This window comes from Castor canadensis, chromosome 8 (assembly GCF_047511655.1).
Source record: "Castor canadensis chromosome 8, mCasCan1.hap1v2, whole genome shotgun sequence".
In the NCBI taxonomy this organism is placed as follows: Eukaryota; Metazoa; Chordata; class Mammalia; order Rodentia; family Castoridae; genus Castor; species Castor canadensis.
The window spans coordinates 84,748,132-84,804,999 of NC_133393.1; the positions used below are offsets into that span (position 1 = coordinate 84,748,132).

The window sequence follows — 56,868 nt, forward strand, 5'->3', positions numbered from 1 at the left end:
CTGTGGCCACCGGCGGCGCCTTCCTCCTCCATCACAGAGGTGCTGGGATCCGGAAACTTGACCCCAAGCCTTTTCTTGCCTTTCAGGACAGAGGGGAAGAACCTGGACCGCCGTCCACCGCCGCCCACGCTGCACCTGGCTACGCAACACCACGTTCTCTGCCGCCCTCTACCGGCGCCGAGGGGCGCTGCAGCTGCGCGGCGGCAGGTAAGGCCCGGAGTTTCGAGAGCGCAGGCGCGAGCGCTTGCTGGCGTCCCCCGAGGCCGCAGGCCACTCTGCGCCTGCGCACCGAGTGCGGGCCGCTGCGAGGAAGGAATAGGCTGGTAGTAAACCCGCCGAAGCTGACAGGTGGCCGGAGGAGCAGCCCAGAGAGGAGCTTCCGGATCTTGTGCCCCCGTCAGGACCCGGGACGTTGGCGTTTGCTCCACCCGGGTGACTTTGATGAGCTCGGATCTTCGCTTTCTGCCGGGGGGCGTGACTTGAGTCCCCGCCTCCTGGGCTGAGAGTGGAGGGGGAGGGGGATCGCTAAGGCCTGTTACTAATTCGCTGCCTGTTTGCTGTCTCGTGGAGGGCGCAGAGTTTTCAGATAGGGGAGAGCAAGGGGCGAGGCTGGACCAGGTGGGAGCTGGATAGGTGGAGTCCCAGGTGAGTGAGCAGCTGGGCAGATTGGCGGAAGGCCGGCCCCATTTCCCCTGCTGTATGTAGGGCAAAATGAGAGTCCCGGTAGAAACTGTGCAGGTATTAGACTCACACTCGGGACAGCCACTTGTCATTTTTGTATCTTCACTTTTCTTATAAAGAAGGGATTTTTGCTTTTTCTGTTGTGGCCCAGTCTGGACCACAGACTGGTCCAGGCACTAACGTACTCATTTGCCGCTTTTCATCCAGGACATGACACAGGCTGCACACCGCAGCCATGGGGTCTCAGCATTCTGTCTCTGCTCGCCCTGCCTCTTGCCAGCGAAAGGAAGATGACGGGGAGGATTTGCTGGCTGAACGAGAGCAGGAAGACGCCATCGCTCAGTTCCCATATGTAGAGTTTACGGGGAGAGACAGCATCACCTGTCTCACGTGCCAAGGAACAGGCTACATCCCAACAGGTGAGGATCTCTGGTGATCAGGAAGGATATTTCTCCAGCAAGAATTTCAAGGTACCCACAGGGGTTTTCCTGCCTGCCTCAACAGCTTTTCTTCTAGGCAACAGTACTGTGTAGTCATAGACTTTCTGAATCGAGCTGAGCCAGCTCAGCTGACTTGAAATAAGCTCCACAGCTTTTAGTGATCTCTTTATATTTGAAACTCTTTTCTTCTACTCTTGTATTAACCCCCCCCCCACACACACACCCTGTGGTTTGAAATATTCATTTCTGTGTGTGTCATAGAATTTGTGGACAGGCACATTTCTTTATTGCTCTTGCTCATAAGGAGTGGTATAACTTTTTATGAGTACCATCCTGGAAGCTTCTTTATAAAGAAGCATATAAGGATTATTAGCCTAAGGTATGTAAAATATATCCAGTGGGGAGAAACAAATGCTCAGAGCCTGGACTAGGTAGCGGAATATCTATTACTAATTTGGCTTTCAGAAAGTCTTGACGGTTTAGAGTTTAGAGCTGATAAGAACCTTAGGAACCATTTACTCCAAAACTTCCTATTAAACATGAGGAAACAGTGACTTTGAGAAGTTCATTGACTCCCAAGGTCGTGCAGTATAGCCCACGTAAGATCCCAGACCTCAGTGTTACTGCCTTGGCAGTGCCAATGGATGTTTCGTAATTTGTGGTACTCACTGTGATTTACTTATTTCCTGTTCATTGGATCTAAAATGTGAAACTAGTATCACAGACAAATATTTGTTGTGGCAGACTGCAGTAAAATTGGAAGGGAAGTACTGCCAGTACGTGGGATTTACAAAATGAGCGTTTGGTTCTCTTCTAGAGCAAGTCAATGAGTTGGTGGCTTTGATCCCTCACAGTGATCAGAGATTGCGCCCTCAGAGAACGTGAGTTACCTGCCTCTCATCTGTTAAGACCCATTCTGTCCCTCATTCCTTTTAATATGTATGAATGCCAGTTAATTCTTTGGCAACTACATCTGTTCTTGTAAACGCCATTTCCTTTATGACTATTTGCCCAAGTGGGACATCTCTGCCCCATCACAATCTAAGGAAAGAAACTTTAATCTACACATATCCTGAGGGTCAAGAGAAGAGATGGAATAGGAAGGAACTAGAGAAGCAGGGTGTCCTGGAAGGAAATTTCTTCTCAGGGTACAGTGTTCAAACAGGTTTAAAAAGACTTCTGATCCACTCCTTTTCCTGGTTTGTGGTTCCTGGTTCCTTTGATTCTCCCCTAGTTCCTGGTTTTGCATTAATCCTGATTATTCTCTGATATCTGACTGCCCCGTTGGTCATGTGCTGTATCATTTGCAGTAAACAATATGTCCTCCTATCGGTCCTGCTCTGTCTCCTGGCATTTGGCTTGGTGGTTTTCTTCCTGTTTCCACATTCAGTACTCGTGGATGATAACGGCATCAAAGTGGTGAAAGTCACATTTAATAAACAGGACTCCCTTGTAATCCTCGCCATCATGGTAAGACATAGGGCCTCATTTCTTGGGTTGTGTATCAGTAAGTCTTGGACCTAGGATGCTTATCTATGTTTCCTCTGATGCAGGCCACCCTGAAAATTAGGAACTCCAATTTCTACTCTGTGGCCGTGACTAGCCTGTCCAGCCAGGTTCAGTACATGAACACAGTGGTTGGCACATATGTCACCACTAACGCCTCGCTCATTCCTCCACGGAGTGAGCAACTGGTATGTTGTTCTTTCTGGGTCCCTGCCCCACAGGCCCGGGAAAAGAGTGGGCACAGTGGGAATGCCACAGCTGGGTTCCTTTCCTTTTCTTCTCTTCATTTCCACTTGAGGAAGACCTAATGAGCTTTGTAATTATGAATGGTTGTGGAGAAGGGGGAAGAAAAACAAAAGCAGCATTTAAGTCTTTGAGGAGTAAAAGAATTTGTAAGGGAAACTGGCCTACCATAAATCAAGAAAGAGATAGTATTATAGTCCGAGGGCGGTTGGCCTCTCAAAAGGGAGGAGGTTGGAAGTATCTGTTGTCCCTGTACCAGGGACAGTCTCAGGGATGTATTTTTGTATGTGATGGAAGAATGATCTAGGATCTGTGGATTGCTGATAATAGTGCTGTTCTATGTCAAGCCTGCTTGGGCCACAGACTGACAACATTGTCTTATTTTCAGGTGAATTTCACAGTGAAGGCTGAGATGGGAGGACTGTTTTCCTATGTGTAGTAAGGACAATGTTCTATATATGTGTGCTCTTTACTGGACAGAGTCCTATTCAGTTGATGGAGCTTGGCCCTACCTGACATCCCAGCCATTGGCCCTTAGATACCTAGCTGTGGCTGTCTATAGGTTTATTTGTAAGAGTATCATCTGATATGTGAATTTCTAAAAGAGAACATTAGCCACTAGAATCATTACCAAGCTTCACCATTTACGTGATGGGTTTGAGAAAACAAAAAAGATAATGATATGGAAAGATGAAAACACTTGTGGGAGCTCAGAACTAGTGGGCCCTGGCAGGACTTGGGTGAGAAGGGTGGATTTGGTAGAGGGGAGGTACCCCAAATGATTTGACAGTGTCTTTTCTGCTGATCCTCTTGGGTTTTCTTTTAAACCAAACTGATGGTTTCTGTATTTTTCTGTCTGGCAGCTTCTTCTGCACAGTACCTGACATCTTGGTACACAACATAGTTATCTTCATGCGGTATGTCACTTATTTCCCCCTCCTGGTGGCCTGTGTGAGCTTATCCCACTGAGACCTGTGAGCTTACACTTTTGCTTTGAGGCAAGAAGGGACCTCCATGCCCTACAGCACAGATCCAGAAGACCCTTGGTGTTCCCGAGATGTAACGTCCACATTCCCTGCACAAGTCATCAGCTTCACAGTCAAGCATACAGTTTTCTCCAATAAATGGGGCCTGAGCTGGGTGCCAGTGGCTCATGCCTGTAATCCTAGCTAGTTGGGAAGCTGAGATCTGGAGGATCACAGTTCAAGTCCAACCTAGGCAAAAAGTTCACAAGTCTCCAACTCAATCAGTAGCTGAACACAATGGTATACCCCTGTCATCACAAGTTACATGGGAGGCTGAGATCGGGAGGATTGTGGTTCTAGGCCAGCCTGGGCAAAAAAGCTTGTGAGATCCCCATCTCAACAGAAAAACCCTGGGTGTGGTGGTAGGCACTTGTCATTCTGGTTACCACCAGAAGTGTAAAATAGGAACAATGTCTAGGCTGGCCTTGGCAAAAAGGACAACCATATCTCCAAAATAATCAGCAAAAAGGGATGGGGGTGCGGCTCAAGAAGTAGAACACCTTAACAAGGGAAAAGCCCTAAGTTCAAACCCCTGAGTTCAAACCCTGATAACACCAAAAAAGGGTCTAATTTAACTAAACACATGTGATCCCTTTAGAATTCTAGTGAGATATGTTAAAAATCAAAAATGCTTTCTCAAGGTGTAAGTACTAGACATTTGACCCACACATCCACTCACCACAGATGATCGTGTCATGGACCTTTAAGGTTATTCTTGGAACTGTGACCATCAAATTTGCAGGTGATAGGCTTTACAGGCATTTGAAATAGGACTAGAGCAAGTTTCTCAGCCTAAGCACTGTTGGCATTTGGGGTGGTACAGTTCTTTGTAGGGGCCTGTTCTGTGCACTGTAGGATATTTAGCTACATCCCTGGTCTCGTCCTGCCAGTGCTGGTAACACGCACGACCCTCTGCTCCCCTCCATTGAAACAAATGGAAATGTCTCCAGACATTGCTGGAAGTCCCCTCTGGGGTAAAATCATCCCTGGTTAAGAACCACTTACCCAGAAGGTCACCCCCTGACATAGCATCTTTTTACTCAGAAAGATCCTCTGGTCTCTGAGTTACATAACCGTGAAGATACATGCCTAGGGCCCAGGTAGCTATTATTGCCTGGACTTGCAAGAACCTATTTGAGCCATTTTTCTTGTTTATTTATATCTTCTTGGTCTTCTTTTCTGTAGGACTTCCGTGAAGATTTTATACATTGGCCATATGACGCAGAGCTCCCTGGAGACACATCACTATGTGGACTGTGGAGCAAATTCCACAGCTGTTTAGTACCAGCTCTTGGTTCTCTCATAACAGCACCTGTAGAAGAGAGCCAATCTCAGGGGTTCCCAGGGCCCAGATTCTCTACTAATCCCACATGGTGTAAGTGGAGGAGGAATTGGTTCTTTTAAGCCCTAGCAAACATCCTCCTGCCACTCAGAGGGAGATTCCTTTCTGCATCACCACGTGTGTTTCTCAGAACCAGCAGAATCACTGCCCAGTGCCTAACCCATGCCCAGCAAATAGTCGGCACTCAATAAAGGTTTGAAGACTTTAATTCAGGTCTTTTCAGCCATTCTTGAGGCATTATAAGCTGAAATTGTACCAGGGTTCTAAGTTGTCAAAACAGAGTGATGTAGAGGTAGGATTGTTAATACAGCTGTGGACATACTGGTGCCTCATCTGCACAGAAGCGGCAGCAGGGAGGGACAACTGTAATACATAAGAGGAGATAGCACAGTATATGCACTTGTTTTGTTTGTTCCCAAACGCCTAAGCTTTTAAAAAAGAAAGTTGTTCTGGGCATGGTGGCTCATGCCTGTAATCCCAGCCACTTGGGATGCAGAGGCAGGAGAATTGCAAGTTCAAGGCCACCCTGGACAAAAGGTAGCAAGACCCAGTCTCAAAATAATAATAAAGTAAAGTTGAAGTAAAGCATTTTTTCCCCTGTAGAAGGATATTACAATTGTTTCTACCAAAACTCTGTGTGGGGCTTGATTTACCCTTCATCCATTGGCTTGGAATGGAGATTTGATAGAAAAATTTGGTAGAAAATAAACCCTGCTTTTGATTCATCTTTGTCTCTGAGTACCTGGATGTGTTCATAGGCACCTCTGGGGGAACCTTAGAATGCTGCCTGCTAAGAGGGTCAGCACAGGATGTATACAGAAGGAAAGAGAACTGTATGTCCCTATCCATGTGAGCACTGTTACAGCAAGCAGCTTCCCTACTACATGTGCCTCTCCAACAGGCTACCCTGTTGCTCTTTCAGAGCAGAGCACACATGAGGTTGAAAAGGGTAGGGTAGAGATTCCTAGAAGTGAGAAGCTGCTTGCCTGAGGAATACTTCTGCCCCATCTGGCTTTAGTCCTGGTTTTAGACCTGGTTTGACATTACATCAAAAGTTCCTGCAGCTGTCTCTCCATTCTCAGATACCAGTGGGTGAGCTACAGTTGCAAGATGGCGGAGAATATGGTGAGACACTGAGTGATCAGGCCCAGAGCTCAACCAAGATGGGCTCCACCTCTCTGCAGCCTGGAGTTCTCAGGAAACTCCAGTAGAGCAGCAGATAGTGACTGGGCTTTTACACGAGGTTTTGTCCCTGTTCACTTAGCTTGATTTTTCACTGTTTTCTTAATCTCACACCCTTAATCTTCAAACTAAGGCTAGATTTTGACTATTTGACTGACACTGGCCATGACTGAATTACCTCATAACGGAGGGTTGAACACTGGAGTTCTGGTGTTAACTTGGCTGTGTGATGTGAGCACAATAACTTTACAGGACCAAGTGCACCATTTCACATGCCCTGAACTCATGAAAATGTTCACACTCCTATGTTTTCTTTAGTTTTCCCACTTTTCAAATAGCCCCTGTAAGCACATTCACCGTGCAATTTCAAAAAAGCTACTCATATTCATAGTTTAATTTTGAATCATTTTTGTGACTTCATGCCTCTTAGTATTACCTTAAAGTCCAGTTTTTAATTAAATGAGAGCTCTACGTAATATTTATATATAGCAATGTAAGTCTGGTCTCAATGCCATGAATTCTCATATCTACTTCCATTCTTAGCATCCCAAACTGCACCTTGGGATATTCTGCATGGTTTTATCATGATGGTTGTCAATTCTTGAACAAAAATTTAGAATTTTCTCTCAGCACCTCCCTGAATTATGAAGGAGAAGTGGGGGACTCAGCTGTCATTACCATAACCGTTGTGTTTCCAGGGGACTGAAACTGGCAAAGAATGTTTCTTGGAGGTGAGGTTTGCTGGAGATCACTCCTCCCTCCATCTAGCTTCCACTCCGTCTGTACTGTGACCGCTTTCTTAATTTCAAACTACTTATGCCAGGTCACGTGGTTGAAGAGTTGCTGCATTCATTTGTGTATTTTTTAATTCCAAAATACTGGGGGATCTGCTTTATGCCAAAGGTTGCAGTTTCTAATGTATTTTGTCCAGAGTTACAACTAGAAACTTGTAACTGTCACAAGCCTTTTATGCTCACCACACCCATATAGGCCACGGTTTACCTCCACTAGCTATAGTTTTCCCACAGTAAGTCCACCAAGATCTCTGGGTCAACTATCCCAGGGATTCTAGCTCAAAGATGGGAAAATTATTAAAAAGAATCAGTCCATATGCTAAAAGCTCTACATGAATCAATAGGGCCTCAGATTTTTTCCCTAGGCAGAATAACCATTCTTTTCTGCGCCTTTAAGATTCTGTGTTTGTCACTTGTTTAGAAAGGGACACCCTTTCAGAAATTGTCCTGTGATTTACTCTGAATCCAAGGGACTTGAGAGTCTTAGCTGGAGCTCAGGTGACTGGCTCCAAAGTCTTTTGATGCCAGGCACGTCCATAAAGAGGAGAAAGTGAAAACAACCTGAACAAACCCTCATGATCAGTGGGCCACTCTGTCCACACTATTCCACTGACTCAGGAATTTGATAGGTAATTCTGACTGGAGGACCTTCTGCTTTTCCTGGGACATCAGAGACCTGGGGAATTAGCCATGATCCTGGTTATTCTCACCTTTCCCTCTGGGGGTGATTAGGACGACTGGTAGCACAGCACCCCCTGCTGGGTAGTGTATTTCAACTTGATTTTAGATCCAGGGCTTCCTGTTCCTTTCCTCCCTTGAGTTCCTCCTGCTGGTTCTCTCCCCTTCCCAGGGGAGGAGCTGCGATTATTTCCAGATTTTACTAGGCACTCAGAAACTGAGTGCCTAGTAAAAGTGAGAAGTCACCTGCATATAGCACAACTTCTCTTGCAGAGGTCTTGAGTGATCACAACCTACCTGACTACTTTATTCAGAGTAGGAAACTGGTGTGGGAAGTGGAGTGAGCAAGGAAGAGTTGGATTGGCAGGCTGAAACCAACTCAGCTCTTAATCTCTACCTATTGTCTAAGGCAGTCTATATACCTTCACTGCTGTCCACCTTGCCCTCATTTAGCTCTCTTGGTAGGTAGGAGGGTTGTTTATTTTTAATTACCTACCCTAATTATGTGTTTCTTGTTATCATGTTTTCATTTTACTTCTGTATTTTTCCATGAACTAGCCCTGGTAAAGGGGGCAATAACAGAGGGTGACTCCATTTTGGATGAGAGAGGCACTTTAAAAGCAGACATCTAAAGACACATGGGAAACAACGGGCTTCTCAGAGAAATAACAAGCCTGTCTCCAAAATAAGAAAACGCAGCTACACAATGTGGTAGTGGCCCCAAGGCCAGGATGAGTTGCGTAGTCTTCCAAGGTCAGGATGAGCTGACCAGACCTTCTAGGATTGCTCGGTTCTATAAAGAGATGGACGGACAGGGGGCTGAGTTCAGTGAGAAACTGACTCAGCACCAACCAATCACAAATACAGTTTCAAGGTAGAATAGTTGGACCTAAGCCAGTTAGTGCCATATATCACCTCCTAGACTTCAGCCATTGTTTGGCTTAGCTCTTTCACTAAGTCCCACCCATCAAGATGCTTTGCTTTCCTTTCTATAAACTTTGTCCTTGTTTTAACTCCTAACTCCTGGCCTGGTGTCTTCAGTTATTGACAACATCAGAACACAAACTCGGGATCAACATTCCAGTATCAGTAATATATACTTCATTCAACTGTTTTTATACCATAATATGGGCATTAATACAAACAAACATGACAAAAATATTTTTGTTTCATTTTTATTTCTTCAATAGAAAAACCATCAATCTTAATCTAAAGGAAGAGGAGTAGGATAGGAGAAAGGGCAGAGAAAGTCATGCTCTGTTTTATCAGTTGTGCCAGATAGCTTTTGAAATTTGTTTTACAAAATACTGCTATTGTGTATTCTGATTGATTTCCTGTCTCCTGTCTACTACATATCACCACCATCATGGCCTCTGAAAAAGGAACATCTTGCTTATTTCTACCATACACCCATGGCATTAGAAAGCAAGGGACACCTGGTGGTAGGGGTAAAGGGAAGGCTGTCCATTCTTAAGTGTGGTATTCAGAGGAAGTCCCTGGAAGCTTTAAGTGTAGACCCAGGAAGTGAAGAATGGGGACTTTCTGGTCCCACTGGAGGCAGTGGAAAAGTGTGTGTGTGGGGGGGTAGGGTATAAAGGGCAGAGTTGAGCATTTCCACCTCTTCTTGGTCTAAAATCTTATATAAAGATACAAAGAAACACAGATGGCTCACATACACTTATTATGGGCACCTGAGGGATTTGCCCTCCTCCCCCATTTTTTTACCCCACTTTTCCTCGGGAGCATCTCCTATCTCTCCCACACAGCAGGATACAGTCCACACATGGTCTCGGCCCCCTAAGCTCACGGTGCCAATGCCTCTTGCACCAGGCTGCTATAGAACTGTGTTCAGTGTTTACTCTCAAGAGCAAGGTCATCCCTCTGGTGTGCCTCCCTTCCCAAATCATAGCTCTGTGACTTGAACATAAATGTCCCCAAAAGGCCCATGTGTTAAAGGCTTGATCCCCAGGGTGATGCTATCAGGAGGTGGTAGAACCTTTGAGAGGTTGGTCCAAGTGGGAGGTCATCAGGTCATTGGGGATGGGCTCTCAGAAGGGATGATGGGACCCTGGTCTCTTCCTCTCACTCTACTTCCTGGCTCATGATGTGAGCAGTTGCTCTGATGTGCACTCCTCCCAAGATGTGCTGCTCTCATCTGAGGCCCAAACCAATAGGCCTGCCTGATCTTGGAGTTGAACCTCCAGAAGTATGAGACACAATAAACCTTTCATAAGTAGCTTGCGTCAGGTATTTTGTTGGAGTAGCATGAGCCTGACTAATACCCTTGGTCTTTGTGGTCCCAAGTCACTACTGGGTTCCATGCAGTGCCAAGGTTTATGAAAGAGGCAAATCTGTGTATGAGAGGTTTGTAAACCAGGTGGTGTGGCATTGGTGTCTTTACTAATGTACTAGGACTACATTTGGACATGCCTACAGAATCAAAGACTAATGGAAAACAACAGAGCACAAGTCAATGTGTACTTTCCAATAATTTTTTTGTTTTTAATATCAATTGATGTTTTAAAAAATACAGAGGTGTTTGACACAGAATAGCACCATTGTGTAGGACACACAGTTCCTGTGCCCAGCACCTGCAGGGGGTCTTCTGGCCTGGGCTGGGGGCAGTCACTTGACTCACACCAGTTAGTTTCCTGCCTCTGCCTTGACCCAAAGGTCTTACAGGAAGACAATAAATAAATAGAACACCGAGATTTTATTTTGCAGTCTGCCCAGTTCAGGTCTCTTAGAAAGAGGGGAGAATAGTCCGAACTGTAAGGATGGGATGAATGGACATCAGGTCAGGTCAGCCATTCAGTGCAGAATCCTAGAGTGACTGGGATTGGAAAGTACTTGGGTCCTTTGGGTTTTCAATGGATTGTGTTGTTTCTGGGTTTGGGTTTTACAAAAAGCAGACAGGCCCTATGTCCACACCAAATTCTTGTTCAGGCCCTCCTATGTCCATGGGTGCAATGTCAATGATGGGGAGGCGTGAGGTCTTCTGTGACCGGTACTCGATGACAGTCTTGCCCCACTTACCGGTGTGTTTCTAAGAAGAAAGAGAGGAGATATTACTCAGTAGATTCTTTGCAGTCCAGTGCAGGCTGCTCAGGACCCCAAAACAGAGCAACTACAAAGTGTAAACTACACTGAGCAGCTCCCTAGACACCTTCTTGGCTTGCCCAAACCTTCTCCACATCAACTCCTATCCTTACAGCACTCTCTTGCCCACTTTGCTTCTGTCCCCCCACTCCCTCGTACACCCATACACTTTACATGAGTACTTCTGTAAGAGTCACTCAGCATGCTTGGTAAGTCCTTATTTCCCTGAGCCAGTGCATGGACAATCCAATAGAACAGTATGTACCTCTCCTTCACCTGTCACTCAGCTTGTCTTCTACACATACTCCCTCAACTCAAGCCTCTGATGATCCTATCACTCTAAGATCGGGACACCTGCTGCAGGCCAACCCTTAGCCCCACTCCAGACAGTCCCAGGCCCTGAGCAGCTTTTCGCTCAACAACTTCAGTCAGTCCCACTCACCGTGCAGCCATCCGTCAGGGCAGTGTACGTGAACCTGCTGTTGCCCTCAGCCCGCATCTCCACATCATTGGAGCCCTGTATGAGCAAGGCCTTCTTGAGGTTGCCAGCTACTTCGTCTAGGTAGGCGATGCTGTTCTTGCAGTGGTAGGTGATATTCTGGGAGCCCTCAGTGGACAGCAGTCGTAGGAAGGTCATCTGGACGTTGGCAGTGTTGGGAGCCAGGTTGTCATCTCCATAGCTGAACTGTGGGGCAGAGAGCCAGGGTATGAAGCCTGAGGGCTGAGATTCACTGGGATCAGGGGCTGTGAGGGTACTAACTGTTCAGAGCTCAGAATCAGGGGTGCTGGGATGGCAGGGAGCTGGGGCACATTTCTGCTTCCAGGGAGTGGAGCAAGCTCAGAGGACCTCTTTTTTAATTCTAAATGGGGGTAAATATTCTTCTTTCCTTCTTCTCAAGCCCAAAGGAAAACTGGCAGGAAATGTGAGAACAGGACTAAAAACATCCAGGGAGAAAGAAGAGAAAGTTTGAGGACTAGTTCAAGCCTAGAGCACCCAGACACTCACATGGAAGCCACCATTGATGGTTTCTCCAAACCAGATGTGCTTCTTCTCCTTGCTCTTGCTGCTCCACCAGTTCTTCTTGGGCACACTTGCTGGGTTGGGGTAGACGCAGGTCTCGCCAGTCTCCATGTTGCAGAAAACCTTCATGGCATCCAAAGTACAGCCCTGGTTGGGGTCAATCCAGTAATCTCCTATAGGGGAAGAGACAGCATCCCATCAGGTTCAGACTCAAAGGCCCAAGAGGGCTGGCTGGCTGGGAGACCCAGGACCGTCTACAGCGAAACCAGGGGTAGGGGAGGCATGTGTGTGAAGGGAAGATGGAATAACTCAGGGTGAGATGAGTGGTCTAATACTACAAAAAAGGCCCAAGCAAAAAGAGCAGGAGAAGCAATGTCCTCCTGCTGGGCAGAATCCAGCCTGACGTCACTTCTGCCATGACAGGACAGGTGTCATGCTGCGACTTCTGTGTTGGGAAATGGAGAAATAATCATGTGCTAGAACCTTCTAGGCATGGCTCTGCCCTGCACAAAGGGACATCTCTGCCTTGCTGCTGAGATTAGCCCTGCCCAGTGGGCTAACTCCTTACTCTCCAGGGCAGGGGACCTATTCTCCAAGCTCACCGCTCTTCCATTCTGGGTGGCAGAGTTTCAGGTCCCGGCAGGTGCGAGCAGGGTTCTTGCGGGAGCCCTCTGGGCTGCGAATGCTCTCAATCTGGTTGTTGAGGGACTTGAGTGTGGCATCCACCTCAACATCGTGCTGTCTTAGGGTACCAGCTGCCTGGTCAGCCCGCATGTACTGCAGGGGGTCGGGGCCCTTCTCTCTCTGGCCTAGGCCGGCAAAGGCGGACATGTCGATGCCAGGACCAGGGGGACCGGGAGGGCCAGGGGGTCCAGGATTTCCAGGAGGACCCTGGAAAAGGAAACAGAGATCAGGAAGGAGCAGTGGGGAGGAGGCCCTCCCATGTCCATCCCCATCTGCTAGAATGTACTAGCAGGTCCTCTTCCTAGTCCCATAGTGCAGGGTGAGGCAGCAGGTCAGGACAGAGAAAACCTTAGCAACTTCCCTATTTCCTCCCTGGGCCCTCTCTTCTGTTCTCAGCACTGACTATGGGCTCTGTGACCCTTTGAGAGGACCTCAGGATAAAGGATGCCATCACCACTAGCTGTAGACTGACACCCCAAAAGAATCCCTGAGCACCAGAGAGATGCTAGGAACACCTCAGACAACAGAGACGAAGTCAGGACACTTACAGCAGGGCCAGTTTCGCCTGAGCGTCCACGGGGACCAGGAGGCCCGATGGGGCCAGGGATTCCATTAGCGCCATCTTTGCCAGAGGGACCAACAGGGCCAGGTGGACCCTGCAGGCCAGGAGAGAGAAGAGGTGGTGAGAAAAAAGTGGACCCCACAGGGAAGACTGGGGAGCAGCTGTGGCTGGATAGGCGGCCATCATGGTGGCCCAATTCTTCCCATTGCTCAGTCATAGCACCCTAAATCCATCTCTATTTGGCCAAGGATCCACAGGTTAGCTTCAAGGCTTCTACCCTCTTAAGTTGCTATTTGTAAAATCCTGTTAGCAGGGGTCTGTCTGAAAGAAGAGCTGTACTAGCGTTCATCTGTGGCCACTGTGACCTCAGGGGCTTTTGTGGTCATACTGACTCTGAACTAGTCCTATTTTTCTCAGGGTTCCTCCTGAGTGAGGATGCCTGAACCCACAGCTCCCCAGCAGCTCTGCTTCTTCCCCATCAGAGCCCCGGTTGGTGTCTTGGCCCCTCCCTCAGTAGGGCCCACTTGTGCCCCAACTCCATCTCACTTACTCTAGGGCCAGAAGGACCAGCAGGACCAGAAGCGCCTTGGTCTCCAGAAGGACCCTGTGTGGAAGGAAGTGGCAGAGGGCAGAGGGCAGAGGTCAGCACAGACAAATATTTAAGTACATCTACCATGGGAGTAGGAAGCAGGTGTGTGTTCCTCCTCCACCACCCTGAGGACACCAAGGGATTTCTGAGGATGACCCCCATGCTGTCTTAGCAGCAGTGGCAGCTCAGGTGAGCTCTGAGCAGCGGAAAGCCTTGGGCAGCTCTGCACAGGTAACAACACTCACAGGCGGACCGGGCAGACCCTGCAGGCCAGTGAAGCCACGGTGTCCCTTCAGTCCCCTCTCGCCAGGCTCTCCAGATTCTCCTTTGTCACCTCGGGGGCCTTGAGGGCCCTGGGAACAACACAGACAGATGTGGATTGAGTCAGATTGGGGCCAGCAGAGCCCTCTGTGCCCAACCCAAGCCGAGGAGCTCCAGGAACCACAGAGACCCTGCTGCACTTCAGCCTTGCATCTGTGAGAGACCCAACGTAGGAAGTGCCAGTACTCACCGGAATTCCACGGGCTCCAGCTGGTCCTGAGGGTCCCATGGGGCCTTGTGCACCCTGGGAGGAGAGAGTAAGAGCAGGGTCAGGGAAAAGCCAGAATGGGGACAGCCCTTCTCCACACCTGCTCCTGAGCTGAGCACTGAGGTTGCTACCCCCCAAACCCCAGAGACCTCTGGACCCAGGGACTACTTCCAGCCCCCAGGACAGTAGGGAATGACGTTGGGAAGACTCCCTTCGCTCAACTGCCCTCCTCACCCCTGATTTTACTGAACTCAGGATACTCACAGCCTCTCCTCTGTCTCCCTGCTTGCCAGTTGGACCAGCCGGGCCAGGAGAACCAGGGGCTCCAGGAGCTCCAGGAGCACCTACGGCACCAGTCTCACCACGATCACCCTGCCAGGAGAGAGGTCGCAGGCTCAGAAAACATTCCAGATGAGGCAAGGACAGAGATCCCGCCAACTGAGGCCAGGCTGACTTCAGCTGGCCATCCAGGCTGATGGTTCAATTCAGTGGTTCTCCCACTCACCTTGACTCCAGCTGCACCGTCTCTGCCAGGGGGGCCGTCAGCACCAGGGCTGCCCTGAACAAAGGGAAACAAGAATGCAGTTAGAGCTGCCCCCTGCTCTGTCTCCTATCTGCCTTCTTGTCCTCCCCTGAGCCCAAGCCTATTCTCTTCTGCCCATCTGACACTTTGGAGCCAACGCTTGCTCTCAGAGCTTCCATATGCCTTCCTTCCTGCTCATCCTTCCTGCTCATGGTCTCTGTGTTATATCCCTTCCCCACAACCTTCCCCCTGCAACAGGCTCTTGGACTTTTCAGCTGACTCTGCCATCTCCTTCTCTAGAGGCCCAAGACTTGATTGGCCTGACACAGAAATTCACTGGGTCCCTCTCCCAGGTCAGGACTATCCCAGAGTGGCCCCCTGCTCACCTCTCGTCCGGGTTCACCTGCAGGACCCGTCAGGCCAGGGGGCCCTACTGGGCCAGGAGGGCCACGGTCTCCAGATGCACCAGGCGCACCTTGCTTTCCAGGCTCACCCTGGAGGGAACAGAGAAAAGGACCATGAGTGCACATGCTAAGCATCCCTGCGCAGAGCCCCATCACCCGCTTCAGGGTTTAGGGCCAGTGAAGGGACATTTCTGAGAGTTCTGAGTGAGTGGAAGCCTTAGGGCAACCTTGTTTCTACAGAGACCAGGCTACTGCACTAATAGCACTGAGGTAAGAGCTTTGAGCTTGAGCCCAGATGGGTCCAGCTGGGCTGGAAGGAGGAGCATCCCTCACTCACCGATGGGCCAGGCAGGCCAGGGAATCCTCTCTCACCACGCTGTCCAGGCAGACCAACAATGCCCCTCTGACCAGCCAGACCCTGGGGACCTGGAGGACCGTCAGCACCCTAAGAAGGAGGAGCAGGAGATGAGAAGTGACCCAGAGCTCTCTGACAGTATCGTTCGCTGCACATCTCCCCTCCCATGTTCCCCCAGCCCCTGTCCCCTCCCACCCTGTACTTGGTAAGCTCAGGAGCTTCTCATGGCGCCTGGCAAAGGACTTACTGAGGGACCATCATCTCCAGGCTCTCCCTTCTCGCCAGGGAGTCCTGCAGGACCTTGGAGGCCAGGGTCACCAGCTCTGCCAGGGGGACCGCTGTCTCCTCGAGCACCTTTGGGACCATCTTTTCCAGAAGGACCAGGAGGACCAGGGGGTCCAGGGTTGCCCTAGGAGGAGCAAAATCAAGAAGTAAGAACTGGTCTCACCCTTCCCACCCAGGTTTGCCAAAGCCAATGTGGCCTGAGGGACAACAGGGGGGCTTCCCTACCTCCCATCAGTCTCAGTCTACCTCTGTGATCTCTCCCCTATGAGAGCTCTGGGCAGTCAGCTGTGGCTCTGTCAGCCCCTGCATGCTTTGCCACTTCCCATCCATGTAGAATCCATACTGCCTTGTCTGCTTTATCCTTTATTCTTAATCCCCCATTCCTCAAGGAACAACTCCAACCTTACTCCTTGGACCCCAAGTCTTCTGCTCACTCCCAGCTCCCCTCACTTTGCACTTGGTGTTGGTGAGCTGAGTGACTTTTCCTCATCTTTCCTCCCTCATTGCTGCCCCCTAAGAGTCAAATCTAAGACTCACAGGATTCCTTAGAGCACAGAGTCAGAAGCACAGAACATGCTCAAGAAATGTGTCCTTAATGAAAACAGTGATGCTAGCTCTTCCTGACTGCTGAGCCAGTAGTCCAAGGGGTTATCCCAAGCCAGCAGGGAAGGCTGCATGGGGTACGATTAGCTGCTCCTCCCAGGAGTGGGAATGGGCAAAGCAGAATTAGCCTGGAGCTCTCTAGACCCTGATGTAGGGTGGTCTAGATGTTTCCACCCTGCCTGGGAGCAAGAGAGATACCAACGAGGAGCAACGCTTACATTGGAGCCTGGGGGTCCGACGCGGCCAGCAGCTCCAGGGAATCCAGTGGCTCCCTATGGGAAGAGAGGAGAACCCCTGAATGACTCAGGCACTCAGGTCAGTCGAGAATCAAATTGGTAGAGCTAGAGGGGCTGTCTCAGAGGCAAAGGTGGGAAAGGAGGATGGCTGCAAAGCAACAAAAAATGAGCTAGAGGGGGAGAAAATGCCCTGCTGCCTCTGGTCATAGAATCAGACACTTTGGCCTCCACCCACAGAGTTACTCAGTGCTTTGGTGAGCTGAAAGATCCGAGTCTAGGAATGGGGGACTCCCAAGATGACTATGCACCCAGCAGAGAGAGACGCCTTCTCTCCCACCTGGATGTGGGATGGGCTTAGGCTGGGGCTTGAACAGGACCCAGAAGGCAGGAGTTGGGAGAATACCGAACATGGCCCACTACGGGAGCTGAGGGCCAAGACACCTTTGTAAGGTAGGGTGTTGGAAAAAGGAGCCTCACTTACCGGGGGTCCTTGAGCACCTCGGGCTCCTTTAGGACCAGTCACTCCAGTAGGACCCTGGGAAGGAACATGGGAGACAGTGAGGCCTAGTGGCCCTGGGAAGGCAGTGGGCTTCTATCTGAGCCCCATCATCAGACTCTTGAAGGCCAAGTTTATAAAGCACAGCTTCCAGCCTTGAGAAACTGTCACAGGAAGTCCACCTCACCAGTGGGGGGCTCTAAAAGAAGGCGGCTAGATTCCCACAGAGTCAGTGTCAGGGTCTCATCTCCAGAGGCCCTTCCTGAACTCTTGCCTCCCCCATCTGACCAGCTGCTTTGTTTAGGTCAGTGGAGCCAGCCTGTACTATACACAGTCCCCTAACACCCACTCATGTACTCTACATACCACACCCCAGTTAAAGCCCCTCCCACTAGCCAACAGCAGGGTGTGCCCTAGGTTCTTTGACATTTTCTGCCTGGCCAATCTACCAGGCTTTTCCTCTTGCCCTTGTGATCCTGCCTCATGGGAACAATTCTGCAGAAGCCGAGCTATACCTACCTGCGGCCCAGGAGCTCCAGAGGGGCCCTGAGGACCAGGGGCACCAGCATCACCTTTCTGTCCAGCCTCTCCTTGCTCACCCTTAGCACCAGGCTGGCCATCAGCACCCTGTAATGAGAGGAAGGGGAAGATGAAGGAGGGGGAAGCCAAGCACTCAAAATTTTGCCAAAGAGCAGAGATTCTGGGAGTTTGTATGTATGTGTGTTTGTGTGTGTGTGTGTGCATTTTTGTCTACTTGGGTCTCAAAATTGGCTCTAGTATTATTATATTCATATGGAAGTGTGAGAGGAGAGGAGGGGAGAGTCCATTTCCCTCTTCCTTACATGCTCTCCCTCCTTCCCCCACAGGCTGGAAGGTGCACTTGGCATTGGATGTGGAGCTGGCCTGTATGCAGTGGATGTCAGTGGAATGGACAAAGATACTCACGGGAGGTCCAGCAAATCCAGCAGGGCCGGGGGGCCCAGTCTCCCCACGTTCACCCTGTGAAAAGAGGCCCAGGAGAGGTCAGGCCCTGCTACCTGCCTTCTTCTGTGCCTTCCTGAGAGCTCAGAGCCCTCTGCCCAGATCAGCCTTGTATCCAGTTACTCCTAGAAGGAAAGCATCTGAAACTGGTCTGAGTCCCCAAGGAAGAAACCCAGGGTGGAAAGTCTTTCTTGGCTCAAAGACCCTGAGCCCTGACCAGATCCTGGGCCTATGTGACTTCTCCCTTGCCTTTTCCTCTCTCTTCTCACCCCTAATCCCAGAGGGCACAGATGGGCTAAAAGGCAGAGCTGGCTTCCAGGCTCCTGGGACTAGGACCGGCCCAGCTCAGAGGGGCAGATACTCACCGGGGCACCACGAGCACCAGCACTTCCAGCAGGCCCAGGAGGTCCGACTTCTCCCTAGGGGGGACCAGGGATGAGGGAGTGGGGATCAGAGTGGGGCCCTGCCAGAGCCAATTCAATTAGCAAGCCCTGGTAATGGGAAGGGGACTTGGGTTTCCAGCTTGTTTACTACTCGCTGTTTCAGCCACCTCTACAGCCTCTTAAGGGCCTTTGTTGAAGACACTTTTGCCCCAGTTCAATTGCCCCACCCAACAGGACACACAGCCAAAGGCTAAAAGGACCCCCAACCCTCACTGCTGCTGCTCCCAGTGCTAACAGGGTGTCTGTTGATGAGTGGGAAGAAGACACAGCCATCTTTGGCAGGAAATGAGAAGATTTGCTGGGGGAGGCAAGGAAGAAAAAGGAAGCCCAGCCACAACTCACCTTCTCACCATTGGCACCTGCTGGGCCAGGGGGGCCGATGGGACCAGTGAGACCCTGAAGGGAGAAGGCAGAGGTGAGGGATGCAGGAAGAGTCAAGACAAGTGCATCAGGCACCACAGGATTCTAGAGGCCCCACACCCAGTGGACCTTTGTGTACCCATCTGTGATCCCTAGAGCTCCCACTCATTGTCTGGTTCCCTGCTTTGACAGTGAAGTCCCTGTGTTTTCCCAGTCCCCACTCCCAAATGCTAGATATCCATGGGATCCCTTGTATCTGTCCCCACCCCAACCTACAAGTCCTACAACTAGCATTCACTTACACGTCCACCGTCCTTTCCAGGGGCTCCTTCAGGGCCTTTCTCACCAACATCACCCTGGTGGAAGAGAAACAAGACATCTCAGAGGGACAGTCCAGGACCCTTTGCCAGCTCAGTCCCACCTGGATTGGGGTTCCAGGGCTCAGTCCCTACCCAAGAAGGGTTTGCTGAGATCTCAGGGTGGTTGGCAAGGAGTAATAGGAGTGAGATGAGGGGACGGGCAGAGGATATCACTAGAAGGCAGAGAACTTTAGAGGAGGGGGTCTCCAAGTTCCTCAAGAAGGGGTGAGTAGGACCCTCATCCCTAGGAAGATAGGGAGTGAAGGGCAGGAATGTGACCAAGTTGTGGCTTTGAGAAGAGACACACTGAACCTGGTACTTACCCTATCTCCCTTGGGCCCAGCGATACCAGCAGCTCCCCTCTCGCCGGGCATTCCTTGCAGACCTGGAGGGCCCTGAGCCCCAGGGGGACCAGCTGGGCCTGATGCACCCTAGGGTCAGAGACAAGAGGAGTCGGTGGTGGGTAGCACCTCCCCCAGGGCCTCAATGTTTGACGCCTGAGAAATCAACATCCCAAATGCTCTTTTCTTCCCTTCCTCCTGTCCAGATCTCCTTTCCAGTGCCATCTCCCACTCATCCCTCCTATTCTTCCTTCCTTCTGGGCCCCCTTTCTTCTCCACTCTCAGTGAGTCCTCCCAGAGCTTCCCAGAAGACCTCTGCAGGACTCAATCTCACTTACTTTGGGACCATCAGTGCCAGGAGTGCCAGGGAGGCCACGGGCACCCTGGAGGCCCTGGGCACCGGGAGAGCCACGTTCACCTGGGAAACCTCGCTCACCCTGTGGCAGAGACACAAAGAGCAATCAGGCAAGAGTGAGGGGGAGGAGACCAGGGAGATGGGGAGGGGAACAAGCTCTGGGACCCCAGGGAAGACTGTGGTGCTGGGAGCCATTGGCAGATCTGTGCAGAGAGAGAGCAGGCCCAGGGAGACCCCTAGCAGTGGCTGACAGGACACTCACCCTGGGACCCACAAGGCCTGGGGCTCCAGCTTCACCGGGAACACCCTGGAGAACAAAAAAGGAATGTGAATGAAAGTTGTGTGTTCCAGATCATCATCCCTCCTCCCATGACACGCTTTCCACTGGGGGTTGAACATTTGCCAGGAAGGGCTGAGCTCAGACTGTCATCTGTAGAGAGCTGGGATGAAGGTTGATAACAGTCCCAGGTCTCACAGGATTCCTCATGTCCTTTTGCCCCTGTCTCCTGGGCATCAGCAAGTTTAAAGAGCCCCATACTCACCTGGTCACCTGGTTTTCCACCTTCACCTGGGGGGCCAGGAGGGCCGGGAAGTCCCTAGAAGCCAAGTGACATGTATTAGCAAGGGGGTGAGTTTGCTGCTCCAGCCCTCCAGGGATGTACAGCACAGACAAACCCAAAGGAGGCAGTGATGAGAGCCTGCATGCAGGGTGAGCCCTTCAAACATGGCACCTGCTACTGCCCAGACAGAGAGCCTGGTTCAGTCACCTACCTGGAATCCAGATGGCCCAGGAGCACCCTGCTCGCCTCGTTCACCAGCAGGTCCCTGCAGAGGAAAGAAAAGGTGAGCCTAGCCAGTGCTCCAGAGAACCTGTGGCCACAGCTAGAAGGGCCGTAGTGGTCAGCAGAGCAGACAGGATGGATGCCACCCTGCAAATCTTTCACTATCCAACCAATGTGTGCATACTCCCTTCCACCAGGGTGGATCCCACTGCTTCCCAGGACACCTGTCTGAGCCTGAGAAGGCTCTGGTGTCCTGGTTCAGCCCAAATCCACGTCTGTCAGCTCCATTACTGGATAGGCCTGAGGGTCCCTGCCTCTACTGTTATAACCCCCTACCCAAAGGGCCACCTGTAGACACTGGGAAGATACTTACAGCAGGGCCTGGGGGTCCTGCAGCACCTGTCTCACCGTCTTTACCAGGAAGACCCTAGAGAACAGAAGAAAAGGTGATGCAATGACTTCTGCTTTTCTTCAGCCCTAGTCCTAGTCCTTGAGGGACTACGCAGATGCACTTTTTGACCCAGGGTTTCTAGACCTTCAGGATCCCCCAACTGAGCTCCATTTCCACCCCCTCTCTGTTCTCTCTTTGTGGACTCACCTTCCCCCCAGCCTTCCCCAGTTCCCCTGTCTGCTGCCCCACAGCAGCCAGAAGGTTCCTGGACAGATCCCAAAGGGCTCACCTAGCCACAGGAATCAATTCCTGCTAACCAGGGATCCCATGACCATGTCTAGGAAGGCCAACCCATGTCCCCTGCAGGTATCTAGCTAATACCAAGCAATGCGTGGGGAGGTACTTACTCTCAGACCAGGAGCACCAGGCAGTCCCTTCTCACCAGCTTTGCCCGGCTCACCCTGGAGGAAGGAGAGAGACGATCGATCATGAGACAGAGGGCTGAGGAGGGAGTGGGGATAGAGTGGGCTGGGAGACTAGGGCTTGGGGTCACATCCTGGTCGACAACAGAGGATAAAGTTGAGTATCAGCCTCTTTTCTTGGATTCAGAGGAAGCCAGGTCATCAGGCACTAGCCCATGGCACAATGTCACGGGTGTGGTGTCCCAAGGCTCTAGCAGGCCCTAGGTCTCCCCATATCACATGCATTCTGTAGGACATGGAGGCCAGAGTTGCCCATGGTACGGAGGTCACACTCATTACCATCCTTGAGCTAATTCTGTTCAGGATCTAGCCTTTTCTCCAGGGCGTAAGGAAGGGAGGTGGTAAACACCATGTGGAAGGAAATGAAAGAGCAAATAATTACTTACATTGGCACCTTTGGGGCCAGGGAAACCCATGACACCGGGCTGCCCACGAGCACCCTGAGGACCTGGAGGTCCAGGGCGACCATCTTCACCAGGGGCTCCCTGAAAGAGAGGGTACCATTCTCAGAACATAGACCCTCTTACCATATCCATCCATCGACATCTTCTAAGTGCCTGCTGTGTGTCAGGCACAGAACAAGGCCATCAACCACATACTTGTAGCATTTTGGATGGATCAAGCTATGACCAATGGACCACAAGAGGGTGGCATTTTTTAGAGTTCACAGTAACTGCAGTTTACCCCTGATTCCAGAACCTACCATCTATCCCCCTTCCCAACTCTCAAAATGCACAGAACTCAAGGCTGCCTTCACCCAAACTCCTGTCTCTCCTCCTGCCTCCTCCCCAAAGATATCCCTCACCCTCCCAGCAGCCCTGGGATGATGGACTTACTGAAGGGCCGACTTTGCCTTGAGGACCAGCATCACCAGGGCGACCAGTGAGACCCTTTGTTTCAGGAGAGAGAAAGGGGTGATGTCAGGAATAGGCCCAGGACCTCCCAGTCCTGACAGCACAGGTTTGAAGGAGCAGGCATGAAGGGCTTGTGCATTTGCTCAGAGTCTGAAGCCAAGTTAAGAGCAGCCCCCTACTTACCCGGGCTCCAGGAAGGCCAGGTTCTCCAGGACGGCCAGGGTCACCGTTGGCTCCTTTGGGGCCAGCAAGACCACTGGGCCCTCGCTCTCCAGGGGCTCCCTGCACCAGAAGAGACAGGGAATCAGTGAGATGCCTTATAACTGGGAGTTCAGAGAGGGACCCAGCCCCTCTTTCTCCACTCACCTTGGGACCTGCCAGACCATCCTGACCTGGGAAACCTCGGTTGCCAGGAGCACCCTGGGGAGAAGTGGGAAGGAAGCAGCAAGTGAGAATGGCTCCTCACTCACCCATGCTTGAAGAGAGCCTCACCAGGATTCAGGAATCCATCCCATCCACCCACCAGCCACAATCTCTGTGGAGCAGTAGCTGCAGCCTGCAAGATTCTAAGAGGTTAAGGTCTTCAGCCTGTCCCCACCCTTCTGAGAAGGAGTTCACTAATTTATGTCATCCTAGGGGAAGAGGGCACAGACAAGATAGGGATCCCTGTCCTCCTGGTGGTAAATGGAGAAGAGTGGAGTATGCTATCCAGAAAAGCCACAGGACTGAAATTGTGAGCAGAGTAACTCTTTGTCCACTTACTCTTTCTCCAGGAGGGCCGATGGGCCCAGCACCACCAGGTTCTCCACGAGCACCTCGTTTGCCTTCTTCACCAGCAGGACCAGGGGCTCCCTGGGGGCCAGAAGGGCCCTAAGGACAAACCCAAAGAGAAACAAGGTCAGTGTTCACCTGGCCCTGGGACAAAGACTGGCCCCATATGCAGAGGATGTGGCCTTAGCAATGCTTTAGGGCTGGGGGACTTCAGGAAGAGAGGCTACATAGGATCAGTCACAGAGAGCAGAAGTGGTTCAGGGAGAGAGAGATGGCATATAAGCAAACTGTTCAAACTGGGAGCAGAGCTACATAGGACCCCACAGCCCCTCCTCTAGGTACATTGCAGGATGGACTCCAGGGGAGGTGCAGTGGAGTGGGGGGAAGCTCTGGAGCTGTGGAGCTGCAGAAGGGAAGACAAGGACTTGAGGAAAGGTACTCACAGGTTCTCCTTTGGGGCCTTGTTCACCTTTGAAGCCAGCAATACCAGGCTCACCCTAAATGAAAGAGATAAGCAGGTACTCACCCTGGGGTTCTCCCCACAGAGCCTACTCATCTTTGGAAGCCCTGTTAAAGGTGACCTTGGAGCACACTGCGATGAGTCAGGGCAGAAGAAGAGAGCAGGAAGGAGGGGCAAGGACCCCAAGGACATGGGTGGGACTTAGGGGTCACTTTGGGTTCTTACCGTCTGGCCTTTGGGGCCCAGAGGACCAGTTGCACCTTGAGGGCCAGGAGGACCACGGGGCCCAGGGAAACCGGGAGCACCAGCAATTCCAGGAGCGCCCTGACAGCATGAGCAGAGGGAGGAACATCAGGAGAGAGGGATGAGAAGGGACCAGGCTCACAAGAGGAAGAAGCCCAGGAGTAGCACTTACAGCAGATCCTTTGGCTCCAGGAATGCCATCAGTTCCAGGGTTACCCTGAACAATCAGACAGTGTCATTGTAGAGTAAGCAGCGAAGAGTAAACCCCAACTGCTTCCCAGCCCTCCCGTCCTCCAGGCCCAGGGGCTAGGGGAAGGTAGAGTCTATTTCAGGGACATCCCTTCAGCATGCATCAAGAAGAGGACTGGAGACAAAGGGAAACATGCCTGGAGACCAGAGAGCAGGTCTTGGGCTAGAATGAAGGTGGGTGGAGTGCGCACCCCTCAGAGGGATGCATGCAATCAGCAGGGCCAAGACCAAAGACCCTGGACGCTCCCAGCCAAAGTGGAGCTGCACTTACAGAAGCACCGGCAGGCCCAGGGGACCCGGGGTTGCCAGGTTCACCGCGAGGACCTTGAGCACCTTCAGGACCACGAGCACCTGTGGGGCCAGCCTCACCCTGAGAAGAGAGTGAGAAAATGAGGGGAGGAGGAGAGGCCACAGGCCTCAATGAGGCAGGCAGCAGTTCAGGGCCAGTTGTATGCAAGGCTCTACATGTGCTCCCACACCTGGCATGAGCATGTGTGTTCACTTATGTTCCCACACTGGTCTCACTGTCACTTCTGCCCCCACCTGACTGAGCTTGATGACTTCCCACCCCTGCCTACACACTTGCCCCTACACTGTAAACCCCACACACAATTTGCACAGTTGCCTGCCTAGTTTTAGCAATGGGCAGCCTGCTGGTTCTGCCAACAGAGAAGGCTGAGTTGGGAATGTTCTCTCCTGGCACCATGAGATGATGGATAGATGGTCTAGATAGGCAAACACCTCTGTCTCTTCTACCTCCTCCTATTTTTCTAGTTGACAGAGGAACAGAGGCTCACAGAGATGAATTCCCAGTCACCTGGCCTTCTGCATCCTCAGAGCTGAGAAGCTCAGAGAGCTGCTTTGCTCCTACCTGGCTGTTGGGCCATTAGTGGTGCCCCAGCTCTGGCCCCAGCCTGTCTGAAGTGCCAGAAGCCAAGTCAAAAGCAGGCTGGGACAGGCGTCCGGACTCTTACTTTTTCCTCTAACTGCAGCCTCTGGCAGCCCCTCCCCCACCAAATAGCCTCTGCTTTTATTTTCACTTTTTCCTGAAAGTTACAACTCACTGAGCTCTGGCTCTCTGGACGCAGAGTCCCTGGAGAGGGCTGTTGACCTGGAGAGAGGGCAGAGCCTCCTCAGGTTTCTGCTCAGAGCATTCTTGCTTCGCTTTTGTAATTATTATTTTCTAAAGGTCAGGCCCCCTCACCTTCCGCTGTCCCATTTCACAATGGGTCTCCTTCACCCGGCTCCTGGGGCCTCAGACACTGTCTGGTTGCCATGGAAACCCCCAGGAGGGGAAAAGCAACCTGATGCCAGTGACACATGGAGGCTCCTTATTCATTCCCAGGGACCTTCACACTGGAATCCCTTCTGGGCCAAGAGGGCCTTCCCCTGAACTGGCTGGCCTCTCACTGGCCTCTATTAATCCTTGGAAGAACTCAATTAACCAGGATTGGAAGAACCCAGCACCCCAAGTGAAGGGGTCAAAGGGAAGCAAGGAGCCGGCTCCTTGCCCTTTGTCCTCTTCCCCTGCCCATTTCTCTCCAGTTCCCTCTAGGTCTGCCTAGCTTCTGGACTTCCCAGGCTTGTTTATCTTCTTTCCTTCCCTCTCTTGTCTTCTGCTCCCTCCCAGGTTTCTGGGATCACCCCATCTTTCCTCTGTTGCCTCTCCCCGTTCTGAATCTGTAACTGGACCTCTAGCTTCTATCATCCCATCTTACTCTCCCTTCCAACGGAGGACTCTGGAACACCAGGCTTTCTTTCTTGCCTCAACAGGGAGCCTCAGTGGGTGGGATGGGGGGGACTCCTCAGACGGGAAGGGGGTTGGCAAGGGGATCTAGCAAAGGTTATGCAAAAGAGAGCTTCTCAACCCTCTAGGACTCCCCAGCTTGACCATCAGGGCACACACCTTGGCACCGGGAGCACCAGGGAATCCAGGACCACCAGCAGGACCAACAGGACCCTGGAGAGAGAGGTAAATGCTGGATTCAGGCAGAATCTCTCCAGCCTCCAAAGAGAGACACCCCCCTCCCACTCCTTCTCCACTTTATGCTGATTTTACTACAAATTATTGTGACTAAAAGTCCCTGGAGAGAGATTGTCCCCACTGCCTGTGTCCCAAAGGAACTTCAGAATGATGTCTTGCTTTGCCTAGCTTCAGAAAGCAAAGGAATTTTCTGACTATGCACATGATGAACATCAACATTTGTTTGACCTCCCTCCTCAAAATAACTTCTGAAAGGGTGGCTGAAAAAGTGAAGCTTCAACGCTTGTTATGGACATGCCCAAAGAACATTCTTCTTCCTTCTTTTCTGACAGTCAGCTGCTGCTGCGGTTGCACCAAGTGTAATGTAAACCCTCCAGACTTCACGAGGCTGCTTAATGGGACTAAATGATCAAGACCACCTGGGAGGATGAAATGAACTTACTGGAGGTCCAGCAGGGCCTGGTTGACCATCGTTACCCCTGGCACCCTGTAAGAAGGAGAAAGAAACAGCCAATGTGGGAGGCACCCACAGGTCCAGGTGGCCCCACTACAACCCACCCTCAGAGAAAACATGGGGAACACTGTGCTTGCATCCCAGGGATGAAAGTGAAGAAGAGGGTAGGGTGTGAGTTGCAGGACAGCCCATGGCTGGACCTCTTATGGTATCTGTGCAAATGAGTAGTCAATGGGCTTAATTGACCACTCATGGTTACTAAAGCTTAAAATTTTTTCCCAATAATCCAATCATTTTTAAACTTCAGTTTAGATCCAAATATCCCTAACTTTAAGGCGAGTTATCATTCCAAGACTCAGTGACCTGGGTAAAAGGCAAATGAAATAGCCAAGCGGCAACCTGACTCAGCACTTGCCGTCCATGCATAGAGGAAAGCACTTGGAAGGCTTGGTTAACCTGCATGACGAAGGGTAGACTAAGGCCACTTCTTGGTTAACTCCAAATTGCTTCTGTGTTCTAGCCCTTCCCCAGACAGCCTGCTCTTAAGGGAAACAAAAATGCTTGCAGGATGTCTCTTGCTGACTCAGGAAGCAACTCCACAATGGGGTAAGTCACCAGTCACAGCCTAGAGCCACACCTGAGCTCCTGCCCCTGGAAGACCTGGCTTTTGCAGAGCAAGAAAAGGCTGCAGTTCCTTCTCTATGGCGCTTGCGTTTTAAGGGTCCCTCCATTTTGTGGTGAGTACCTCCTAAGTCTTTTCTTGGGGTCCCACAGGGCCTATGGAACTATACTCCAACTCCAGGAGCCACACGCCTGGGCACAACCAGAACTGGAGCCTAGTCTGTGGCAAGGGGCTCAGCAGGTTAGGAGGAAACTGTTCCCCAGCTGAGCCCCAACTACCGTTTCTGCCTCTCCCCAGAAGCTAAAGAAGAAGGATGCTTTGTGAGAGTTCATGCCTTAAAAAAAATTCAGCCTTCCACCTGGCTGTGGTCCATTTCTCCTGACTGAGACTCTCCAGAAGAAGTCAACAGGAAAGCAAGACAAGACTTAATGGAAGAAATGGCAGAGGGAACACACAGTCTCAGTGTTCCTGCCGCCCTCTGGGCTGGCTCAGTGCTTCAGGAAACTGTGTTCCTGGGGAAAGTTCTGGAGCACCTTCCCTCCAGGAGTCATCCAGGAGAGAGCCAGGGCTGGGAGTGAGCAAAGGGTTGCTGCTGAGAGAGGCCAGTGCCAGGCCAGCCTCTGCCAGCTCTCCCTGCAGCAGGACTGGGGAAAAGGCAGTCTGGCCCATGGGAGGGAACTACATGTGCCTTATTGGAGGTCTATCCACCTGCTGGAAGTCCAGGCTCATAGGCCACTAGGAAACCACAGAGCTAAGGCTTAGGCAGAGGGAGAATGGGCAAAGAAGTACTCAGAAACTATGCAATCAATCTAAGCCAACCTGACTACTGTGCAGATAAGAATCAGCAAGGAAAACCTGGGTCTGTCCAGCCCAGGCAGGAGGAAGAACAATGGTAAGGGGAAGCAGCCCCTTCACAGGTCAAGGCATTGTGGCTTTCTTAAAAATGGCTTTCATCACTCGCCTGACCAAGCACCTTTAAGACCTATTGCCAAGAGATCCAAGCTAACTTTAATTAGAGGCCAGCAGAGTCCAAGGTTGCAAAGTACCATTTGTCCTAAGCTATTTAACCTTGCTATGCCTTAGTTTCCTCTTCGCTAAAATAGAAAGAATAGAACCTACCTTATAGGACATGGGGGAAGATTAGATGAAGCCAAGTGTATGAGGCATTAAACATAGGAGGAATCATGAGACAGAGGCCACTGGTATGGTATCCTAGCATCACTAACAGCAACAGCAAGTACAAAGGCCTGTGAGTCGCTGCTGGACTCTGTTCTGCTTTCCTAAGTTACTGTCATCTGTGCAACCAGAGAGAGAAGAGTAGCTTGGTGCTACAGTGAGCTAAGTCTGTCCCTAAATTCCAGCTGGATGGGTGAAGGCCGCTGAGGGGTGACCTGAGTAATCCAGACTGGTTAAGAGAGAATACTGCTCTACCAGCCCTCCCTTGCATAGCGCTCCCCTTCTTTCACTGTGCATGAGCACACTCAAGGTGAATTCTTTGATGACAATGCTCCCTACACCTCAATGAGTTGTTTTGAGGGTCAAGTGAAATAAACCTATAAACTGTAAAGTGTGAGGCATATTATGGCATTTGACTTTGTGGATTACTCACTGCAGCACCAGCAGGGCCAGTCCGTCCTCTCTCACCAGGCAGGCCGCGGGGACCCTAGAACACATGAGAGATCCAGCCCAAGTGTGAGTTGGCTAAACAGTGCTATGTACGATGATTCCTATCTGAGGGACCTTCCCAGACCCAGAATGTGAGCTTGCCTCTGCCCAGGAGGTAAAGGCAAGAAATTCCTAATGGTACTGCCTTCCTGTCCCACCCACCATACCCCAGAGCACAGCACAGGATTTTCTGCCAGGTTGACTGCTCTGGTGCTGCCTCTGGAAACTTTATTAAAGGCAAAGCTTGCTTCTTACAATAGATGAGCTCCCCGAAATGTTGAGAATAAACAGAATTTTTTAAAAATTGAAGCATACTTTGTGTGGACATTTCCTATTTCAAGGAAGTATTGGTGAAATCTTAAACAAACCACCTATCTACTACAAAACTGTTCTTGCTCATAATCAGACTGAATCTACAAAACTGAGTATCTACTTTGCACACATGGAACTCTGGTGTTTGAAGTACAGCTGTCTGAATGTTAGGTGAGGTCTGGTGGCCTTTCCGTGGGTGATGCTCGTACTCACCATTGGGCCTGGAGAACCGTTCTCACCAGGGGAACCACTCTCACCCTGGAAAAAAAGACACACAGGGTCAATATCTGGGACCTTAGCCTCAAGAAATCTCCCAAGAAAGCAACTGAAAGGTTTGAGTGACCTAGCTAGCATTGACACAGTTCTGGAAAGGACATTTCTCTAAGTGCTAAGGCCTGCTGTTCCTCCACAGGGATGCAGGTCTCAGATTAGGTGTTCCCAACAAAGGCTCTTCTGATCTCCTAACTCCATAAACCCCACAGCATCTTCTTGACTGGAAAGCTCCTTACTGTCTCCCCGTTCTCTACCTCTGTGTGCTTTGTGGCCTCTTACCTTCACACCCGGAGCACCAGCCTCTCCCTTGGCACCATCTAGGCCTGGGTAACCCTGAGGAACAAGAGAAAACATTGGATCACACTTCTGGGGACCCAAACAGGAAGCAATACACATACCCCAAAGTGCTTCTTCTCTCCCAGACAGCCCCTGCCTTCCAACACTCTCACCCACAATACTTACTCTGTGACCTTTGACACCAGGAAGGCCTGGGGTTCCTGGGAAGCCTCGAGCGCCCTGCAATCCAAAGAAGAGACACTCAGGGCACAGTAGAATGGGTTGACAGCTGCCTAGGCTGCAGGAGAGCCTGCAGAGCCAGCTTACTTGGGCCACTGGGAGGAAATGGGCACCCTGGCATCTGGATCCTCGTCTAACTAAACCCAGACCTCCATCTACCATGCCTCCTCCATCTAATGCTCACACATATTTGATTCCCAGCATGAAATCATGATATACACAGACACCATCAGTATTTGGTTTTAAACTCAGTTCATTGAACTGGGTAAACTGAACAGTCCAAAGAAGGAGAGACTGCGAAAGATGTTTGAGGCTGGGTGAGGTAGCGCTTTACCTGAGGGCCAGGAGGGCCTCTTTCTCCAGATTTTCCAGGTTTTCCAGCTTCACCCTGAAGGAGAGAGAAGTACCTCATTTTTCTTGGAAGACATGTTAGCACAGTTGTCATGCTCTTGAATAGATCACTCCTCCTACCCCCTTGGTGACTTTCCCCACCTGCCTACAGATCTTAGCCACCTCCCACCTCCCACCTCCCACAGATGCCCACCCTCTAAATGCCTTTCATGGGTCACAATTTATTCTTCTGAATGTCTCTTGGTCTTTGCCAGCCTCTGACTTCCCTGGCGGATTTTCGCTCTTCTCTCATGAACTCTGCAGACTGGGCTAGCATGCACTGCCTTCGAGAGATTTTACTGTCTGATCCTATTCATAAAAACAACTGGAAAGAGCCAACTCTTGTCTCTTTACTTTGTTTGCATCCTTTGTAGACATCTTGACTCAGGCTGAGCTTTTTTCTAAATCATTTACAATTGAGATAGTGTTGGGATGTTTGTTGAATAATTTTTTCTTTGTTTTTCCTCCTTTACATCTTGTGTTTTTCTTCTTCCTTCTCTCATTTCTCAATTTGCCTTCCTGGAGCTAATGGTGCTTTAATTATTCCCCTTTTCATTAGGTCCAAAACAGTCCCCAGGAAACTGGGCAAGCTAAGTTGCATGTAGGCGTGTAGATAGTAGACACAGTTGGAGTTCAGAACTATCCAAACAGTCTTATTTCTCAGGATGCCTCCATCCTGGCCACTTCACCATTGCCCTCCCACCCCAATACACCCTCTCCAGGCCCTTTTCAATGAGCAACTTCTCATTTGACTACTCACATCATCACCAGGTTTTCCAGGGGGGCCAGGAGGACCACGGGGACCCATGGGACCCTACAAACAAAGTAAGAGAATTTAAGAGATGGTTGGAGGATGAGACAAATAACAGTGGGATAAATGAATAAATTTGGGGATAGTAGTTTGAGAAGCCAGTTCTCCTATAAGGAAGAAAGATAGAAATGGCAAAGAGACAAAGCAGATCATAATGGCAGGCAGCAGACAGTGTAGGCTTGGGAGGTCTCCAGAAAGGGCACTGTCATGGCAGAGTTCCTGAAGGTCCTGTCACTTCGGGTTCTCTGCCAGAGTTCTTCCATAGCTAGAGGGTGACACTTGAATTTCCCCTATGCCACCTCCCTGTGGGAAAGAGCTGGCAGAGCCTGGAAGGAGGCAGCAGCTAGGATTTGAGGGGGATTATCATAAGAGAGGTAGACCCAGGGATACTCACAGAGACGCCGGGTTCACCAGGTTCACCAGGATTGCCTTGAAATCCTTGAGGGCCCTACGATGGAAAATGAGGATAGCAGGTTGACCCCCACAAACTGTGCTGAGACATCAGATTTGACAAGCATCTGCGACATCACCAACAGAAAGAGACCCAACACTTACGGGAGCACCAGCAGGGCCTGGAGGTCCTCGAGGTCCCATGGGGCCCTGTAATGGCACAGAAAATAAGAGGTTTACTGGACTTCACCAGCAGCCTCCCGGGAGCCACCTTCTTACAGCCTGAAGCCCACACAAAGGACAAGAAGATACTCTGTGGGCACAGGATCTGAAGTGGCTGTTCCTCATTTTCCACTCCCCATACAACCATCTATTTTTATTTATAGACACCATTTAGACAGAGAAGCTGGTCTCGCTTTCTCCTGGATCACAGCCATGTTTACTAAAGTCTGATTTTCATTTAGCATGTGCCAAGTCAGAACTGCAGGACTGAGATTTCCTGCTGGAAGTCTTGTGGATGCTGGAGAACAGTAGCTGCTGTCTGCATTCTTCAGTTCTCATTCCAAGAACAATAGCAACCGGCCTTCTAATACATCAGCTATATGCATCTTTTTCCCCTCATTTCTTCTAGTCACTATAGTACATTATTAAAACTGGCATCCATCACCATTAAAAGTGAAACGCTTTGGGATAACTAAGTGGAAGGTTACATAACTGAAGGAGAAGAGCTGCTCTAAGCTATTATCTGCAAAGCACAGGTTGTCAAATTTTCTGGCTCTGTAAATGGTCACCTTCTGCCATTCTGGCTGTGAAGAACTGGAATCTTTTCTTACCATTGGTCCTTGCATTACTCCCATCTGAGCGCCACCAGCCTTCTCATCAAATCCTCCGGCCATCTGGGCAGCAAAGTTCTGCAAATCAACCCAACATTAGGAGGCTGAAAGGTGCTAGGTCATCTCTACTTGCCAGGAAGCTATATCTGGAGGGAAAGAGCTCTCTAATTGTTAGAGAATAGCCAGGCATTGATCTGAATTACCAATGATGCCTGGGAAATAGTTTTGGGAATGTGTTATTAAATGACAGTGGCAAAACCATTTCCCTGGAGATTGAAGTGTTATTTGGAGGAATATCAGTTCTTTGCATTTCATTTTATAGAATTATTTTATATTCTAAGATATTACATTACTTAACATATATTAAGAAACATAACTAAAACATCACTTTAAAGGTGTTTTTTGTTCCCTAAAACTTTAGTGCCCAGTAAAGAACTAAAATCAACAGTCTTGAAATATTTCAATAAGGGATGGTAGGTGTCTGTGAGCCTATTTAAGTTTAAGAATTTAAAACACAGCAAACATCAAAATGGCAAACTTGTAAAACCTGGGCAAACATATAATTCGTTGATTGGTTTGATTCCAAACATGACCTTCACTCAGTGGGGCTCTTTCATAAGAATGAATAGTTCCTTGGAACGTACTTGGCAAGAACCAAGAATAAATGTCTTCCAAGGACAGTGGTCATTCCTTTTCCAGAGAAATACAAGTGCCCAGTCATCTTTTCCCCAAGCCCCTCCACCTACCCACAAGAATCAACCACATGGTATAGATGCCAGGAAGCCAAGTAACTGAAGACTTTCTTTACAAAACCCACTGATAGAAAAAAAAAAGTCGGCCTTTAGCACCACAGTCTCAGGCCTAATATGTGATTCCACCCAATCATAGGCCTGGGGGCAAAGCCCATGGACAGGCTATTTACACACTGCTGGCAGCCCTGGGAGCCAGCCAGGTAAGTGCAAGTAGCAATTTAGAAGCCACATTTCTGGAAGGACAGCCTGAAGAAAGGGGAACTAAGGACACTTACTCCACCAAGGCCGGGAGGACCAGGAGGGCCTGGAGGGCCAGGGGGGCCAGGATTTCCAGGGGTCCCAGGTTCGCCATCTCTGCCACGTGGTCCAGGTGCACCCTTAGCAGAAAGAGAAAAAGGCATCAGTGTGTTTCTTCAAGAACCACCTGTTCCCAGGCAACTCTCAGGCATGTGATGAGGCCTTGAAGGACCTGGGGAGTCTACAGAAGTCAAGCAGCTTTACTTTTTACTCACTTTTTCTCCTTTGTCACCACGATCACCTCTGGGTCCTTGTTCACCTGCAGGTCCCTGAAGGTGAAGAACATGAAGATGACAGTGTGTCCAGGAGCAGGCAGATCAGCAACTCAGATGCAAAAGAGAGGGATGGAGAAAGGGTTTCCTCCTTTCTTACCTGAGGCCCAGGAGGTCCTTTGGGTCCTACGATCTATGAGAGAGCCACAGGACGGCTGGTTAGAGGATTGCACAGGATATGACCATTTAAAGCAGCAAGAATACATTGGATGAGAATAATTTGTACTTACATCCTTGATGTCTCCAGGTTCTCCTTTCTGTCCCTAAAACATGAAACATTCACAAGTTTAGGCATGAAGCCCACCAAGCCCCAATTACAAACTCTGCCCAGCAGCCCCAGAGTTGCATTGTTCTCTGAACCAGACATCTTCTGATGTAATAGGAAGAGTAACAGGCTGGATCAGCATGACATTACTTCTGAATAAGGAAATAGAAAATTGAAAAAAAAAGAAAAAGAAAAAGAAGCCCTTACCTTTGGTCCTGGTTGCCCTGCAAAGGAGAGAAAAATAGAGAAGGTAAGATATGTAAGATGGATAAAGAACACAACCAAGGAAGAAGGTAGCTTCCTGTTACTCCACTGAATCCCTCTGTTGGGGTATTAGGGTGATGGTGGCCCTGGAGTTGCTGAGAACCCATGAGGAATGGAGGTGCCCTTGACTTTGTTATTCAGAAAGCAAGCAGCATGCACAAGAAGAGATTGAGAGCAGGATAAAGAGAAAATGAAGAGCTTGAAATAGAATCAGTTCCCCCACCACACCCAAGGAAAGCACAGAAGATTCGGTCCTCTTTGTCCCCAGAGGGCAGGCAGCCCTTCCCCACCCAAAGCCCAAAGAAGAGTTAGGTGCTTAGGAAGTCTTACATTAGAGCTGTGTCTCCTTGAAGCAAGCACAAAAAACAGCAGGACACAGGAGTTACAAACAGCATTTCAGCCAGGGTCATCCTGAATCAATAAGCCCCTCCCCACTACAGCAGCAAAATCCTACAAGCCATCAACACTTCACTGGCATAGGCCCCTCAGAAATTATCTGAGAGTCTGCACCATACAAAGAGCCAGTGTTGGGGAAGTGTTCAGGAAGGGCAACTTCTCGCTTCCCTCTCCACTGTCCTTCCTACTTCAACAGAAAGGGAACAGTAAGGACCACCCAGGAAACCTAGACACATGCCCCCCTCACTCTGCAGGGAGACAGGACATCTGTTTGTGTGCTGGGGAAGGGTCACCTGCACACATAGCATCCACCCTTCACCACCACTTAAACTCTCAAAGTTCAGCTCCCTCTGTTAATTTGCTTCTTTTGGTTGGTGGGGGAGGGAGTGTATATTAAATTTTACATAGTAAGGGTTTTTTTCATGACATTTCCATTCATGCATATAATGTACTTTGATAACTTGCTTCTTAATTGGTGGTAAACTCCAAGGGAGGTAAAAGCAGAGAGGAAATATCACCAATGTCCCATACCTCAAAGAGGGAACCTGCCCCCTCTGTCGTCCTGCTCAATAAGAGATTTCTCCCCCACTGGGGACCATGTACTTGAACGTCTTCCATGGAAAAGATAAGGTATGGATGACAGAGGAGAAATTAACTCATGATTTGACTAGACAGAACATTTGGTCTCTATTGTGGCTCTAATAATTTGCAGAGAGGATTCCAGAGGGGATACTTTTGTGGAATCATATCGTCTTCCATGTATCAGAAGCATGTCTTTTGTAGATGTTGGGTGAGGAAGGACCCCTGCTAGTGTCTCAGGCTCACTGGGTTTCTACCTCCAAGCGAGAAGTGGCCTTTCCTTTCTGCCCCAGCTGCTGGGATCCCATGGATAATCAGCCCCTCTGCTTTGCAGAGATGACCAACATCCATGAGAAGGTATTTGCTGCGCCTGCAAGTAATTTATTTATGTTGAACAAGAAATAAATAAATTACGACCACTGGCAGTGGTGAGGTCATCTACGCAGAGTGGGCAGCACTCTCCGAAGGGGATCTCGGGGTTGGGGCAGTCTTTCACATCTTCACAGATTATGTTGTCGCAGAGGACAGTCCCAGTGTCACAGACACAGATCCGGCAGGGCTCAGGTTTCCATACATCCTTATCATAATATCTCTTCCCATCCTGCAAACAGCTGCCAGCTGTACCAAGTGGGGTGGGGGTAGCAGAGAGCGAAGGGCGGAGGACTGGAGGGGCAGGAGCCAGAGAGAAAGAGAAAGAGGTTGTAGTCAACTTGACATAATTCAAATGCTGACAAATGGGAACTCAGGACACCCAGGACAGACAGAACTTACAAATTATTTCTGAAAACATCATCCATCCTTCTATGTATTCCACAATATCTATGTGCTAGGCACTGTGCTATCTATTCATTGGTTAAAATCCTGAACTAACAATGAAGTTGAGGGGGTGTTACTATATTGTATTCTCTTCATTCATCCAGGAGGAGGGAGACCTGTGATGGGGGAAGGTAAGTTGTAAAGTGGGCTAAAGGAGACTGAGATTGCACAGGACCCAGAGAATGCAAAGATAGAGGAAGACAGGAAAATGGTGAGATACTGTAGCTCAAGAGCAAGGAAGTCTTCCTCTAGGAATTAGGAGACTTACTAAATACAACTAACAGCTAGCTAGCACTCAAGAGAGTGCAGAAAACTCTACCCACAAAAATTAGAATCTAGAAACAGCCAGGCTCCAGAAAACAGAATTATAAGGGGAGGTAGCCCCAAAAGGGGAAGCCATTAGAGTTAGAATCTTGTTCCATTCTGTATACCATATTAGAATTAAGATGGCTGGAGGTATGGCTCAAGTGATAGAGTGCCTTCCTAGCAAAGCTCTAAATTCAAATCCCCCTACAGCTCAAAAAAAAAAAAAAAATGAAGGACACGTTCAAACAACACACCTGGAGCCAGAATGGGTGAATAAATGACTTGAGAACCAAGCTGGGCCAAACTACCCCAATGCTGACCTCCATTTATAGCCCTCCCCCCCACCCCCCCCAAAGGACCTGCCTCCATCTGAAGACAGCATCCCAATTTGGGGGGGTGGGGGAGGGGAGCAGGAGGCTTTGAATACCTGGCCTGGGCTAAGATTGGCCAGCCCGGGCCTGGCCTTCAAGAATGCAGACCAAGAATAGCATGGACTGGTCCCTCTCCACAATGCCTTGCTGTCTGGAATTCATGCTGCAAATGAAACCTGTGCTGACAAGAGCGCCTCTCAGAGCGCCAAGGGCTGAAGAACCCACACCACGTGCTGGGCATCGCCCAGTGCTGTTTTTCTCATCAAAATCCTCAAAGCAATGGCAACAGCAGTGACTGAATAATAGCAGAGAGCCAGAAACCCGGTGGGCGTGGACAGAAACTGGGCCTGCCCACTACTCTTTAAGGAGCAAGAAAATCTAAAGATAATTTTTTTTTTCTTTTTCACTAGAAAAAAATCCTTCTAGCCTTTAGGCAAGATAATCGCGGGGAAGGCGAGGGGGTCCCAGGGTAAATACTGCAGCTGCTGGAACACGCCCACCGCTAAAATAGCTGGAGGTGTGGAATGCAGGCGGTAAGGAAGGCTAAGGAAGAGACGTGGAGGGGGGGGGGAGGTTAATGGTGTCCATTTCGGACTAAGGAAGAGCCCACCGTCACCCAAAGGGCCCGGGAAAGAACCGGGGAAATGTCGGGTGGGGCTGCATCTCTAATGCGGATCAGATTTCCCTGGGAAGGGTAGACCTGGGGATGTGCAGGCACAGGGGCGGGACCCGGCTGTGCTGGGTGTGAGAGACGCTGGCAGACTCTTTGTGGCTATGGCTCTGGATGTAGCTCGCCCCAGACATCGGGAGAGTAAAAAGTGGGATTAAATGACTGCCCCAGAGAGGAGCCAACACCGTAACCGGATCCCCTAGGTGCGGACGGAGGAGGCCAGCACCACCATAATTGCTACACGAAAACGGCTGCAGATAGCATCCTGGCGCGCCCGATCCGGTTCCCCTCATTACCGCAGCGCTGTATAAGTGATTCTTTGTGGCAGGCCAATTAAAAAGCTACCTCTTTCGGGGAACTGTTTTGCTCCGTCGCCGCTACGCACAGGGCTGGAGCCCGGGAGGTGGCGGCGGGCAGGCACGGGGGAGGGGGTGACATTCTGGGAGAGGGGGTCGGGGAGTCCGGGGGAACCCACCGGACCTCTCCTCTCATGAATGGGGCTTTTCTCGAGCGCATACAGAGCCCGATTCACAGGTCTCCGCGAGGAACCAGTTTAAATAAATACGGGCAGGGTTTCAACCCCATCTGGAAGCCATCGCTGCCAATCTCCCAACGCAAACAAGCTTACAAAGGAGGATTGAGGTCTTTCCCCCCAGCCGGGGGCACTTTCGGAGGCGAGGGCTGTGAAATGCAGATGTGGGTCAAAAAACGCTGCCGCCAAGAAGTTTGTCAAACTTGTGAAGAGGTGGGGAGGAGGGGCGTGGCAGACTCTAGGTTTCTGACATTCCTGACATCCACGCGGACTGCGCCTTTCCCCACGTCACATCTTTGGATCAGCAGACCCGAAGCGGGGGTATGGGGGTGTTTACGTAGATAGGATGAGCCAGGGTGCAAAATCACTGGCTCAGATGCAGACTTTTACTCCCCCTTGGGAGGATAAGGAGCTACTGGAAGGTTTAGGCCCCAAAAGCTGTGGAATTCACTCCCTGCCAAAAAGGATGCGGCGGTGAGATCGCCCTGCCACTGAAGCGAGCGCCTCTAATACCAGATGGGGAATGGAGGAATTATTTTAGTCACTCAGCTAATTCCATTGCTCACTAAGGCGGAGGTCAGTCAAGAAGACAGCATTGTGGGTTTGTGTTTGCAAATTTAGGAACAAAATATAGTTGGTCCAAGCCCAGACCACGTACAGACACTCTGTATTCCCCCCAAATGCCCGAGAGGGCGACTCTTGCTTGCTGCACTATCCGACGACATGCCCTGGGCTCCTTGCTGCTGTGTTGCGGGCTCCAGCACTGCCCCCGCCAAGTTAGCGACGCTAATCAACCGAAAGTCGGCCTGGGCCCACCGCCTTCCAAACCATCTCTGGAGACAGCCTGGTGGCAGCGAGAGCGCACAGTTTCTAAGGCAGAAGAACTTTGATCTTCACCCCAGCCCCCAAAAGAGTTTCACCTGGGATTGATTTACAATCTGTAACATACAAAGACAGGGCTGGAATCCTAGCCGTCGGAAACATGCCCAAACACGTGGAAAAAAATCCTCTCTACCTAATACACTTTCCAGGCTTTATTTGTCCTGAATATAATCCCAGACAGTGGACTTTACCAAAGGAGGCAATGGAAAGGTGCGGTCCTAACCGCCTTCGGACCAGACTGTAAAACTGCCATATCTCTGACTATACTCGGTTGAAATAGCTATGGCAAATCCACTGGCCGTGGACCCCCTCCACTCCCTGATACACACACACACACACACACACACACACACACACACACACACACACACGGCCTGGCTCTGTGAGTTCCAGAAACTTAGAAAAGTAAGTTTTCTAGGTACTACTCATTGTAGTACCTAGGATGGGAATGCGGGCGAGGTGGGCTATTTTGGGGGTCACTTGAAAAACAGTTCTGGTTGGAATGTTATCGCCTTTCAGATGGCCTCTCCTATCGTTAGTTTCTAAAGCCTCCAGCAGAAGTGAGGCAAGAGGGAAGCCGATACGGAGAAGGGCTGCACCTTGCTCTGGGGCCAGCCAAAAGAGGGAGGGAACTCAAGAGAGTGATGAGGTCTCATAGCGCCTCTCGGAAACCCTTCTTTGGGCCTCAGATTTCAGCCCACCAGTGTCAGAGTTAAACAAAGGACTAACTCCCCTTTGTACACCCCCCACCCAGTCTCCAACCCTAGGACAAGGCTGCAAGTCAACAGTCCTTTGGAGTTTGCTTGTTCCCTTTCCTACTTCTTACTTCGACGGGCCGTGAGGTGTTTTGCTGAGCTTTGAAGTGCTTGAGCCAGGCGAGTTGTGCGCTTGTATCCCTCGTTATCACAGTTCATAGGAAAGAGCGCGTTTATATCTGTGCGCAAACCTTTTGGATCCGATATTTTGCAAGTTCAATATTTTTGCTCAATATCAGAGGTCTCCAGCCGCGACCTGCACCGAGGACGCTGATACAGAACCCTCACTCACAAACTCGGCTCGGTGAGCTCCTGAATACCCTGTGCCTAAGCCTCGACCCGCAGGCTAGGGAGGAGGATGAGGCGGGATGCACGGAAGGGAAGCAAGCAGGGGCGATAGGCCACTTACGGATATCCTCGCCCTGACACCGAAGGACAGCGGCGACGAGCAGCGTCAGCAGCACCAGGGACTGGGGAGTCCCGAGGCGGATCATGGCTCACCGCGGGGCCTGGCGGAGCCGGGCCCGGGCGAAGCTCAACGAGGCGGCAGGAGCACGGCGCGGGTCCGGGTCTCTACCGCGCCCTCATGCAGCAGGCCCTTGGAGCAGGAGGAGGAGGCGGGAGACCCGGCAGCCCAGCAGCGCTCTGCGTCTTCTCCCAGTAGCGGCGCGCGTTATATGCGCCCCGCGGCTCTCAAGGCTGGCGCACTTGCCCAAACCGCGGGCCGCCCCCAGCCCCCTGCGGGGCTGTAACCTGAGACCCCGCCCCCGGAGCCCGCTCAGGCCTAGCCAGAGCCCGCACCTGCCAGGACCAAACCCCCCTCTCGCGAGCTGAGCTTCCCGCCCCCTACCCCTAGTGTGCTCAGTGGCCTGATCGGGCGGGGCGCAAAGACTGCCCCGAGTCCCCCCCCCCTTCATCCTGGGACTGTGGCACGGCCCCCTCCAACCACAGGCGGGAAGGGGGGCCTCCGGCCCCTCCCCTGTGAGCTCTGCCGGAGTTGGAGGGGAGGGGGTTATTTGCAGAGGCTCAGGCATTGAGCCCTAGACCCAGGACGGAAAGTCAGGGAGGGAGGAGGGAAGCAACAGAAAGGAGCAAGGGGCGGGGGGTCGGGGAGGGAGACCGGTGATACCACGTTGGGCACTTGGGATGGTAGCAGAGGGGAGCCCAGGAAGTTATCTGGAGTCCTAAACGTGGGAGAGGGTTTAGCTGGGCCAGGGTTGGAGGTTGCCCAGATCTACTGGCCCTGGACTCCCACCTGGAGGTTCAGAGCGACAGCCCTCCTCACCCCTCCCCCATCGAGCTAGGCGATGAAAGAACCTCCTCTGGAGCCTAGGAAGGCGTTGGCTTGAGCCCACGGCAGGGAAAGGGGCTGGTGTGTTCCTGCACAGAGAAAGACCTGTGTGAAGGTATAGGGGGCAGGGGCAGGCCCTGGGAAGGGACTGATGGAACCGCAGAGAGTCTAGGGAGCCGAGACACAGCGGTGCAAGCTGCCCAGGTGGGGGGGACTGTCTAGTTCCAGTCTCAGACGTGGTGTCTGCTCTTCCTGGCCGGGGTCCGGGAGTCCGGGAGAGTGGGTGCTTCTAGACTGGGTAAAGCAGCTCTGGCCAGGGAGCCAGGAGGCCCTCCAGCTGGATTGAGTTCTGTGAACTGGAGAGAAGCGCCAGAATTTCCTAGTTGGTCCCTTGGTCCTCAGCTTCCAGTCTCACTTCTCTTCCCCAGTGAGCCCCCCCCGCCCCCCGCCCCCCTGCCACACACACCCCTGCACCTTACCCCAAAATGCCTTCTCCCTGGGGCTCAGCCTAGCTCATCCCTTGGTCCCTGGTGTCCCCTTTGATACCAGGGAAGAAAATTCCCCAAATACACCTCTTCTCCTGGAGGGAGATGGTTTCCTCAAAGAATTTTAACCAAAATGTAACTCAGAAATCGGGGCCTGATTTAAACAGACTCTCCCCTGTCCAGCAGCTGGGTTTCAGTGGAGCTGGCTTCCTGGAAGTTGAAGGGGCTTGGAAGAAGCTTACTGCACCTCACTGGCTCGGGCTTCCAGGAGGAGCTCTAGGCTTACTTCTACCCCCACCTCATGTCCTGAAGTTTCTCAGGGAAGAAACAGGAGTTTTCAGGGGTGCAAAACTTAATTTCTGTGCAAGTATGCTGACTGAAAAGGGAAAGAACCTTCACTGTTTAAAGAGATATTTTATTGTTTAAAGAGGTATTTTATCCAGTCTGGGTGGAGGTGGCAAAGGATTCAACCACTAATTCCAATGTCTCCTAGACCTGCCATGGGCCTTCCTTGCCTTTTTTCCCACCTTCCTATTTAAGGCTTTCTGTTCAGCTCTGGTCCCTTTCCCAGGTTCAGCCTCTGCTAGGAGACTGGTCTTGAACTTGCAATGTCCCAAGTCCTCCTTGGAGCCATGGGTCCTGTCTATGACACCTGGAAAGTTGAATGGCTAGAACCTGCACACTTGTCAAGATCCCCTAAGATTTCTGAGACAACTTTCCTGGTATCTCTAGAATGCAATGTTTCTTTGCCTTTCTGGATCCTTCTGGTACCCATAACCTATATCTACAGTTGTACGCTAAGGTACCTACATTTTTTTTGTATGAGTGATTTTCATTTTTTTTTTTCCCTTTGTATTCACTGGACTTGTCTCACCAAGAAGCCTAGAAGTTTTTTGGGGGCAAGAATGGTACCTAGCACAATTTTAGCACATAGAAAGATTTAGGTAAGCTCTTGCAGGATAATTTAAATAAACAGAATTTATTTTATGACCTAGGCAATACAGAGAAACTATAAAGCTCGTCATTCAAACAACCAGTCTAAAATATAAGTGATCATAAAAATTCAACAGAAAGAGAGTTTTGGATAAAATGCTAAAGATTATGTAAAAACTGAAGCCTATCTGAAAGTGATCTAACTCAATGGGCAGAAAAGTGGTACATACTTGCATTGCTAAGCTACTTTTTTTGGTAGCGCTGGGGTTTGAACTAAGGACTTTGAGCTTGCAAAGCAGCTGGAGTCACACCTCCAGTTCATTTTGCTCTGATTATTTTAGAGATGGAGTCTTGGCAGCCTGGGCTGGCTTCAAACCTCAGTACTCCTGATCTTAGCCTCCCAAGTAACTAGGATTATAAGCATGAGCCACTGAAACCTGGCTTGCTAAATTACTCTTCATTTCATCCTCTAACTCTGTGATCATTCTTGGCCAGTGGACTGTATCTACACAGAAGAGCTCTGGAGTCTTTCCGATAACCACGATCCATCTCTGAATACAAAGTTTACAGCATCCTGCAGCTCCACATCCTGTGGGGAAAAATTTAATTAAAGATGGGAATTTTAAAAAGCAAGAAAAAATTTAAATTGACAAAGCCAAAATAAACCAAGGAAATTATTTAAATTCTACAGCCAACTAAGCACCATTATTAGTATTTTACCCATCCATAAATCCAAACAGCTACAATTTAAAAACCTCTGATTTGTGATTCAAACTAGAACTAAATCTAGATGAGGCAACATATCACTGAGCTGGAGATCTAACCATCTCACTACCCAGAATATAGCAAAAAGACTAAAAGAATGGGGAAGTAAATCCTCAAATGGCCAGAATTTATGGGATGCACTAAATCTTATGGCTTTTTTTTCCCCAGTACTGGGGTTTGAACTCAGACCCTACACCTTGAGCCACTCCACCAGCCCTTTGTTGTGATGGGTTTTTTCAAGATAGGGGTCTCTCAAGCTATTTGCCTGGGTTGGCTTTGCAATCCTCCTGATCTCTGCCTCCTGAGTAGCTAGGATTATAGGCATGAGCTACTGGCACCCAGCTAGTCTTACGCATTTTATGCATAGTAGAATTCTTACTCAATTAGTTCACAGTTTACATATGGTAACAATAGTCAGTGTCATCTGACCTCACCAATTCCATGCAGACATATAGAGACAAGAAAGGAGGGCAGTTGTTAGATAAAAGCACAATGAACACATCTGGGATGTAGCTCAGTGGTAGAGTACTTGCCTAGCATGCATGAGGTCCTGGGTTCCATCCTCAGCACTGGAAAAAAATTGCTGATGAAAACAGCAGGAAGGGACTATAAGAGAGGAGACAGAGGGTGCAATATGAGGTTGCCACAATGAATACAAAATGTGGGTGCGTGGAGTCAACAGGGTCAACAGCCTGGAAGTCCCAGTGGTCTAGAGTATCTTGATTTACAACATCCTGAAGTTCATAAGATGAATTTAAATACCCAGTAAAATGTTTTTTAGAGGAGATAAGGAAAATATGTATCCAGTTCAGAAAGGTCTCTGTTAACATAATGAAAACAAATGTCCATTCACTTAATGTTTAAAACTTTCTATAAATCAGTGTCAGATAGATGAGGATGTCTTAGAGCCACTGAACTGGAAATAAAGAATTTCTGTCTTCCCCAATTGGTAGAAAAAGGGACTGGATGGCTGAGGATGAGGTCCCATGTGGTCATCACCATTCACTTACACTTTTACGTATAGCATATATAACAGAAATTAAACAGACACAATCAGTGTATCTAATCCAAATTAGACCGTCTCTAATTTGTGTTGTGTAGACAAAATAACTGTTTCACTACTTTTCTCTCTTTTATGGGGATATTAAATTTAGATTTATGTAGACACAGCCTTATTGGGAAAGATATTTGTAGGTAGACTGTAAAGAAAAGATCTTTTTTTTTTCTCCACATAAATCCCATTTAAAAATAGGGATAAATTGAGAACGGATTCACATTCCAAAGAGGTAAGCCCACTCCAAATATGGCAGGTGGTGAATGCACACACTTCACCCAGGCAGTCTGGAGGGGGTGCAGCTCCCTTCATGACACCCAGCCTCTGTCAGCTGGGCTTAGTTCAGACAGCCTTTCAAGATGTGTTTATGTTTTCTTTTGGCATTTTTGGGGCAGAGTAACAGGATCAGGACTGACCAGAATAGGGTTTTTTCAGATTTATGGTGTACATTCCATTCCATAGGAGCATAAATGTGTTACTATGTATTCTCAAATGTAAATAGCATTAAGAATCCCACCCAGTCTCAGTTCTGTCCCAGTGCCATACAAACTCAGTTCAGTATTTGTACTAAACAAATACTTCTGTACCAAGTGGGGGTAGAGAGAGAGAATTCAGATGTTACCTCCAAATCCATAGGCAACACAAGAAAAAAAGATGATGAAAAATGTTGCAAGAAATATACTCTGCTCCAAAAGAAGGAAGGGAAGGAGGGAGGGAGGGAAGGAGGGAGGGAGGGAGAGAGGGAGGGAAAGTGAGAGGGGAAGAGGGAAGGAGGGAAGAAATAAGAAGGAAGAAAAAAGGGCATTGATGTTGAGGAAGGGAAGGGAAGGGCTTTCCAGAAGCCATGGAGTAAGCTGAAGAAGGTTTTTTAGAGCTGTGTCTCCAAGATGCATAGGGTTCAGAAATGCAAAGGTGCGGTGAGAGCACAGAATGGGTCCTATATGAAGCAAAGAACAGTGGATGAATTAGAAGACATGACAGGGGTTTCAGAACAGTGTAGAGTCAGCCATGAAGACCTCTGGTAATAACACACAGAAGTAAGGGATGAAATCAAGACAGACACAGAGTGTCTGGCCTTGAAGGGCCATTTGAAGGGCCCTTTGAAGGGCACTTGTCACTGAGTTCAGCTCAGACCTGCCTTACTTCTATTTTTCCCTCTTCTGTTTATCTCCTCTTAGCTGGACTTTTGTGGGGAGGGATAAAGATGGGGGAAATAAAGATGAATGAGTTTTTAGACTTACTTTTTAAAAAATAACCACTTTTATCCATAAATGATGTTCCATCTCACTTTTTAAATGAAACCTTTTCATGCAAAACTTTGCATTTCCTCAAAGTATGTAGCTTTCTGGCTATAAAGAACAAACGTTTGTTTCATCAGCTCTTGGTAATTCTGGTGTGCAGGGAAGAACACAGGTGTCTCGACGCAGGATTATCTGAGCATTCTAAACTGAAGCTCCACATGAAGCAATTGGTTCTGTACCAGACCACAACTGTTTCAAGATCCAGATGGCATCAAGCAATGGCACAGAACAGTGACTCCGGGAGACCACTTTGAGGGGTCAGTAGCCTGCAAAATATGACAAAATATTGGCTTCTACCTCTCATCTCTCTGGTTTCCTTGAACTCTTAATACATTGTGTACAGCCAGTACTATTGAGTTTTGCCTTTAGTCAGCCATCCGTCCATCTGTCCATCCATCTCTCAAACATGTAAGAAATCCTATGTGAGTCTAACAACATACCTCCTTGACAGCAGGGTCAAAACTTAGACCCTGAAATTTCTTCCACAAAGCCCGTCTTCACGGTGCTGTCACCTATGAGTGTTTTAAATTCTGCAACTAGAATTGTCATCCATGGCCAGTAGGATCAATTTACCCTGGGATCTTGTTAGAAAACCAGAATCCACTAAATCAGAATTGTCTTTTACCAAGCTCTCCAGATATCTCCTATACTCATTAAGGCTGCAGAAGGACTGGTCTAAATACTGGAGGATAGGTAGTCACCTGTGGCCATGGTAATAGACAGGATGTAGTCAGCATGGTTGACAGTTACAGATACCTGGTCTCATCTGCCCTAATGCAGTCAAGTGGGGCCTGGGCTAAAGGTGACAGAAAAGGAGACAAGAGTTAGGGAGATTGCCATGGCTGGAATATGGTTTGTTCCCTCTTGAAACTTATGCTGACGTTTGCCCTGTGGCCATGTTGAGAAATGTGACTTTTAGGAGATAATAAGGTTGTTAAGCAAGATTAATACATTTCTCACGGGAGTGAGTTTGTGCTTTCAAGAGTGGATTGTCATAAATTGAATCTGCCTCTCATGTTCTCTCTCTTCCATTTGCGCCCACTTGCCTTTCTCCTTTCCACATGAGTTAAAGCAACAGAAGGACCTTTTGGTGCCATGCTCTTGGACTTTCCAGCCTCCAGAATCATGAGCCAAAATAAACTTTCCTTATAAAGCCTCAGGTATTTTCTTATAGCAACAGGACTTTGACTAAAACTGCGAAGGATGGAAACGCCTGCCATGAGGGTATGGATATGGTACCTTTCAGAAGGTCAGCTCCTTTAGAAGTAAGTAGGAAGTCACTTCTCCTACATTGATTTCACTTGGATGAAGAGACTGACTCATGGCTAGAACTTGACTCTGGATTCCATGGAGAGTGTCCATAGGAGGGGACTAGATCCTGCTACCTTATCCTCCTTCCCACTGTGGCCTCTCAGAGACTCCTGACAGATGAGTGCTTCCTGGTGGGAAATATCAAAGAAATCAAGGAGCCAATACGGTCATTTCTAGGTCTAGCAGAGATGGGTCTGCCACCTGAGAGAATGCCAAGGTCCTGAAACCAAGTTTATCCCACCCCGTGGTTGGCCTGCCCTCCAGGAAGTCCCTGAAAAGCTCAAGGGAACATGTGGTAAGTTTCTAGTGGGTTCTGCTGCCAAAAACAACCTAGAAATGGAGCAGGACAGTGTGTGTCACAAACCCAGTGACAACTCCTTTCTGACCCTACCCAAGGCACCTGTCTGAAGCAGCCAGGGGCCCCTGTCCTCTGCACCCCCACATGGAACTCCAGCCTTCAGGCGAGCTCCTATCTCCTTCACTCAGCTTCCTTCTTGTCCCTTCCCCTTCTCATTCCTAAACCAGGGTCCCTTCAGCTCCACTGTGCAGAACACTAGCTATGCACCAAGCGCCTACTAGGTGGTATGAGGACACAAAGAATGATCTATTAGACATGGGTCCTTCCCTCAAGGACATTATCACCTCCCAAGGGAGAGGAGATCGTTTCATAAAAACTGAACTGCAGTAATGAAGTTACAACATAGTGTGTTGTGGCGTGGTTCAGCACGATGTGATACATTATAGCACCATACAGTGTTCTCTGTAGAAGCACTCTTTCTAATATTTTATTTTATTTTTTCATTTGGTGGTACTAGGGTTTGAGCTTAGAACCCTGCGCTTGCCAGGCAGATGCTGTACAACTTGAGCCATGCCCCCAGCCCTTTTTTGCTTTAGTTATTTTTTAATAGCGTCTTGCTTTTATGCCCAGGTTTATCTGGACTGCCATTCTCCTCTTTAGTCTTCCAGAGTAGCTGAGATGACAGCAAAGTACTCCGCTGAGGCTTCACACTTGTTGCTTCATTTACTGCTCATAGTAATTTCAGGGGAGGGAACAAGGGCACATATGGAATTTTTCACTCCTAGTCCCGGGAGAATGCAGTCCAGATACAACTGGATGTGTCATGGATGTGTGCCACTATGCCCAGCTTGTTTATTGATTGAGATAGAGTCCGTGGTGAACTTTCTGTCTGGGCAAACCTGAACCACGATCCTCCCTGATCTGATCTCTGCCTCAGGCATGAGTCACTGTGCCAGACTTGAAAATAGCTCTTCTTGACAACAGCCTTGGGCAGTGAAGGGAGCCTCCTCACATCTGTCCCCTGGGTTTAACTGATCTTTAGGATCTTCAGAGAGTTGCCTTCCTCTGCATCCTTACCCCATAACTGTAATACTGAGTTATCAACAAGGTCCCCACAATAGCTTTTGTTTTTTGTCATGTGGGGACTCTGCCCTGGAATCCTCATCCTGCTCTTGTTTACTGTGAGCTGTAAACAAAGCAACAAGTGTGAAGCCTCAGTGGAGTACTTTGCTTGGGAGGATCAGAGTAAAGTTTATGACTATTAGTGCCCCTTTCCTTGCTCAGCACTTCAGAATGACTTTTCCTCAAGAAGGAGAAGAGGACCTTCTAAATTTATCATGAAGGCTAGGAAAGTCAAGACAACTACTGATAACTGTTAGCTTAAACAGGAACAAGTTTGATATAGCCATGGAAAAACCATTACTTGGGGATAGCCACTTGCCAGGCCTTTTGTTTGGTTTGATAGGGAGCTCTAAAGGATCCAACTCAAAGAAATGAGACAGTGAAGTGGGTTCTTCTCAGGTCTGGATAGCACTAATGCTAGGCTTTACAGTTTTTAAATAAGTGCAAAAGACTGATTATATCTAGGTGTTTGTTTCTTTTATTTTAGTTAGGATATATTTGTTGTACAGGGGGGAATCATTGTGACAATTCCGAATAGGCTTGTTTCTGTTTCTTTAAATCTTGCTTGAAATAGTGTAATTTAACTTACACTCATCCAGATACAACTGGATGATCCTGGATTCTCTGTGATCTTTATACTCAGTTGTATCAATAAAGGTTTCCATACATGTGCCACATTACTGTGTCCACAGATAAGACAGAGCGCCTATCTGGTGGTGGAGAGTGGTAATTGCAGGTAAAGCATCCAGGAGCAACTGGCCTGAGGAATGCTGACTTGGCAAAAGCAATCTAACAGGAAGCGTCCCATCCCTTTTCTCTTCTACCAGTGTTGTGGATACCTAACACTGTACTTGTGAACTTGGTTCATTCTTTTTGACTCTTGGTGAAGTGATATGTCTTGATGTTTATTAAATGTTAGCACTTGGGAATGTTAGATTCCCTTAATATTAAGGCTTTGTAAACACCACTTCATTGTGCTTGTCTTTGACAGTAAAGGTTAGGGGTAACCTTTGTCTGGTACAGATTCTCAATGGAGATAACGCCAGGATGCTTTCTAGCCTGAGAATTGATAAGTAACATGATCAGTACTGGGGTAGGGAAGAGCCAAGGAGATTTTGAGAAATGTTGGCTAATGAAAGTTCATGCTTTGTTAAGAGCTGACTTTGAATTTTTTTTTGAGGGTCTCGATTCGTGGCCCAGGCTGGTCTTAAACTTGGCATCCTCCAGCCTCTGCATATGCCACATGCACAACTTCCCCCTTTACTCACCAGAATTCCTCACTAAAATGTTACTTGATTGCTGAAACATATGTAGAGCATGGAGGGGAGGGTTTGTGGCCCCAGAAAGTGAATGAAAAGTGAACCAGCAGTAGGATGTGGTAGGGTGGGAATGAGAAGACGGGGAAAAAGCAATTTCATTATCATCTTTCCTAGAAAACATTTAAAGAACACCTACGCGTATATTGTTCTAGAGATACAAACATATATAATATTCTATTTGAGTGGCTTATACATTCTTATAAATCTCTTGGGCACAAAGCAATAGGAAGAGCACCGTTCTGGAGCCAGGAAACCTCTACTTCCTACCTGACCATGTGTCTGACCTGCTATGAGAGCTTGGTTAAATGGCTTTCTGCTGTGGGCCTCAGATGCTTCATCAGTAAATAAGGTAGTTCTGTAATGAGAAGTACCAGCTCCGCTACCTCTCTGATCCTAGCAGAATCTAGTTTTACCATCAACGAACCCTTGATTAAATCTGACAACCCACCACTGTGAAACTAAAACAAGAGGTCACCTGGCTGACAGAGTGGCTTTCCCACCCACTGTGGCTATGACAGATGGAGCCTGCCTCTGCTTCTGGGACAGCACCCTTGCCTCTGTGGCACTTGCCTGAGGAGAAACAGAGCAGATATCCAGAAACACAAGCAGGCAGTCTCTTGGCACTTCCCTTTCCAAGGCCCAGGAAAAATGTCCAGAGAGAGACAGAGCACGTCCCAATTTTTTTGAATGGGGCTTGAAAGATGATGAGTACTATTAGCTGCACCTGGGCATCTTGGCCCATCTCCCGGGCTTCATGATGAATGATGGGCAGATGCTCTGGTGGAAGAGACTACCTGGAGCCCTGCTTATTCCTGTATGAATCATGGGCCTGCCAGGTATAAGAGAGGCATTCTCATTACAACCTGATCATTGGCCTGTCCCAACTGACATGTCCATTGAGCTGTTCTGGGTACAACTCCATGAGGACGCTAATTGATGCCCAAGCAGACATTAACCAGCTAGTGTTTATAGGACATGAATCTTTGAACCAAGTAAAAGTACCTTAAGCTGAGCTAGTGTTAACTGAGAACCTACTATGTATTTAGTCACAGGCACTATGAGGGAAGTAAAAAAGAACAGTCTCATAGTCTCTGACATCAAGAAAACTTCCATCCAACTGGAGAACATTATCTTAAGTGACATTAGTCAGGCTCAGAAGGCCAAAAGTTGCATGTTCTCCCTCATATGCGATTATAGACCTAAAACAAATGCAGTAATATTATGGGACATGGGTCACACTCAGAGAGGCCACACACGAGAAGGATAGGGCAGGGAAGGAAAACAAAAACTTGAATGTGGTTGATGTGCTCACTATACAGGAATGAATATAGAAATTTTAAACTGGCTGGGGTCACATGGGAAGGGGACTAGGGAGGAGTAAAGAGGACTAGAAGAGATGAACCAATTGGAGCTGTAATACATATATACAAGGAAACAACACAAGGAAACTCCCTGTGTAGCTATCTTTATCTCAAACTAGCAAAAACACCATGCTTCTTTTATTATCATTTGCTTTTTCTTCCACAAAATTGGCAGAACCTGTTCTGCCTTTTGAGGAGGGGGAGGGTTGGCACTGGTGTGGAGGGTGGCAGAGAAGGAGGCGGGAGGATGACTATGGTGTAAATAATGTGTACACATGTATGTAAATGCAAAAATGATGCCTGTTGAAACTCATCCAGGAATCAGGGATGGGGGAGGAAGGAGAGAAATGGAGGGAGTGAATTCAAGTATGATATACTTGACATATTGTAAGAACCTTTGTAAATGCTACAGTGTACCCCCGCCCAGCACAACAATAATAATAAAAGAAAACTTCCATCCATATTCCAAGATACGGCAATGTGAATAGGGGTTTAGAGACAAGAAGCTGCTCTAATGGAACTTCCCGTGATTATGGAAATATTCTCTGCTCATGCTGTCCAGTATGGCAGTTACAGCCACATGTAGTCTTGAGCACCTGAAATGGTGGCTAAGGCAATTGAAGAAATGAGTGTTTAATGTTTACTTAATTTTAATTGCTTTGAACGTTGATTAAGGACATCATGCAACATGTCCTTGCTACTCAAAGTGTGGTCTGTAGCCCAGCAGCATGACATTACCTAGAGCTTATTAGGCACACATAAGTTCATGCTGGAGAATTGGCTCAAGTGGTAAGAGCACCTGCCTAGCAAGCACTGAGGCCCTGAATTGAAACCCCAGTTTCAATTATATATATATATATATATATATATATATATATATATATATATATATCATACCTTTTGTCTATCTATCTATCTATCTATCTATCTATAATCGTATCTTTTTTCTAGACATACATGAGTTCAGGCCCTACCTTGACCTGTTGAAGCACCGTTTACATTTGAACAAGATCCTGGAGGTTTTTTGTTTGCACATCAAGGTTTGAGAAGCATGGGTGTAGGGCAGTGGTTCTTAGTGTAGACTGCATATTAGAATCACTTGGGGAGCTTTGAAAAATCCCAATGCTGTGACTACACCCCAGACCATGAAATCAGAATTGGGGAGGAGGATCTAGGCATCTACTGTTTTTAAGCCCACTAAGTGATTCCAATGTATGCCTGAGGTTGAGAACTGCTGCTTTTGGGCCATACAGCCAGCTATGGTCATGCTTTGATGGACTGGTCCATGTGAGGGACAGCAACTTATTTCTCAGTCTCTAAAGTCACTTGTTGGGCCCAACTGACTGGGAAGCCAAAGGGACTTATTCATCCCTCAGCAAGTGTAAAAATTGGCTGGGGCTTATGTTTGTTTCCAGCATCTAAGTGAGATGTTCATTAGTTTTTGACAAAACATGTCCAAATACCACACAACCAAAGGGTACTGAACGGACCCAGATGACTGAAGGCTGGAACGGCTGATTCACTTCCTCACTCTGGGACCTGCAGAATCCTGGCTTCCCAGAGCAGTTCCCATGAAGGCAGCCATTCTTCCCATCCAGGGTGGAGGCCGCAGCTTTTTCCAATGCTATGTGTCTTCAGCTGCCCCTCCTGAAGCTCAGCAAGCATCCAAGGGACACTGGGGCCAAAGAGAAGAGGTGGGTTTTCCTGAAGAGTTGGGTTCTCTTGCCCTGTTGATCTGAATGGAACCTCAGAGGTCCCAGCCACTTTCTAGTGATGAATGACATTTGGTGAGATGAGCTTCATCTTTGAGTTGGTAAAGGTTTGGGATATGTACATCTGAAATGGGCTCTGAGGAAACTGGGTCTTGTGAGCAGCAAGGAGGTCACCAGGGGTTCAGCTACAGATGGAGAAGCACCACTTGATACTCTCACCGGGGTGATAGCAATTTACTTTGGAAATGGGATTTCCCAGCTACACAAGTACTAGTTCATCCGTTTTGACGTGTCCACAGATTTTCTTAAGTTTTGTATTCACAGTTCTTCTCACACATTTATATCATGCTGACCTTAAAGGACTCAGTCAAGACAACAGTGCCCCCAAGAAGGCTACAAGAGAGCAAGTCAGGATGCTTTGTCCATTTGGGGGCAAAGGAGGAGAAGGGGCCAGGGCACGGAGCCCTGCTGCTGTCCCCTCCACGTGCAGGTTACAAGCATCCTACAGGTATCCTTAGAAAGCTCTGTTAGTACCAGGCTCCTGAGTGACAAAGCCGTGCCTCAGTGAAGCTTCTCGTGCCCTACTATTGATGAGTCCTGTTCCAGAGGAAAGTCAGGAAAGAGGCAGAAGAGCATTGTCTTCCTCCCATTGTGGGTGGTGACCTGTGCTCAATGGAAACAGCGAGAGAAAGCTGGCCAAATGTCTTTATCTCCTCCAGCTGCCTCATCCTGATTTCTGTTGCTTGTCTGCATGAAGCGCTCTTTCACCCCACAGCACTATTGTCTGGGCTGCACACAATTAGCACTTTGTTAAATGCTCCCTCATCTTCAATGGCACTTCATTACCAAGTGGTAAAACATGAGGGCCCAGCAGGCTCTTTGGTGGTCAAATACCTTAGCCCTCTTGACTTGAAGAAAATGAGGCTGAGGGGGCAGGGCTGTGTCCATCTTTATTTAAAACTTGTTATTTTTTTTTTCATCATGGGTTTTTTTGGCACAAATTTTTGTCTGAAAGATTGCAGTAAAACACTTTTATCTTTTTTTTATGGTACTGGAACTTGAACTCAGGACCTTCATCTTGAGTCACTCCACCAGCCCTATTATGTGAGTTAGGGTCTTGTGAACTATTTGCTCGAACTATGATCCTCCTGCTATCTGCCTCCTAAGTAGCTAGGATTATAAGCCTGAGTCACAAGTGCCCTGCAACACCCTTTATCTTGATTACTAAGCTTTTTGGTGCCTATTAAAGTTTGTACTCTGGGGGCTGGGGATGTAGCTCAGTGGCAGAACATTTGCCTAGCATGTGTGAGGCCCTGGATTCAATCCCCAGCACACCAAAAAAAAAAAAAAAAAGTTTTCACTATGGGCCCAACCCTTGTAGGAAAGATGGTGACTTGCCCAAGGTGACACCAGTTTTGGTTAAAAGTAATAAGAGACTTGAGTCTTCCAATTTTTCTACATCCTTCTCTGTTTGTTTCAAGTACCAAGTCCTATTTCTCCAAGCAAGTGGAGACCTTTGAACTTGTGAAATAATAAGATCCTTACATAGCGTTGAAAGCATGACTCAAGCAGTAGAGCACCTGCCTAGCAAGTGCAGAGTCCTGAAGTTCAAACCCCAATACTGCCAAAAAACAAAAACAAACAAAAATATCTTACGTGGTTATTTATCAGCTAAAAAAGCAACTATATTTGAAAATTCAAGAAACTGCAAATCTATTCCCTAAGTAAGGCAGAGTTGATGATAAAATAAAAACATTAATACTGCACTTAGAATAACAAGAGATCCACATGCCAAAATGTGGACTAGCTCCCCAGTCCAACCCTCTGTTACCTGTGCTGCTTTGGATGCCAGGAAGCCCCTTCCTTTCCTTCCAAATCCAGCTAACATCCTTCCAGAGAACCTTGATTCTTTGATCAAGCATCACCATCCTTGTGTTTCTTCTCCTCACCCTGTTGCTTATGACACAGAGCATAGCCATAACCACTGAATATCCAAGATCACTCCTTTTTCCAGCCTTCCTGGCTTCTCCCTGAGCTCTCTTCCAGCCTGGTCCCATAAATGGAACTGGTCTTTATCTTAAAGACATTACAAGGACCCTAAATAAGCACTCTGACAGCCACTGAGAGACCTCATTAAAGGGGGCCAATAAGCAACCTGGAGAACTGAGTGGAAGGGCGACCTGCAGCTGTGCTGGCTGCCCACAAGCTGCTTTCCTGGCTGTGATAACCTTGTAGGCGGATGCCCCTCTGAGCTGCTTTCTCCTCTCCCCACAATGACCCAGGGCTCAAGTCATGCCCTCAGTAAAAACCAGTCTGAATTAAGACACGAATGTACACCTCCCTCTAAGGAACAGCTAACAACTTCAGGCTGTCAACAGGAAAGCTTTCCACTGGAGCTAGTGATTGCCTGTGTTGAAGGTTTTACATCTCAGTTCTGAAGATGTGCTTCACTGGTTCCCTGAACCCCAGCAATGACTTGCAAAAGTTATAAGTAAACCTAGGGAGAAACTTTTTAAGTAAGAGGTGGTGGAGGAGATTCCTTGGTGAAAACTAGGTATCTGTGGGTAAAATGATATGACGTCTAGGATTTGCTGCAAAACATTCTAATTGGGCTGGAGATGTGGCTCAAGTGGTAGAGTGTCTGCCTAGAAAGCACCAGGACCCGAGTTCAAACCCCAGTACCACAAAACAAATAAACATTCTGTTTGGGGGGCAGGAAGTGGATGGGGTGTGTAGAGTTGTAGATTAAATAGGACTGGCCATGGTTGATTATTGTTAAAGGTAAAGATGGGCACTCACAGAAAGATGGAGGGACCAAGGAAGGAAGGAAGGAAGGAAAGGAGGAAGAGAGGAGGGAGGGAGGGAGGGAGGGAGGGAGGGAGGAGGACTGCATTGACCAACCCCCACCAGCCCCCAGTACCAATTTGCCATTCTCATGGCTCAAGCTTTATAGGAACAATGCTCAGTGGCCTCCCTGATCAGCATCTAAAAGCCTGGAGACAGGCAGATATGGGGTAAATTCCTCCCTTCACTCTCACCCCCACCTTCTATCCTCAGCATCACCCAAAAAGAGGGACCAAGGTCCCTGAGGCCATCACTGTCCATGTTAAACTCCTACCAGGGACTGCATGGCGGCAGGGAGGTAGTCATTTGAGGCCCTGGTTTCTCCATCCCCTCCCCAGATGGAGACCTCACTGCCTGGGTGAGCTTTGCAGAAGAGGGCTGGGGCTATGCTATTTGGATGTGCTTGGAGTAAAAAATTCACAAATTCCAAACCCTGATCCCAAAGCAAACCTCCTCAGCCCAGGTGGCTGTGCCCCTCTCTCTCCAACAGTTCCTCTGGGTCTAGGCTGCCAAGCCGGAGACTTTGAAAACCAGATTGTTGTTTGAGTTGTGAAAGCACCAATGTCTGCAGTGTTTGTCCTGCAGAGAAAGAGCATATTTTCTCCCTTCCAAATGCAAACTCAAAAGATGCTCCATGGGTTTCCTTCAGACTTTCCATAGGAAACATAAATAAGGAAGAAAAATGACTGTAGGTGCTGAGACCTGAAGTGGAATTTCAACCCTGAAAGAACTGCCGTTAACAAGCACTTCTCTGTCCCAGTGAAGTCTTCAAGAGCCTGGGCTGACATTTCTTTCCCTCACAGATGAGGCAAAGGTAGGAGCTGGACCATTTCTTCAGTCTGACTCTTGGCCAGGTCTCCCTCCATTCAGTGGATGGCCCATGCTTGGTTTTAGCTAGCTAGTGTTTTCTCTATCTTTTACCCATCTTGATTGTGCTAAAACAGAACAAACTAGGGTGTGCACCAACCTCAGAAGCTCAGCAACAGGTAAGCCAGATGCTAAGCGGAGTGCAAAATGTGGACATGTACCCTGTAGGGCCTGAGGCCTTCAGTCTGCTAGCCCTTACTGCCCTAGTCTCCATCTTGGAAGGATAGCCTGGTCAATGGTCTTTGTCCTTTTGGAGTTTATCCTCTACAGGCAAAGGCAGCATAGTAACAGTCATGAGGCAATGTTGAGTGACACACAGAAAGGCACCTGTTATCTAAAAATAGATACCTCTTGTTCATAGGTTATAGCTGACAACTGACTGCTTTGTGTTGGGAATTCACAAATTATATAATTTACAGTCAACTGAGCCTGACAAAAGGCTCCAGACCC

At 48.9% G+C, this 56,868-nt stretch overlaps 2 protein-coding genes and 1 long non-coding RNA gene across 4 annotated transcripts; 2 read left to right on the forward strand and 1 right to left on the reverse strand.

The window, feature by feature from the left end:
* The first annotated feature begins 268 nt into the window (after positions 1 to 268).
* Tmem106c (transmembrane protein 106C) lies at positions 269 to 5,962 on the forward strand. Its single transcript, XM_020171738.2, has 8 exons — positions 269 to 432; positions 889 to 1,100; positions 1,939 to 2,002; positions 2,432 to 2,591; positions 2,675 to 2,815; positions 3,259 to 3,308; positions 3,734 to 3,787; positions 5,081 to 5,962. The coding sequence occupies exons 2-8, from the start codon at positions 917 to 919 to the stop codon at positions 5,175 to 5,177; spliced, it is 750 nt and encodes a 249-aa protein (XP_020027327.1). The 5' UTR covers positions 269 to 432; positions 889 to 916; the 3' UTR covers positions 5,178 to 5,962.
* Positions 5,963 to 10,380: 4,418 nt separating this feature from the next.
* Positions 10,381 to 40,473, reverse strand: Col2a1 (collagen type II alpha 1 chain). The gene is made up of 54 exons (XM_074083245.1): positions 40,165 to 40,473; positions 35,841 to 36,086; positions 34,392 to 34,408; positions 34,150 to 34,182; positions 34,020 to 34,052; positions 33,863 to 33,916; positions 33,626 to 33,727; positions 32,599 to 32,676; positions 31,931 to 31,975; positions 31,770 to 31,823; positions 31,325 to 31,378; positions 30,509 to 30,562; positions 30,121 to 30,174; positions 29,938 to 29,991; positions 29,599 to 29,643; positions 29,018 to 29,071; positions 26,775 to 26,819; positions 26,255 to 26,308; positions 24,620 to 24,718; positions 24,272 to 24,316; positions 24,082 to 24,180; positions 23,840 to 23,893; positions 23,388 to 23,495; positions 22,992 to 23,045; positions 22,809 to 22,907; positions 22,608 to 22,661; positions 22,158 to 22,256; positions 21,697 to 21,750; positions 21,272 to 21,325; positions 20,888 to 20,941; positions 20,659 to 20,712; positions 20,379 to 20,423; positions 20,100 to 20,198; positions 19,744 to 19,851; positions 19,364 to 19,417; positions 19,044 to 19,097; positions 18,624 to 18,677; positions 18,223 to 18,276; positions 17,797 to 17,904; positions 17,263 to 17,316; positions 16,764 to 16,817; positions 15,905 to 16,066; positions 15,640 to 15,747; positions 15,285 to 15,392; positions 14,881 to 14,934; positions 14,640 to 14,747; positions 14,358 to 14,411; positions 14,092 to 14,199; positions 13,808 to 13,861; positions 13,244 to 13,351; positions 12,614 to 12,902; positions 11,997 to 12,184; positions 11,433 to 11,675; positions 10,381 to 10,937 (listed from the first exon to the last, which is right to left on the reverse strand). The coding sequence occupies exons 1-54, from the start codon at positions 40,247 to 40,249 to the stop codon at positions 10,791 to 10,793; spliced, it is 4,503 nt and encodes a 1,500-aa protein (XP_073939346.1). The 5' UTR covers positions 40,250 to 40,473; the 3' UTR covers positions 10,381 to 10,790.
* LOC141425746 (uncharacterized) lies at positions 14,743 to 29,348 on the forward strand. Of its 2 annotated transcripts, none has more exons than XR_012450830.1 (7): positions 14,743 to 16,860; positions 18,144 to 19,116; positions 19,968 to 20,959; positions 23,399 to 23,522; positions 26,224 to 26,320; positions 26,665 to 26,821; positions 27,307 to 29,348. It is a non-coding gene; the product is annotated as an uncharacterized lncRNA (long non-coding RNA). The 2 variants fall into 2 exon arrangements; XR_012450831.1 differs by having other exon boundaries at positions 18,144 to 18,664; positions 18,876 to 20,959.
* Positions 40,474 to 56,868: the final 16,395 nt, after the last annotated feature.

Bases quoted from the DNA above. Each gene is read 5' to 3' on its own strand.
- Tmem106c (XM_020171738.2), top strand. From the start codon at position 917: ATGGGGTCTCAGCATTCTGTCTCTGCTCGCCCTGCCTCTTGCCAGCGA. The intron at 2,003-2,431 runs GTGAGTTACCTG...TATCATTTGCAG, and splicing joins AGATTGCGCCCTCAGAGAAC to TAAACAATATGTCCTCCTAT. The intron at 3,788-5,080 runs GTATGTCACTTA...TCTTTTCTGTAG, and splicing joins AACATAGTTATCTTCATGCG to GACTTCCGTGAAGATTTTAT.
- Col2a1 (XM_074083245.1), bottom strand. From the start codon at position 40,249: ATGATCCGCCTCGGGACTCCCCAGTCCCTGGTGCTGCTGACGCTGCTC. The intron at 31,976-32,598 runs GTAAGAAAAGAT...GTGCCATTACAG, and splicing joins GAGTAATGCAAGGACCAATG to GGCCCCATGGGACCTCGAGG. The intron at 24,317-24,619 runs GTAAGTGCAGCT...CTGATTGTTCAG, and splicing joins CTGGGCCTGCCGGTGCTTCT to GGTAACCCTGGAACTGATGG.